This window comes from Pseudochaenichthys georgianus, chromosome 20 (genome assembly GCF_902827115.2).
Source record: "Pseudochaenichthys georgianus chromosome 20, fPseGeo1.2, whole genome shotgun sequence".
Classification (NCBI taxonomy): domain Eukaryota; kingdom Metazoa; phylum Chordata; class Actinopteri; order Perciformes; family Channichthyidae; genus Pseudochaenichthys; species Pseudochaenichthys georgianus.
In genome coordinates this window covers 4,198,731-4,270,819 of record NC_047522.1, presented here as the reverse complement: position 1 = coordinate 4,270,819, position 72,089 = coordinate 4,198,731, and positions in this window count along the sequence as shown.

Genomic DNA, 72,089 nt, shown 5'->3' with positions numbered 1-72,089 from the left:
AAGCTACACTGAACACAAATATAAATGCAACACTTTTGTTTTTTCTCCCATTTTTCATGAGATGAACTCAAAGATCTAAAACATTTTTTATATACACAAAATAACCATTTCTCTCAAATATTGTTCACAAATCTGAAAAAATCTGTGATAGTGAGCACTTCTCCTTTGCCGAGATAATCCATCCCACCTGGCATATCAAGATGCTGATTAGACAGCATGATTATTGCAGAGGTGTGCCTTAGGCTGGCCACAATAAAAGGCCACTCTGAAACGTGCAGTTTTGCTTTATTGGGGGGTCTGGGGGGGTCCGAAAACCAGTCAGTATCTGGTGTGACCACCATTTGCCTCACGCAGTGCAACACATCTCCTTCGCATTGTTGATCAGGTTGTTGATTGTGGCCTGTGGAATGTTGGTCCACTCCTCTTCAATGGCTGCCAAGTTGCTGGATATTGGCAGGAACTGGAACACACTGTCGTATACGCCGATCCAGAGCATCCCAAACATGCTCAATGGGTGACATGTCCGGTGAGTATGCTGGCCATGCAAGAACTGGGATGTTTTCAGCCTCCAGGAATTGTGTACAGATCCTTGCAGCATGGGGCCGTGCATTATCATGCTGCAACATGAGGTGATGGTCGTGGATGAATGGCACAACAATGGGCCTCAGGATCTCGTCACGGTATCTCTGTGCATTCACAATGCCATCAATAAAATGCACCTGTGTTCGTCGTCCATAACATACGCCTGCCCATACCGTAACCCCACCACCACCATGGGCCACTCGATTCACAACATTGACATCAGAAAACCGCTCACCCACACGACGCCACACACGCTGTCTGCCATCTGCCCTGAACAGTGAAAACCGGGATTCATCCGTGAAGAGAACACCTCTCCAACGTGCCAGACACCATCGAATGTGAGCATTTGCCCACTCAAGTCGGTTACGACGACGAACCGGAGTCAGGTCGAGACCCCGATGAGGACGACGAGCATGCAGATGAGCTTCCCTGAGACGATTTCTGACAGTTTGTGCAGAAATTCTTTGGTTATGCAAACCGATTGTTGCAGCAATCCGAGTGGCTGGTCTCAGACGATCTTGGAGGTGAACATGCTGGATGTGGAGGTCCTGGGCTGGTGTGGTTACACGTGGTCTGCGGTTGTGAGGCCGGTTGGATGTACTGCCAAATTCTCTGAAACGCCTTTGGAGACGGCTTATGGTAGAGAAATGAACATTCAATTCACGGGCAACAGCTCTGGTGGACATTCCTGCTGTCAGTATGCCAATTGCACGCTCCCTCAAAATTGCGACATCTGTGGCATTGTGCTGTGTGATAAAACTGAACATTTTAGAGTGGCCTTTTATTGTGGCCAGCCTAAGGCACACCTGTGCAATAATCATGCTGTCTAATCAGCATCTTGATATGCCACACCTGTGAGATGCCACACCTGTGCGGTGGGATGGATTATCTCGGCAAAGGAGAAGTGCTCACGATCACAGATTTTTTCAGATTTGTGAACAATATTTGAGAGAAATGGTTTATTTTGTGTATATAGAAAATGTTTTAGATCTTTGAGTTCATCCCATGAAAAATGGGAGCAAAAACAAAAGTGTTGCATTTATATTTTTGTTCAGTGTATTTATATAAAGCTGACATTATTTTCTATTTTCATCGCAGTTATTATCTTAATTTACCCATCAACATTAGACAAAACAGCCCTATTTCTATTATAACAAGTGGCTGTCACTAACTTTTACACCCTTTCAGTGTCTTACTTAATGAGTTTTCACAGATAATAAATACCTTCTGTGGGTATGGTACTCCCAACAAAGTTTTATAACTTCATCATCAAAAATGCCGCCTTGGTTGCATAAATCATCAAGGATGCTTACACTGAGCGGTGCCTGAGGCTATTTCCCAAAGCGTAGGGATAAAACTTTTTGCTAATAATACAGGCAGCTTCATCACTTAGTCACAGCACAACTGACATCAAATGACAGGATGAAGAAGTTTGAGGGTGATCACCGTAGTCGATACAGGAGTGCACTCCTGACAACATCCCCCTTCAGAAAGGACGCATATCTGCAAACAGGATGGAATTGGAGAGACAGTGCAAAGACAAAAACGTACTGAACTATTGTGTGTTGCCTCAAGCAACAACTTTGCAATAAACTAAGTTTAACTCAGCGGTCAGACAGACAAAATATAGGAAGAGGGAACATGAGGGGTCACCTGCTTTACTGGAAGCAGGGCTCATAAAGAGCTGACCTTACCAAACAACAATAAATGAGCACCCTGTGTCCACTTCCTCCTAAGATAAGCTGTAGAAATACAGACCGGACGACTGGTATTAGCGGGACAATCATCGGGCCCTTGCAATATTAATGACATAATTACTGCATGGAGACAGAATGAGGCAGAGAAAGGGGAAAACAGTGAGTTTAGAAAGCTACAAATGAGGCAGATAGAAGTGTTTTGGAAAGAAAAGATGGATTGACATCCCCTTTAGGGGCTTGTATAGAGAACATTTACCTCTTTTCTTTGGGGTGGCTGGACCCTCCCTCATTCTTAATTGGAGTCCTCGCTTGTATCCCACCGTCCCATACTCTGTCGGCGCCCCCCAAGGTGCAGGGAATTACCGTGTCTGCCTCCCCTCCTCTATATTTAGGCCATTTAAGGTTGCGCGGCTTTAAAAGGGAAAGTCAAAAGATGCCATTCTTCATGAATGTCTGAGGATATGAATAAGGTCGCTGCTCCTCTCCCTCCGTCCCCTCAGGAGTTCACCTTTTCAAATATAACAAATGCCTCAATTAAAATCCCTTTCAAACACCATGCTTATTTTTCGATAACAATCGTCCGCCGCTCCCCTTTAGTTCCTCTGGAAGGGAGGGTGTGGAGGGCAGAGGATGCTCCTGTGTAAAGAAGAAAGGAAATGAGGAAGAGGAGACAAAGATAAACTTGGTAATGCAGAGAAACAGAGAAGAGATGGCAAGGTAGAGGTGTGTGAGAGAGAGAGAGAGGGGTGTTTGACGGAGGGATGGATGCAGGGCCTAGAATGATGTGAGCCAGCAGATGGCAGGGTAAGAACAGTAATATGGCCAGTTCCACTCTGTCTGTCTGTAGCCAAACTGCAGGTCAGTGGGGAGTCCACACACACACACACACACACACACACACACACACACACACACACACACACACACACACACACACACACACACACACACACACACACACCACACACACACACACACACACACACACACACACACACACACACACACACACACACACACACACACACACACACACACACACACACACACACACACACACACACACACACACACACACACACACACACGCTACACACACACACACACACGCAAGGATGCTTAAGATGTAAGCAATAGACAGGTATATGAAAAAAGAACGAACACTACGAATGCATTTAAACACACTGTTACTGTACTTTTCTTTATGCAGTCACTTATATGACACACACGCATGATTATTTATTAGCAAATACACCTTATTTATGCAAGATTACATTTACACAAATGTTCTATTTCATCTCTTTCCTCATGGGACTTACTTTAAACATTTATTTAATGTATTTTTCTTCACACATAACGTTAATTTGTTCCCTTCCTGATAAGTTAGTTGAAGTACTTCCACCCTCGTCGTTGAAAGGGGTTGCGGGTGGCGTGCCTGATGCAAGTTAAAGCTCTAATGGCTACAAGACAGTTTGTCGCCATTTGAGGCTCAAAGGGAAATGAAACTAATGCTGAGTAATGCGTTCTTAGGCCGTCATTAGCATCGGAATAGGGAAACGCATGAGGGCTCCATGGAAGATGGCTGGCTTTAATAAAAGACTACTTAAAGACGGCAAACAACAGCAAACAAGTAAATCTAAAAAACGTGGGGCCCCCGCTCACTCGCTTAAGACCCTTGGACATTATCAGCATGTGTACGGTGGTGGAGATTAACTGCCTGGTGTTGTTTAGCTTAGCTTCATCTTGGCTCAGTTCGATTAAGCTCTGAGGAGGAAACCAAAGACAGACTTTTTCCATTCAGTAATATCGACTAATTAATAATTATGTCAATTCCTGCTTCCAAGCTTTTGGTTACATGCTGGTTTGCGGCCGCGATCGCGACCGTGTTTCTTTGGCGAAAGCATTCAGTTTACTGCGTCTTAAAACATGCCTCTCTGCATGCAAATACACAAGACTAAATTAGAGTGACTGATGGTTTACTGTACATGTTGAGGATATAAAACTGGACCTGTCCCTGTTAGCAGCTCACAAGCAGCCTTGTTGTGGAGAGCAGTGTGGTTTTCATACAGAGCTGCAGCTGTTTCACATAGAAGGACATCAAGAGGCTCAAAGCTATCTGTGCCGTCGCTAAGAGGCAATATATTTGAACATTCTCCCTCTCCGTCTATATGTGTCTGCCTCCCGCCCCCGCTATCTGTTTATACTGGTCTCTCCCTCACTCTTTCTTCGCCAGTCTAAACCAATAATGTATGATATCTTTATCTTGAGAGTCACGGTAATATCATATAGCACAGACATCCCCACTTGCCTTTTGGGCTTTTCTGCCTCCACTCTGAGCGGATACTTGTCGTCAGGAGCGTCTCCTGACAATTTCCAAAATGCGATGTAATGGTTTGTTTATGATTATTTTCTGTAGAATTTGTCCCATTGCTTCTGACTGATGTTTATAGAAGAGCACACTGGCAAATTGGATGGTGAAATCCCCGGTGATTGTGTCCCTTACATATCCACCACAACGCCAGTAAATAAATCTCTCAGACTCCAATAAAATATGTTATTTCTTCACTATGAATCATACAACATGGCCTGGTCTTCATTTCTGACCATCCTGTGAGGCTAGAGGCGCTGGAATTTTTCAGAGAGAATTATAAGATATATAGAGTAGGACACTGATTGTTAAACACTGTCTATGCGTATATGTTAAATGATGCTGCCTATATTGCTACATGTTGTATTTATTACCTTCTAGGTTGCAGCAGTAGCGATCTTTGTTCACTATACACCTTTTCTTTACAATTGCCCCTTTAAACTTAAAATATTATGTATTTGAAGGGTTGATAAAAGGAATAAGCCTCTTAACAAAGAAGCAGATAATTATCCACACCTGTGTTGGCTGCCGGTGTATTGTTAAAATACCGTCTCTTCTTTATACCCACTCCAGCATCACTCTGACTGCCTCCTATTATCCTCCTAAACCCAAACAGCAGTTTACTGCGCTGCTTTTCACCTTGTCAGGTCACAATGCAGCAGGCATGTCGAGGCAGACCTCTATTTAAAGATGGTGTAAATGTTTGGGTGGCTCAACCCTTTCAAATTAAATGGATGGCATCCCAGGGAGGCCTATCAAAAATGATTAAAAAGGGTGGAAGACAGCATGTGTGTGAAGTGTCAAGACGAGTTTGCACAGGCTAACCGACCTGCACCGAGAGCCAGGAAGCTTATTAGCATTTCAGCGCATAGCAACCTGCCTAGCCCCGAGCACTGATCTTAACACGGTCTGTCCAAAACCGCACCGCTCTCTCTCTCTCTCTCTCTCTCTCTCTCTCTCTCTCTCTCTCTCTCTCCCTCTCTCTCTCTCTCTCTCTCTCTCTCTCTCTCTCTCTCTCTCTCATTCCTCTTTCTCCTCCTGCATGTGCAAAAACATTCATGTCAAGTTGGTGGTTCACTCGAGTCAGGAAGGTTTCTGTGCCTGACAGTGAGTGTTTGTTAACTCACAACACTCTGAGAAGTTGAACGCCGTCCAAATACCGTGTGGGAAATAAGTGAAGGTGATGCCAGGTTCTCGGTTATCAGATCGTGGAAATTGAACGTGATGGAAGCTCATTAAAACTGTACAATTCCTGTCATGTTTGGACCCAGCAGAAACGGACGTTTTTTATAGAGGCACTTCTATGCAAATAGGCAAATTCAAAGTGCCAACTTTTCCCTACATTCATTTGGAAGACCTTTTAACTTATGGCCATGTGTCAGACGCATAAAGTATGTTTAAGTTTCAGTTTGATCAAGTGCTGCAAGAGTATTTCAGTTAGAAAAGACCAGTCAGCCGCTGCAGGCTGAAACCACTATCTGGACAAAAAGTGGCACTCTCTTTCATTTTTAATCTCTGTCATTCCCTTTTCTCATCTCACCGTCTTTGTCTGAGTCGGTATTGACTTCACCACTGAAAAAAAAAAAACTGGGCTGTAACCTCTACCGCCAGACATTTATCACACAAAGGAAGTAAAGCGGAAGTAATTGGTATGTTTTAACCATGGCGAGAGGGTATGGAAAATGTATTTCATCTTTTCTACTTGGTGATATAGCATCCATACTTGACTACACAGATTACTGTAATCAAGCTAAAGCAAAAAACTATAATGTTCCTGTTAAATATCAGATGTCATACTGAGCATATATGGCTTAAAGACGTTCTTAACATCTCCACTGAGTCATCTTTTGAGAATAAAGCAATGAAACGTGACACAATAACAACCATTATGTCTCGGAAACACCAGCAAGAGCAAAACCCTGCACAGTATTCTTTTCCCCTCCTCTCTCCCTCCATCCCCCTTTTTTCCTCCTCCGAGATGCTAGATCATCATCACAACTGGACCTGGACCCTTAATCAGTCACCGGGGCGCGGCATGTTTCGATATCAGGCCTTTCATATGACTTTATTGACTCCGAGTTGTTATGCTCTTCTTCATCCTGACAGTATAAAGAATGGGCTGACGGCACTCTTCCGAGATTGGAGGCCATTTTGTGGCTGAGCTCGGTGCTCAACAATGTGACTAATGGGAAGCCCTGGAGGACTTTCGAGGGTATCACTCAAAAACAAAGTTTGGACCAGTGAGAAAGAGTCTCCTGTTTGCAGATGCACTTTGGCATCAAGTAATTGAACATTTAAAATGTCCGATGCAAACAAGACTCAACTTTTTGTTGAAAGGGGTTGCTTCTAAAATTGATAATTAAACTGTCATAATGTGCACTCACACACAGCGGGTATCCTTTGTCCCCAGACTCGTCTCACTAAGGCGACCTTGGGAGGGGGAGCCCGCCTGCCTACCTTATAGCTCCCAGCCCTCCACAATCCCCCACAGAGCATCTCATTGTCTCAAATTAAAGATAAGGTCTGCCTACTCTGTGTACGGTAGATACCCTACCTTTGGCATGTGGTCGTTGCTAATTACTTTGAGCTGTTAAGGGAGACATATCTGGGGAGACAGGCAGGAGGGAGAGACCTACAAACCCAGTTTAAAAGAAGAATCTGATTTTCCCAATGCTCCCAATGGCTTTGTCTGACCTGTTGGATGTGCATTGTTCTCTAACGGTCGATTTCAGTTTGGGTTGTACCTAGGGATGTAACGATATATCGAATATCGCGATATCGCAGTAAATAAATGTCTCAATACCGTCGTGAGACTGACAAAATCGCGATTTTTTAATTTTCTTTTAAATATGTTTTTTTTTAAACCTTTATTTAACCAGATGGTCCCATTGAGATCATCGATCTCTTTTTCAAGGGAGACCTGTCCAACATGGCAGCAAGTAGGTTACAACTTGAACATAAAACAACAGATAACACAAAAGGACATCGTATTTACAGGGCTACATGTACATACCTAGAGACATTGACAAGTACCAACAGTATCTTTATATCTCGCCCTGTCAATAAGCCTCACCTTCTTGGCAACAACTGTATTGTTTTTGAAGTGGTGGAGAGACAATGCACAGTTTTACTCACTGCTGTCACCCATGGCCAAAGCATATCTCTCTGTCCCAGCAACATCAGTACCAAGCAAGAGAGTTTTTTCCACAACAGGGGATATTGTAAACGCCCAAACATCCCAGCTTCCACCTGGAAATGTGGACATGCTCATATTCCTAAAAGATAACCTTGATGACGCTGAGTGAGTGAGTTAGAGTTGAGTTACTTGAAAAACTAAAGTGAAACTTAATTTATTCTATTGCAGGGTCTGATTATTATATTGTTAACACTTTAAAATACTACTATCCTACTAAAATGCTGTAAAATCAGATTTATTATTTAATAAAGAAAAAAAATGAAAGTAAAAAAAAAAAAAATGTACATTTTTTTTCTCCTTTATTTTTCAATATTGCGATAAATATCGTACCGTGGGCTTTTTATCGTGATATTATCGTACCGTGAGTTTTTGGTATCGTTACATCCCTAATTGTACCTGTTGTTTTGCTATGCTGAGAGTGAATGGAGTGATTTTTTCTTTGCAATCATGTCAGAAAATGGCAGACAATTAATTAAAAATGTAAGATGAGGTGATGGTATTCATCATCTGTTGTATTTGTCAATATGTGTGTTTGTATCCGCCCTCAGGAAGCTGCAGTAGTCTCTCCTGTGAGCCTCAGTGTTAGTTAGCGGCTTGGAGCAGGTGTAAAACTGTAAAACAATATCCGTGGCTAAACCTGTGACCTAAGATTTTCATCGTCATAACTACACTGTAGTTATGTTCGTATGACAACATAAAAAAAACCTTGAAACCTTGAAAAACCTGCTCTGGGTTATGATTGATAAAAAAAAGGAAATAAAATAACATGGCAAAGCAATCATTAGTGAAAACAAAACAAAAGTGGCGTTAATCAATTTGAAACAGTAAATTAGCTGGCATAAATCATGGCCGTGGTGGTGTTGCTGGTGTCAGTGATCTGGTTTAGCGTGCTCGCTGCCTGGTAAACTGCTCCATTTAACTCCCCTCCGACTCCCACTGGCTCATTGCTAAATAAGGATATCAATTAGGCTAAAGCACTCAGCAAAGGCTCCCAAGTTAACCATCAGCCGAGGCATGAATGGATCTTTGGGGATATTGACTGCTGCGGCAATAGGTTTGTAAGTGGGCTGACCAAGGGGTAATTAAAGCAGCATTATCATGTTACGCCGTTTATGGTACTTCTGTGGCTCTATGCTGTCCATGCAAGCAGGGATGCAAGCGAGGGACCATTTGCTTTTTTATTCTTGTAACCTATTGATTTAAATGTGTGGAAAGGTTAGTTCTGGGTGTGTTTGACTACGTGTCTTAAGGAATAGTTGGTGTTTTCTATCCTCATCCAAAATTCTGCATCTTACCTGAGCCGTTCTTAAAACTAAAAAGCCAACAATTTAATGGTAATTTATGATTTCCCCATTCAGTTTCTATTACATGATGTGAGGGAATCACACTGATAAGCTCAAGCGTCCCCACTTTAAGAGGTGGCCTTGATGTATGTGCAATTACAGCATAATTGCAGAGATAATTACTGTATGTGCAAGATTAATAACTTTATTAGCTAAAAATGGTTCACTTTTAAAAGGGGGAAATCTATACGTCGGTCTTGCAGATCTAAATTTGCTAAGAGTCAATTAACGGCTTGATTTGTGTCTCATTACTCACGTGCTTCACCTTGGAAAGGCACCTTGAGAAGCTAAATTTAAAATGTAAAAAAGGTCAGGAAGTCCCAAGTACAATTAAGTCAGGAGTTTCTAAAGAATCCCATCATTAATTGAGGAAATGATAAGTGTCTATTTTGGCCAATCTAACGAGAATCCTACTTTAAAATTAAAAATCTTGTTAACTGTCGGGCCAGCCTCTTCAACATCTCAATTACCAGAGGAGCGAGATTTTAAATACAGACTGCAATTTCCTCCCCGACCTCTTTTATATTGGTTTTTACTTTGTTTTAGACAGAGGAGGGCGGGGGGGCACAATCCAAATGCCTGTGTTTTATACTGAGTAAGAATCAGCCCTTAAGCTCCTTTGAAACAATAATAACTTCTCCTCTTTCATTTAGCCAACCTAGCCATGTTGCACCATTTGACAGGGCTAGATTTGTCTTATCAAGACCTATTAACCATTTCCATTTTCTTATTAAATGCATGCTGCATAATTTGTGATTTTTCCAACGTGATGTAATTATGATGTATCATTTCCCTCAAATAAAGGCCCTGTCCTCTCTTGGTGTTAATTTGAGCGTGTGAACTTTATACTTTGAACTAATTGGTTGCTGTCGAAATCCCCTGAATGTGAGTAATTCGATCAGGTATTCCATAACCATTGTACAATTTAATTTGAGTAATTTAATTGGATTTGACTGCTCATTTCTGGGCCACTCTCCACTCAGTATTCAAGAACTGCAAAGCTGCAGAGGTATCCTGAGGCAAACACACACACATGCCGCTACCAGACTCTCACACCAACAGAGCTGAACTTCCCACCATAGCGCTGTTGGATCAGACAGTGGACTTTAAGAGGACACAGTGTGCTCATTTTCAGGTTTATATTTGTATGTAGTGCTTTTGTTTTGTGGGAGAAACTTCCTTTGAAGGGAACTTTGGGATCTAACCCTTTGCAGGCCATTTACACACACATCTATAGATCACACTACAGCAGGGGTGTCAAACTCAATTTCATCGCGGGCCACATTCGCATAAAGGTTGCACTCAAAGGGCCGGTTGTAACTATATAAATATATAATATATATATAAAAGAATTATATTACATTATTGCCTCTGAATTGGATTATTATCGGATAGGATAATAACTTAGTAATTAACTACGTCTGAAAGCAGAAGTCCAGGGCACATAATTGCAAGTCTCTTCAGTGCGCATGTCACAAAACAAGATGCATTGTGGGACATGTAGTTTATGGGCAACCTGCTTCTGTAAAGTGGCATGTAACCGTATAATAAACGTATTATATTCTTTGCAAGCTCTTGCGGGACCACATACCATGAAGTCGCGGGCCGGATTTGGCCCCCGGGCCTTGAGTTTGAGACCCCTGCACTACAGGAAAGGGAAACCCCCAAAAGAAGAATAGGGCCCCTTTAAGATGCTTTCCATGAGGGGTGACATTAAAAGATAAAGTGAAACAACATGAAAGGTTAAGATCTGTATTACTCGGTGGTCAGCCCACACTATTATCCATCATGGATCCGAGGTAATAAAAACATCATATGTTTACACATCTTTCTGTGTCTTACGCTAAATCAGAGGGATTGCTCTTCATTACTTACATTACCGCAGCCAATGCCATCCCCTTTCATTGCCTTTTTTAACCAATTGAGCTCGTACCCTGCGCGTAATGTCATTCACGCTGCACCACAGAGGACTTTATCTGTCCTCAGAGGGTCAGCCATCTTGCCTTAGTGATAGCCGAGGCCCGGAGACTTTGAGGCGGCAGAGAGCAACAGCAGCAGAGACAGGCTCCCCTGACACCCCGATGTGCTGGGAAAACAGAGCACGGGCCACGCTGAGAGACAGAAAGGGAGCGGATGAAGAGGAGAGGAAGAAAGGGAAAGAGAGAATCGCACATTAGAGAGAGAGATAGAGAGGGAGAGGGAGAGAGATGCCCATGGGCGAGACTGTCTTGCCTGGCCCTCCTCCCAGTGCCAGAGACAGGGATGACGCTGCCACTCTGCATTAGTCTTATGTAGTATTCATAGCAGCAGGTCCTCCTAACACAATTTGTGACCTCCACCCCAGCCGAGGAATATTGGAGTTTAACAATGGCCGGCTCTGTAGGGAGCGAGCGCGCCGAGACCCCAGCGAGCAACTTCCCCGACTATTATTTCTCTTTTTATATATTGTGTAGAATGTGTCTTTTCTGGGAATTCTACAATAAAATGACTGTTATTTATCATTACCAAACTCTTTATCATTTAGTCAATAAAAGGCCTCTCACTTTCTCTCTCTCCTTCCCTCCATCGCAGTCTGGGAGTCAGATATCTGTATTAGTCCCCCCCCTGCCTCGGGGCGAGCTGTGTCAAAAGCTAAATCATGATCAGCTATGGCTTTCTGGCTAAATTGTGTATGAAGGCCCCGGGCGGGAAAAGGTGCACATGCTCATTATTGGAGACCAAGAGAGAAAGAGAGTGAAGTTTGCACACACACGCACTCGAGCATGTGCACGCAGACACACAAACACACAAATAGAGGATAAACTGCAACCGCAAACATATACTAAGAGTACGTGGGTCAGGAGGATGTCCGCTAATGGCTCGGGTAATGACGTGAATCGTGTGACTTTAATGCAGATCACTGCAGTACACGGTTACTACTCATTTAAATACTCTCTTAAACACAGCCAAATCTAATGCTAATAGCAACTTTCAGTGAGTGCAAGTTTTTCATTAAGTCTCCTAAATGACAGGTTTGTTTACCATACCATGACATCACACATGCATTTACTGGAAGCAACCCGATTCATTTGAAGCCGTTTTTTCTATTTTTGCTGAAGAAACATTTGAGAAACCAGCAAGAAAAAAAAATAGCTAGCACATTTTTTTCTTTTAGAATTTGAATTAACAATTGTTATCTCGACTTCAAGAGTATTTCAACAATTATGCCCAACATATATACCTTCTAAAAGAAATGGCTCATCATGATGCTTTTTCTCATATCATCAAATGTTTCAGATGCCTAACGCTAACTTTACTTTATTCCAGCTCTGTGTCCTGGAAACTATATTTACACTATAAATCATATATTTAATATATTAATTAACAGCGGCAAATAAAAACGAGCTGACAATTTACATGTTTGCTGTCAAGGCATTTCAATTGTTTTCAGCTCGTATGAAGTAAAGCAGGATTCAGTTCAGCACTTAGCCAAAGCCTAACAATGTGGGACATCAAGCATCTGCCTCAAGCACCTTCCGACTGTATATCTTGTATGCTGTTTGTAGATGCAAACCTTTTCCTTTCTTGGTTAACAGGGACTCTGGTCAGCATTAAGCAATTAGGTTTACTTTCAAAACATAACTTGGAAAAGTTAGTTTCAATTTCTAATAGACATGGCTGCTTCGACACAGCTTATTGCAATAACCCTTGTTTTAATCATCGATACTCAGATTTTGTACCGTTTTTATTGAGCGATTTTCTGAACAATCCAACCCAATATCTGTGAGACACACAAGCGTAATAAAGTGTCTAGGTTGGTTGAGGCCAGATGTGTGCAATGGGAAACATCCACTATGATTCGTACTGTAACTTCAGAGCCATTAAGCATCAGCTAGCTACAGTACAGGACTTAGTCTCCCCTTTAGGACATTATCACCTTGTCCAGTCCTCTGAGGACCCTCCTCTCCCTGTGGGCCAGAGCTTCCTGCTAGCGCTAATTAATTAAGAGGGCAGGTTGGCCACAGTGGAGAGCGGGCCCACAGCCTTTTCATCTACCAGCAGACAGGATGCCTAGAGACTTATCGCCTCCTCTCTCAATAATGCCACTGCACAGCCTAAAGAAGTCAGTAGAGATTTAGGAACCGGTATGAAAACTTTACTGTAATGGGAATAGGCGTTTGTAAGAAGACATCTATTTTTCAACTCCTGCAAGCTTGCTATTACTGCCTGTCTGCATTGTGCGTCTTGTTAATAACATGATAAGGACACTCGCCTCTAGACCTTACTGTATGTAGTGATACTTATAACCTAGACCTTTATATTACAATACACCACTTAACAGCGCTACATCATAGCATTTGCACGTGGTTCTCAAACACAATATATAAAAAGTGTCGGAGGGAAATAGAGCTGGGAAGCAAGTGAGGGAAATAATACGACCACATTTAATGAAAGGTTAAATTTTCATTTACTCACTATTGACTGAGCTGAAAGGGCCATTATTTATTGTATTGGCATGATGTGGCCCATTAGTGCTGTAGTGGAATTGGTTTGGCTTCTTTCTCCCTGACTCTCTTGTTCAGCGTTGTGAGATCGCTCCAAGCTAAAGTGTGAGGAAAGACCTGTTTGTGTGTGTATGTCCTATGTGTGTGTGTATGCGTTTTCACATGTGTGTGTGAGCATTCGTATGCCGAACTCCTCAAACTTTCCCCCAATGAATTCCTTTTGTTCATTAATGCATCTTCACATATCGCGCCGTGATTCTGCCATCGATCTGTTGTTCCCACGATCCCACTGACACATCAATGACAATCTAATTCCGTTCAACGGATTTTATCGGCCGCTGTCTCCGCAAAGTGACAAGACACATTGCGGCCGTGCGTAACCTAATAAAAGGGTGCTCGGCTCAATCCAGATTAAGTCACGAGACACTGTGGCTCCAGCAGCGCACGGCACATTCATTTAGAGAGGCCTTCTAATTGGGGTCGGTGGAAGGGAGGCTAGAGGTGTGAACGTTGCTTTGTTTGAATTCATACAAACCCCAAAGACCATTTATAAGCATCCCGGTGTACACAAGACATTATTGCAATAATGAGGCAGCATCTACATAATTCCACGCTTAAGAAGAGGACCCTGAGGCCAAACTTTGCCAAATATTCAAACTCAAGATCAGGTCAATAGCTCTCAGGGTAATAAGGCTGTTTAGACCTCTTGTCTGTTTTTTTTATATTCTTGCTTAGAAACCGAACATTGAAGCAGAATTGAAACCCCTGATCTGCAAGTCGGGAGGGGTTTGACCTTGCTGTACCAAAGTCTTGCTTTTAACAACATTCGTAAAGTGCTCAATTTATCATATTGAAAAATCCAAATGAATGCACAATGGAAATCAGTAGAAATTGATATCGACAATGACTTATTCAGGTATCACAACTATCTGAAAGAAGCTGGTTTTCCCTAATGTAAGCATATGTGTGCCTTTTTTTTTCTTCCTTGTTTAGGGCCCATGACCTTGGGAATGCTAGCTTGCTGAAAAAAAGTCTGAATTGTTACCGTGTTCAATGGCCCCTGGAAACTTTGGTGAATATAAAGACACCACTTTTTGAGGTTCGGGAATGTATAATACGAATGGAGAGTAGGTCGCTTATTTGAAAAACTCCATGTATACCCAAAATAAAGGGTGCTATCTCAAGGGTGAACATGCTGGAGCCTTTCACTGGTTTCACCAACTGGCAGAACATGGAACCGTAAGCATATTTCCCACTGCCGTTGTTGGGTGCCATTTAACAATTTATTTGAGCTATAAAGCAATATGGAATACCTGTATTGGGCTTACAATCTAAATGCAGTGTACATGCAAATGGCAGCTTCTCAAAATGAACATTTATTTGAGCTAGAATGCTATAACAACATTCACTTCACAATCTGTACTGATGTTACCTGATTTTAAGAGCAAAGTAAGCCAGGCCTTCTGCATGCACTATTTGTGAGATTTGATGTAGGAAAGTCAAATGAAAGCACTCTGACAGAGGGCACCAGATGGCCTGGGCTTTAGACAGACTGGCATGGCTAGAACGACTCCTCAGTGTCACATTCACATGGACATGCGTTCACAGAAGAGCTCATTTAAACAGGTACACAAACACACATTCTCAGCAGTGTCACAGAGGTCAATGTGCTAAGAAGGGCAATGCCACTGTGAGTGCCATCTGGCAAAGTGGGGTCAAGGTTACTCCAACATGAGCCAGCTGAGCTCACCTCCGAGAACATTGGTCTCTGTTAGTGTAGATTTGCTCTAGATCTAGCAGATTGCATTGTAGTGGAATGTTAATTGCTTTGCATCCTGGTCTTAAACGCATTAAAATGCATCCCAGTTCCGCATGTTCACCTCCGCAGAACACACATACCTGCATGCTCTTCAAATCTTACGACACTGTCATTTCCCCTTGACACGCTTTCTTTCCCCCCGTTCCCTAAACTCTGCGTAAACAGCGTGTGGCTTTACAGCCTTGCTTTGTGTCTGTCGGCGCACCGTGCCAGCATCCGACACAAGCTCCCTGCCACTTTCACAGGCTGTAAACATCTGGGCACGGCCTTTCATCTGGTCAATGTGGCAAGGGGACCCAGGGGCTCTGGATTAGCGGCGCGATAAAAACAGGCTCCTGCTCTTGGTTGAGCAAGCTCCGAGCCCGGCGCTGTGACAAGCTTGTGTTTAAAAGAAGCAACAACAAAAAAAAAGAAACCGCTTTACAGGCCAGCGTCACAAATTAATAGTTTCCTCCAGAAGGCAAACTTGTTCCAGAGTAAGCTCATTAATTTAGCATTACAAATGGCCAGAACTAAGAGCTATTGTGCTCCTATTTAAATTCCTTTTTAAGTTGTAGTACATATTTGGTTGTAGTATTGGAAGAAAAAACATGATTTTATTTAGGTTATTGATGATTAAGGAGAAGGCATATTCCTCAAGTAAATATGAACTCAAAAGTGCAGAGTTAATATAATTATACATTCTTTCATAGCGCCTCTGCTTTATTGGATTGTGTCGGAGTGATAAAAGCAAAAGTCATGACTCAAAACACTGCGATCCCATAGCATGCACCCCATCCGACAGACCCCCCCCCCCCCCCCTCTGCCCCGGGTTTTTTATTTCTAAACTTCACAGTAAATCTTCAGAAGCAAGGTGTCAGTCAGCACCAGGCATCACAAGAGATGATGTCATTCATCTATCCATATATAGAGTCATATGGACGCGGATATGTCTACAGTGTGTTTTATCTCACTGAAAGGGCAAGTGATTTTCTTTCACCGCCGTGTCAGGGTTGAGATGGACTGCGGTTCAACAACATTAATATTTAAGGAACCCTGGCAACCAGTCTCACCCTCATTTATTATTTGGGAGCTTCCTGACACTCACGGATTGTTGTCCCCGGCTCACACAGCATTGAAATCTTACCTCCATATTGTGAAATAGCAGAGATGCTCATAGTTGATATAATGCATATATTCCTGATAGCTCTGATTCCCTGCTTGATGAGCCTTTGCCCAGGTGGGGACCTGCAAATATGACCTCATCATTTGCTATGCATTTGTATTTGCAAATATGGACCAAGTGAAATAACATGCAGAGTCTGTTGAGGTAATTGTCCCTCTACATGGCTTGCATGATGATCAGATGATTTCCCACTTGACGATTGCCACAAGGGAACATTTAGATTTTTTTTTCAGTCGTAGTTTAAAATGATGTTCCCATATACAGCGCGTGTGCTGGATCTCCACAGCAGTGCACCTCAATCTCACACAAGCAGACTCGCATACCTGGAAATGATTTTAAGGACTCAGGGGAATGTGGCCCAGCCGACACCCCAGTTCTGATGAAGCAGCCCCCTGCCCCTACCCTTTCCGTCAGCCCCAACCCACCACCTCTGTGTCCTGTTTTCTGGGGCCCCCTAATGCATCCCCAGACCCCTACCCAGAGCAGAGGCTCCACAACATGCTGGAGCAAATCAAGGATTGACCTGAAGCAGTTATGTGCTGTAGAACATTATATTCTCATCCGGGTGGCGTGGCGACTGTAAAGAACACTCGGTTTGCCGTGAAACATGGCTTTGCTTATGCGCTCTGCTGCACGCCCAGGCGCCACCACGCTCGTACATCAAGCGCCGGCCTTGTCGCTCGCTTTATTGAGAGGGAAAACAAAGGGTTGAGCCGGTTGGAATCATTTTTTCTCGGGACGATTTTTCAAAACCGCACCAAAAGCTTTCCTTTTGGGGTTTCGGGGTGGCCATGGAGGAGAGCACAGAGCGATAAAATTGATGAATGGCAGATTGATGGATTTCATTCCCTCACTGAGGAGGAAAACAAAAGCGATGCACATAAGGTTTTTTATGTTTCCAGAGTTGGAGAAAGTTACTTATGACAGATGGAGGCGCTTGCTTGCACATTTCCAGGCACAAGTGATAATAGCTAGTAGTTTTAGGGATATTACCTGCAGAGATCTTTATTTATTGAGCCAGTTGGACAAATGTAAGGGACAGGAGGACAGGGAAATGATGTCTTTGGGAAATCATCTGTATAGCCTAAATGTGGACATCTGTCTTTATGTGCAGAGATCTCACAAATGCAGGATGCAGGATGAAATTTGTATTCTAAACCTTGTACAAATGGTGGATATATATATATATATATATGTTTTTGTTATCATTCACGGTGTTGCTGCCTGGATAAAACTAAAATGTGCCTAATTACCGCACTTAGATTGCACACCTTATTCACCAAACGAGTTGCAGCTGTGTAGTAAGCTATAGCTGATCTGATTCTTACAATTATTGTCAGCCCATTAAATCACTTACAATCAGCAAAGCTAGCTTCACTTCACACACAAATTGTTAAATAAGTTTGGACGATTCCCTATTTGCGACCAATCTTCATGGTCCAACCCAGCAACTCCATGGAATTGAAATGATGGACAATGGCCAAAACTAAAAAATGAAGAGTGGGAATGTTGGAGTGATCAGTCCATGCATGCACCAGCAGATTTAAACATTCACCGTTACCTGCAGCTAGACAAAGGATGTTTAGCTTTTACCAACATCCCAACAACCAGAAATGGAATAAACATAAGCGCCAAACCAAAGTAGCGTCAACAAGATTCCTCCAAAACAAAAAGCTTACAAACTAACCAAGTCATCCCAAGACTCACAGCACAATGAGGCAAGCAAACTGTAGAACCAAGCTCGCCCAGCAGCCACAACTTAAATAGACCATACACAGCCAAGCAACTGCAGCCATGTCCCTCTAATTACCTGAAAACGGACTAAACACCCCCCTAGTCATCCCATTTGTTAAAGCCCGCCTCAATGGCTGAACAAAAGATTTAAGACCAGATGAGTTTAAATGTAACAAGCATATTCAAATATATTTAAAAGTTGTTTGCATTACGTTTCCTTCAAAATGTATACTGTTGAAAATCAGCACATGAACATAATTTCTACGAGACGTCATGACGTTTATTATACAGTATGACTGAGAACATGTATTACGTATGTAACGGCCTGACGAACACCAAACAACAGGTTGGTAATAGATGCAAAAATATTTCATTTTGAATTAATTACCTTTGAATAAAAAATATCATATTTAATCACATCCTCAATTTTTCACCCTTGCGTCCTGTCTCCCAGTCGATACGAGGCCTCAGACTTTAATAATGAGCCATTAAACAATGTGTTTAGTAAATTGATCTGTGGAGAAACACACAATCACCAACAGCCACTAATGAGTTCCCATTCGTCTCAGAGAGCGAGGAAGAGACACGGCCCTTCATCCCTCCCTTCTCATTTATTCCGCTCTCTTTCACTTCCTCTTTCCATCCTTAGAGTCCTTTTCCCCATCTCATCCAATACTAACTGTATCTGTCCATAGCTCACCATCGCCTGCTACATTTCTCCCCCCCCCCCTCCTAAAGGACACAGGTGACTGAACCCATGACTGTCCTGGCGTCGGAGGATGATACATAACAGCTCAGCCTCGAATGACAAATCCAGCCGACACTGGGCCGAGAAGAGACATATTGATTTTTCAATGATTAATAAGTGGAAAATAATTGTGTTTCATTAAGATGGATGGAGTTTCATTTAGTCCTGTCGACTCTTCTTCACTTCAGCGCCAGGGAGGCAATCAAATCTACCGCAACCTGTTAGCCTGCTATGGCAACAAGGCCGGCCACATGTGTTTCTCCGTGTGTGTGTTTGTGTGTGTGTGTGTGCGGTGGGAGAAGGAGAGCAATGTGACGGGGAGATGAGAGTCTATCTCTCAAAGGCGGCACATTTGCTGGCAGCCGCAGCAGACCTCATAGAGAGATCACATGTCGACCACAAGAACTCGACGTGAATATTTCGACAACACTGATTGTGTTTATATGCATTCAGATTTCCCCCTTTGAACAACAATTTTCATCCTGGTTTTAGGTCAGCATTTTGGAAATATCAACACTCAGAGTAACCCTGCTTAGCTCATGCACGTATTATGGGAAACTAGAAACCATCGGTGGGGAATCTGGGGATGATCTTTGGGAATCAAAGAGCTTCTTTCTGGACTCACTCACCATTTTGCGGTTACGCAGATCACAGCAGAGGAAGTGAATCCAATTTCCTCACTGATAGGAGTTTTAACGTACACTTAGCTGTACTGCAGCTACGGAAAGTGGAACAACTTCTCCACTCTGTCATCCTTACTCTAACCTTCACATAGTGATTGTTGCAAGACCAGGCATGTTGCTTAATTATGGGAAATGTGGGACTTCTCTAACTAAAGGAGATAGCAAAGATTGATTGAAAGCAGGTAACCTTTAAAAGTACTCAGATAAACAAATGTGTAGGCTGTACGTGCAGTGCATTGTGGGTACATTTTGATACGCTGTTGTGCAGTACTTAGCAGGCGGTAAATGAACACTGGCCACCGGCCAAGCGCTCGCAAATTTTGTTAGTGGCCAGTGAATCTGTCTAACCTTGTTATGAGCTGTGTTGTTGGAAAATCATATGCAGACACTGGGCGCAGTGAAAGGGATAGTGTTTCACAGTTTTGCAGCTTTGTATATTTCCAATTAAAGATGATTACACATGAAACGTAATCTGACATATTTAAAAAAAAAAAATTATTTACCCCTAAAGACATCTAGATTTTTCCACCCTCGTACTAAGATAAATATGTTTTACAGGGCATACACAAAATAGTCATTTACATTTTAAGACAGTGTTGTTAACTGGTTATATAGCATTAAGATATTTAATTGATCAAATTATTTTTCATGCAAACTCAACAAAGACCTTTACGGGAATATAACTAATATCTAGGAAACCCATGTTATGGAATGTAACAAGTGATATAAAATAAATGTAGTATTTAAACAAATTGACTGGGAGATTATACTGAAGAGATTATTTTAACAATTTCATGAACCAAAAACAGGCCTCACCTTTTGTTTTAATGGAGGAATCACTGCGCATGTAGACATTTATTATCAGACAGATCAATGCAAATGTCCAAAATACTCTACATCAACCACTACCTGATCAAGTGCTACATGTTGTCCATTGAATAAGACGTAATAACATTATCCTGAGGGATAAAGCCATACAAGATAGGGCCTTGTTTGAAATGAAGGCACCGGAGGAGCGGGGGGAGGGTTGGGGCACCCGGGCCCTGCATCCCTGTGTATCACTTTAATGTTCATATAATGACATCCCCTCCAAGTTTGTGTCATGGGCCATCAACAATCATAATTGTAAAGTGATTCATTGACTGATGTTGTCAACAGTGCTACTGTCAAGAGAAACTGATACCAGAGAAAGAGAATAGGGCCCTCTAATGAATATATCAATAACCAGTGACAGGTGAAGGAGTACTCCTGACGAAATTTCAAATAAGCGCTAACACCTCTCGTTGATGCCTTCATTTGTTTTGCCTCTGCACGTTCTGTCGAGACGAGAGAGGAGAAAAACTCAATTTACTGCAAAATGTCTTGTTACAGTATAAATACATTTTCAATTATTTGTATTGTAACTGAAAAAAGAAGTTTGATTTTAAATTCTAAATGGCAATTTTTTAAAATTGGATTCTCTACTTTGTTCTTGGTGACTGTTTATTTAATGTGTGTCGGACCTCTCCATATGAATATTCATATACTCAATTTGCATGCCATGTGGCAGAACAATATGTGATACCACCAGACTCTCAGAAACGGTAGCTCACTTCAACATTCGTCCATATCAAGGACACCATAAGTGCGAACCTCAGATTGCTAGGGGACCGATTTGTCGTCTTTCGCCCCGTGTGAGTGTTTGTGTTTGTCTTTGTGTCTGTGTATAATCACCTGCACACTTCACGGGGGAACGCTAGTGATACATCACCCAAATGAGGTCCAGTCGGGGCCATGATCCATCAGCTAGTGTCTAGTCTAACAGCCAAGGTAATGAGAAAGGAACCTATGCAACATTGATGGGGCGGGGGCGCAGACAACTCATGGACAATGCTATTGATGGCTGACCATCACTATTAATGGCTGTTTTAGGGTTATGACACAGAGAAAAGAATGGACTTGGATGCCCATTTTAATTTAATTTTTTTTAAATGTAAGTGTCCAATGTCCACACTCATCTCCTGCGTACACCCGGCACCCTCACCCAGACTGAGGAATAAAAACCTGGCCGAAATGCAATTAAAGGGGCACTGTGGAGCACCATTGTGGCATCACGCCGGGGCTACCTCTCTCCGCCTGCTGCATTAATAGGGTTTCAATTGCCAGCGCCCGCTTCTTAATGGCTGATTTATTTCATTTTAATACCCTTGTCATGAGGTAAGGCCTCGACTGCGGGTCGCATAATAGGGGGCCATTTTCTTCTCTTTCTCTTTCTCCAGCGGGAATGCTTGGCTCTAAAGATCTCCATTTGATATGTGGGCCACAACCCTTTTGACTAAGGCAGTGGGGGTTGATGAGGTTGGGGGGATGGGATATTTTTGAATATAAGCAGTATTAAACATACATATTCACAATTACTTACTTCTTAAAGATAACTTGCATGAAATCCAACTGTTTTTATTTTTAGTATGTTGCTCAAAATTGTTTTTTGACGTAAAGGGGACATTATGATTAACCATATTACTATATAATCAGTTAAAGAGGCCATATTATGCTATTTCAATTCAATTCAATTCAAAACCTTTATTTATCCAGGTAAAATCCCATTGAGATTGTCACGGCTGCTGCTGCTGTCTGCTCGTTAACCTGTCTGGGATTGTTTTCAGCGGTGTATGTTATATGTATATGAGATGTGCCGTTGCCCGGACGCCATTGTATGCCAGTTTCCTGTCCCTCCTCCGGTAGGCGTGACCGAAGATCTGGATTGGAGCAGGTCGGGCCCCACTCACCAATCCCTGCCCACACCTTCCGGGGGCTCTTACAAGAGTGTGTGCATCTCAGTTAGACAGGAGAGGTCTGAATCTGTGTCAGACGTCTCTCGGTGCTCTCCTTACGTTCTGTGTCAGCTCTGTGTAGCTCTGTGCTAGTTCTGCTACAGTGGTTAGTTAGGGTGTGTGCTTAAGTGTTTTGTGTGTATTCTGTGATTTGTGACGGTGTCGAACTTGTGCGAGACGCTTCACTATTTTAGCCTTAAGTGCCCATAGTGTGCTATGACTGTGATAATCTGTGGCCTTTGTTTTGTGTAGCGTTATTTGTGAACAGATAGCTGGTTTTAAGAGCCTGCATCTTTGGTTATATCTTCTTTATTTTGAGTTTATTATTAAAATCAACCTCTTACCAAGAACACCTGGTTTCGTAGGCTAAAATCCCAAAGTTACTCTCCCACCCCCCCCCCCCCCTGCCTGAAATGCCTCAATTGGACTTCTTTGTTTACTTCTGTAACATAATGACATCACTATGTAATACTCCTTACTGGGCTCTGGTTTCAGACAGAGGGTGAAAAGAGGTGCTGCAGCACAGGCAGTATGAGAAAAATAAAGAGCTTTAGCATGTACACATGTCACAGTAGAGGCACAACATACAATGATGAACCTGGATATGAGCATACTATGTCCTCTTTAAAATAAGGAAACTAACTATCTGGAACATTACTGCCTTCACATGTTTGCAGTTAAATGTAGCAAAGGGTTTCCCAGAATAACTGCCTTTGTCCTTTCTCTGTTTTTGAATTGTAGAACAATGGCAGGCTTTTTCCCAAGAGAAACTCAATTGACTGGAACCTCTGTCATTTAACACACTATTAATTGACTAATGTGCGTCACATTGCTATGCAGCATAGGTAGATGAGGACCATGGGGCCCTATCAGAGTGGATTATGGGAAATTAGCTGAAGCGGCGACAAAACAGGCGCGTCCCTGTCTTTTCTCAGCATCACAGAGCGCACAATCAGCTGTGGCAGAGCGGATGTTGCTGTTCGAGATTATTTTCACAAAGGCGATTATTCTAATCACTTAATTCCGGTATTATGAGGCATCTGCTCTGTTAAGCTTTATATTTCCATTTCCCCAGACAACTGCGTGCAGACGAGACTTCATCAATATCATTACTCACTACATTGTTTTACTCAAACAACGCATGTATGATTAATGAATAGGCAAAGACAGTATACAGCCATAATTCTCACAAATCAATTACTCATGCTAAGGAGGCCCGTGTTGCAGATCAGCAGTAATATAGTTAATCATACACTTTCAATGGGACGCATTGGAGTCAGTCATTCAGTGTGTGGGTGTGATAATCAACACTAATGTATTAAGTGTTTACTGTATGCATGCGAGAGGAATGGTACAGTCCATACGTACGAGCATGCTCTGCAGAACATGCAGCTTTTTGGTTTTTGAATACGTCCATGTAATTGCATTATGTACATTACACGTCGCTTTCCTTGGATATATAACGCAATAAATGAAGAAGACAAATGCCTGTTCACTCACATCATCCTCCCCAGCACATGCTGTTTACAGCACCCGGCTGTGTGCTCCAATCATGAATGTTTCTATTAGCATAAGAAGCTTTGAATTTGAATGTCTTTGTTGGCATCAAAGGACAATTGTGGCGATAAAGAAATCCCAACAAAGTTCTGTTAATTACAAACCAGTTGTGAATACATGATGCACAGATATATCACACACACACTGTCATTGACACACATCTTCTTACAAATAAACGGCCGCCCCAAAACATCAATAAAAATCATTATTTCAATTATGCTCCTCGAGGTGTCAAATGAAGTATATCCTGATTACGGAGCTGGGATCCATCCATCTGGACTCACTCTTTATTCTGGCCTAACGGCTCTAATTAGCTTTCTGTCCATAGACCAATCTTTCATTCATCAATCGATTGATTTTCCTGTCTTCATTACTAGCGCGCTGACATCGTGGCGCTGAGTTGAAGCAAAGATGGCCAATCCTGTGCGAAAGGTTAAACATGTTAAGCTTGGCAACTAGCGGCAGACAAGCCATTGTTTGCGACAGGTTTATAAATTAATATGTCATGGCCAGCTGTTTATTTTTTCTATCAGGGGATTGCCATTCATAATAACTGATAGTGGCAATAAAGAGTCAATATGACTGTCACAAATATAACAAAAATCCATTGATTAGATAAAAACATGGCAATTATTTCCATGTTTAGGTAAGGTTTCCATTTACTAGACTATATAATATCACTCACTTATGATGTAAGTCAACCAATGGCCTCGTACAAACCCTTAAAGCCCCGGGAGGCATCTGCACCTCTGAGGATTAAAGCCAGTGTTTTCTGGGCGGTGGAGTGTTTATCCATGTTTCCGCAATTTCTCCGCTATATCCGACAATCGTACTTTTTTTTTTAGCCGTTTTGTCCTTATGCAATCCCTTCTTTGTCTCCTCGCCATGCTCCACCCTCTAATGCGGTATTGTGCGATGCCAGTCACGGTTCAAAGCGGAGATTACCTTGGTTTTATTTAGAAGAAGCGGTAAACTTTAGTACAGTATCGACTTTTACACAGAGCCTGCCTCGCCTGTCAACGGGAAAATAAACAGATGTACATTTTTTGTTTTTAACTGCTCCGAATGATGGATTACAGCGCACAGATAGTGGTAATTATCGGGAAACCATTAACATTCTGACACTATTTAAACCCTTAACACACAGTCTGCATCGTACTTTGGACATGGGATTTAGGATCTACAGTATGCGGGGAACATGTGCTGAGCGGAATAAACGCTCGCTTAAATCCACTCGCCTTGCCCTTAGGTTATCTTTATCCTATATTTATTTTGATCCTCTCTTTGCCTGATTCCCTATGTCTCTCTCTTTTCTCCAAACCAAGGTGTATGGGTTTACAGTAATGCAGAGTGTATGGGAACGGCAGTGGCATGCATTGTCCCGGTTTGACAGCGCCTCAATAGATAATCTCCGAGTGTCTTGGATTTCGTTCAATCTATTAACCATAATGGCATATATTTAGTGCTTTCTAACTTCGCCTTGGGCTTCTGTCACCCAAACACAGCATTGAAAGTGGCAGCATGTTAAAAGCAAAGGAACCTATCCTATCTGGTTGCTTATGAGACCTGAAAAGCATTTTGTTTACATTGGAGGAGAGACAATTTATTTGTAATTCGCAGCAATGGAAGCACTAAAGCTTCCAGTCTTTTGAATGTAGGCGTTTTTCCGAGACACACTGATACACCCTAATAAACCTAGTTGACAGGAGCAGTTTGAATGCATGGTGCTATTGTATACCTGCAATGAACGATAGCAAAAACAGCTAGCATCAAATGGTAGGATGAAAAGCTGCAGTCTGCTTGCACACTTGAGGATTTCCAGGAATACAGAATCACAAAATGCAACTAAGCTTCGCTCCTTTCCTTATCCCACTCCATCTGCAGAAATGAAAACACACAGTAGGCGCTCAAGATCTCAATACAGTTTACATGGTAGTATCAAACTGTAAAAGTAGATGATTCCTAATATTTATCCTACATTTTTCAAATCTTGTGAATCATTGAAAGGCTATCTGATAAACTATTACACTGTTATACATTATTGGCCAGTCATACTTGCACTGCCAGGTCCACAACTACATGTGCAAGCCTATTCAACTTAAAAGAAAATATTTATGTTGCGTCATTGTTGTGCTTTTTAGTAATTCACATTTAACATATATCCTTCGTACTGGCTATTACATTTAAGAGAGACCTGCAGAGAGTGGGTTTATATGCTTTTTTAAAGCTGGCAAAAATCAAACCCAGATGAAAACTGAATCTTGAAATGGCGGTCACAGATAATGGCATCACATATTAAACATCTGGCAGCTTCAGGTCATACATTCAATTAGTGTTAATCCAACACCTACACTATTTGTATCACCTACACACGTTGTTATTTGAGTTTGATAAAAGAAACAGAATGGTCCCAAGGTCGGAATAAATGGACAATGAAATATAAAATACTGTCTTAAAAAAAAGGCATTTTACAAAAAATTATGTTTTAAGTGAAATATATTTGATCTTTGATTAAAGTCACAGTTTAATCATGTAGTTAATGTTGAAGATGTTACTGTATGGGAACTTAATTTTTAGGATACGTTGTCAATACTAAGGGACTTTAAATGTGGAAGTCAGTTAAACACGTCAATAAGAGATGACTCTGTCCCTTTAATGCTTCAGTGGTCTTTGTTTAAATTAACAAAAAGGAAATGATCCATTTAGTCTCAACTGTCCTTTCCAAACTACATGTTTGACTGTATGAAACCATCTTGCACCCACTGTCACTGTATATACTGTAGCATGAACAAAATAAACAGAACAAACAGGACCATTTCGTGGTGTTGCATGATTAGTGGCAACTATTTACAGTAGAGACGTTCGCTAATCAACCCAAAGAGTTATGCTGCAGATCTGGGAGCAATTATGTCCACACACCATGCCCATATTTACAACACACACACACACACACACACACACACACACACACACACACACACACACACACACACACACACACACACACACACACACACACACACACACACACACACACACACACACACACACACACACACACACACACACACACACACACACACACACACACACACACACACACACACACACACACACACACACACACACACACACACACACACACACACACTCACATACAGACCCTAGCATACTTCCACACACACATACACACCGTTTGGAACACATCAATTACCAGGGCCAGCGTTTTACATTTAATCTTCTTATTGGATCCTTGTTAATGTTAACCACTTCCTTCCCCTGCAATTTATTTTGCTTTTGTGCATGTGGCCTCTGCACCCAGCAGAGTGTTCATGGACCAGACCATCCATAACCTGCAGAGACAGACAGACAGACAGAGGGGCAGACAGAGAGATTCGTTTTTTAAAGCATTGTTTATAGTAATTTAAAGATATTTTTAGCAGTTAATTTTCATTATTTAACCATAACCCTAACCACAACATGTTTGTTTCTGTTACTACACCGGAACATAATCACAATTACCTAAATGTGTTCACTGCTTGAGTTATCTTTATTACTCTAAAGGTGATGAAGTTATTTCCGAGAAGTACCTTGCCAAGATCGTCTCTTTACTTGTGAATAAGGAAAGGAAACCGTATCTTTAAGACAAACATTTGTGTGAAAGGTTGCCCTGAATTTCAGTATATTGTTGGTTGACCTCAGAATACTGATGGGCTCTCAACGATACACCAACAACGAAGTGTTGGGTTCCAAAGAAACTACCCTACCTAGTTAAAAAGAAGTCCCTCAGACTCACTTCCTGAACTGCCCTCCCTGTCGTGCTTCCATTCATTGCACAAAAGTTCCCCCCCAAAAACCCGAGCGCTTAACCTCTCCTCATGGTGCAATATTTTTCCTTTCTAATTACGTAATCAATGGCCTTTTAAAGGTACAACCAAATCACCGTGATGGCGAGCCGCTGACCCTCTCTGCGAACCTTTGAGGCTTAGAAAAACGAGATTTGTACCAATCAGGCAGAGCTGACGCTTGACTTGGAGCCGCGGACAGAGAGTCAGGACCCCTAATTAGGAGTTCTAACCCCTTACTGACAGACAGATTTGTTTTTGCCTCTCCTTGTGTTTGGCCAAGATCTGCTGGGACCCCCAGATCGGCAGATATGCGTCGGGAACTACCAGCATCCCGTGAATGGCGTTCATTAACTGACTTGTTCAAACAAAACATAATCAAACCCTCGGTGTGCTATCCAAATAATGGAAATAATGGGTCTTTTCCTCCCCTCTTTACCCCACGGAAACCAAGGAATATGGCTCATATTGCAGGGATTCTAGCTAAAGTCAAAAATAAAGAGGACGTCGAGAAAAGGGAGGAATAATCAATTTCACTTTAAAGTCAACTAGATTTAAAGGCTTTTTTGTTAACATAATGCCAATTGTACGAGGACAATACGAGTCTACATAATTGATTCTGTGCATTTGGTTTCAGACATGGGAGGCTTGTTGGGTAAAGAGTGAATCCAGGCCGTCAGTACTTCTTATTAGGCATCTCTGGTATTTTCCAAACAGCTGCCTTTGATTATTCGCAGCAGGGGCTGCCACAATACTGCCATGAGATAGCATCAGCTGCCTCCAATGATGCAGCCAGGGACAGGCAACAAGGACAGGATGCACACACACACACACACACACACACACACACACACACACACACACACACACACACACACACACACACACACACACACACACACACACACACACACACACACACACACACACACACACACACACACACACACACACACACACACACACACACACACACACACACACACACACACACACACACACACACACACACACACACACACACACACACACACACACACACACACACACACACACACACACACACACACACACACACACACACACACATCACGCAAAGACAAAGGCCAAGTGGCGTGGAGGAGGAGGGGGAGCGGGGGGATGGCCTGCAGTGACTCTTCAGGGCTTCCTGTCTTTTTTTCCCTGTCCCTTGGGGCCAAAGATACTTCCCATGGCTGGTCACGCTCTTCCAGACCATTTCACATAGACTCCAAACCTTATTTGATGTTGCACATAACCCCAAAAACCAGACTCACTTCCCCTCCCTGGCAACTGTTTTTATTGAGCATCTGAGTGAGGTTTTTTACGGAAAGTGCTGCTTTGATTTGCACGATCAACCCCCCATTTCGACATGAAAACCCAATCATTTCATATTTCAGCATCAATTACTGCATCTTTAATACATTAAGCCATGATAGTGTTTTAAGAAGGCGCAGATGTCTCCATGGGTTGCCTTTCATAGCATCTGATTAGACATACATTAAGGTGAGTTAGAAAATAACAATAATTGTGACTCATTGCTTTTGCTTCAACGTTAATGTCGAGATAAACAACAATATTTAGTACCCGATAATCAATCGCAGCTTTAGATTATGGCATACAATCTCCATTAGAAGTCATTTGTGGTTTCAGTCTGATTAAAATGCCAAGGTGAGGTATTCTACCACCATCTGTTGAATGGGGCTAAATTGAAAATAGACTTGAGTGAGTGGGGGTGGGGGGGCTGCTGTTGATGTCTGCGTGGCGCTCGTAGCCTTTTCCATTTGGGATCAAACTGCGATGGAAGTTCCCCCCGCTGCTCGCCTCTACAGCAGGTGCTTCATGGTGTGTGCCGCTCTCAACTCAACCCCTTTTACCCGCTGACATTTAGCAGACACACACATTCTGATCCCCCGCTGCCACGCTGCCAAATATTGAAAGGCAACGAGGAACATAAAGAGCACGTATTTACTTAGCGCTCGGCAATGACACCGCACGGGGGGTAAAGAGGGAGGAGAGAGGTTAGGGGAGAGAAAAGTCAGCGGGGATGTATCTGTATCCATAGCAACCTCAATCAGAGCTGATTTGTGACCTCACCATGTAGAAGAGTTCAGGGGGAAAAGCACTCAACTTCAGCCTCTCCATTCGCACGAGCCATTTGGCGAATAATCAGTTTGTTATTGGTCTTAAATAGTGCCTAATTAAAACCGTGACCTCGACCAGGCACCCTCTTCCTACACCTAAACTAAACAGGAACAATCTGTTTAATTGCAGCTGAAAAAAGAGCAGGTCTTTCTATGAAGGGGGGGGGGGGTAAGGTGGTGAGAGGTAAGTGACCCTGTGTGAAACAAATGAATCCTCAGGGGGAATCTGGCTCAGATGGATATTTAAACGCAAACAGTAGTCAGTCCTCTCGCAGCGGAGGGCCAGAACCACGCGGCCCCCTTCGGTCCCTGCTGAAATCCTATAAAATCAAATCAAAGAATCTGACATTTTCACTAACCAGAGGCCCTGGCGCCGGTTCCGCTACAATAACATATGGACTAACGGGACAAATTGAAATGAAAGTTGTAAATGAAGCTCACATTTTAAAATGCCTGGGATCAGAGAGGGAGGCGGGGAGCTGAGGCGAGGACAAAAAGAGAGGGAGAGAAGATTAGTGGTTAGGTGAAAATGTTTATTTTCACACTTCAGAGTTCCCAGCTCAGTGTGTGTGTGTGTTTAAGATCAACAGACCTTGTGATGAACAACCTGTTCCATGCTGGAAATACATTCTATGAAACACAACAGTCCTCTGTAGAAACCCTGCAAAGCACTGACTGGGGAGTATTGAATTACAAGTCGACTGCACTGTGAAGCAGCCAGAGAAACACACTCTCACTCTCCTTTCAGAAGATGTGACTTTTATCTGCATGTCCCAGCCTCAGACACAAATCCAGCCTTTTTATCTCGGCTGGGAAACCTGCTGATTCAGTTCTGCAACAGCTGAACCGCATCGTGACGGTTACCACAGTTTGCTGTGTGTGCAACAACTGTACGGCAACCACTTAAGAAATGATGTGTGTCACTTTTTTAGAGAGATGCACGTGTTTACTTTTACCTGAGTTTTGACTGTCAGGTAGTTTTAAAATCAAACGGCAACTATTTAGTGTTATATTTTCAGGCTGCTTTAACTGGAACCATCATTTTTTACAGTCATGTATTTCATAGATTTTTAGCATCACTTTTTTGAGTAGTTTGAGATTTATAGATCAACCATAATGTAGTAATTATCTTAGCCAGCTCAAGGCTTTATAGTCCATTGAATAAAAAATGAACTTTTCTCAAAAATGAAGTTGAAAAATGTTCAGTAAAAATGTGTATTAAACACTTAGAATTATGAAATGCCATTCAACATTTTCTCATATTTATTATTTAAAAACATGTATTGTACATTGCACATAAAAACAATCAAAAGGTATAAAGATAGGTTGTATTTTTAGCTTTAAATTAAGTCATATTGGGGAATACATTTTGCGACATAATTCTGGTTTGCTTGCCTTTTTAATTTCCACTTAAATTCTGAACTAAACCATACTCTTTTAATATTTAAATAGCACGGCTTCTCAGTTAATGGTGCACACATATTGTGAGTTGAGGAAATAATTAGCAAAGATGACAAGGGTTAGGCATTACAAAAGATCATGATAAATGTGTATTGTCACACTCTGCTCTTCCTCCATGACTCTTATAATCAGAATCAAATTTTCCAAATCTACTGATCTCTTCTGAGACTTGGCCTCGAGTGGCCTTTGACATGTGATTGAAGTCTCAGCCGTCTGAGGCCCCACAGTCTCTCTGTAAAACCCTCGTCTGAACAACCAAGAGATGGCAGTATTTCACAGAATATGTGCAGCGAGCAGAGAGGGAGGGGGGGTTGGTTATCAGCAGCCCTGCTTTACAGCGTCTTCTGTTTGAATTGGAAAAAAGAAGGTCTTATGAGAACTTGTAAAGGAATATCTAAGGAGCATATTGTCATTCCATACTTGTTACATCTCTATATGTCGCTCTTTAATATTTACATCTCCCTGCTGGATTGAACAGCGCTACTGGCCCTCGGTTCCAGTGTGTGTTTTAAAAGATAAAAAGAGTGAGACGTAATGTTGACGAAGTAATATGATTTATATCTGAGTGGATTTATTTGTAACAACAGACGAGAGTCATTTCCTGTGTGCTTGTCAAGGATTGAAGCAAATAAAGACAAGTAATCAGCTATTAGGATGAATCAGAATCAGATTTATTTCTTAAAATAAAAAATGAAATCACTAATAATATTAACATTATTACACTTTGAAAAATAAAGATAAATATTTACACAAAATATAATTAAATACAAAAAAGTACATTAAAAATGACAAAATCTAATATAAAAATTATAATATTATTTAATATAAATATAATTGTTTTTAATAACACAGAAAAACGTACTTCATTTTGAAATGTAATATTAATAAAAGAGAGCTTTCCTGTCGCACTGCCCCCGTCACATTAACAGCGATATTAGATTTACGCTCTCTGCTTACAAGTCAATATCACAGGCTGGCGACACACTTATTTGTGCCCTTGAATGAGATGCTTGTGAAGCGTGTATGGAGAGGCAGCTGCTCAAACGTTAGGGAAGAAATGGAATCTAAATAAACAAGTTGCACCAAATGTTTCGTCAGCTGTCGGGACGCGAGAGGAGGGTCACACAATGAGACGAGAGACTTCCTCCTCTGCGTCTCCCCGCGCCTCCCCAGAGCCTGCCAAAGTTTGCGCGAGTGTAACATATTCACTGAGTCAATACATGACGTAAACAGGAGAATCTGATAGCAGCTCCTGGCGAGTAATGCTAGTATCGCCTGCTCCTGCTATTCATTCTTTGCATATTCAACATACAACTTGATATTTTATAGAACTCTATTATTGTTGATGGCATGAATGTACAGTAGGACATCAATTGTACTGTATTTGTATCTGCCCACATCAAAGCGTCCGCCAAATGCATACGTTGTGATGTGCGTGAGGTCCTCTTTTTGTTTCCTGAGCCCCTTCCCGTGTGTGTGAGTGTGTGAGAGTGTGTGTTACAGTGTGCAGGGTAGAAGTCAGGCTCGGGCCTTTGTAATGAGCAGCCTGGGCTCTTTCTGGTTCAGCTGCTCCTCTCCCTTATTTCACGCTGCGCTGCTCTCCAACTCCAGTGGCCCAGTCACTAGAGTCCCGCGTCTCCCTTCTCTCTTTTTCCTTCACTCTTTCCTTCCCCTTCTTTTATCCATCTCTTAATTTTCTCTTTTCCCTTCTTTCTGGTTTCCCTTCCCCTGTGTTGTTGCACGGATCTCAAATCTGACCAGCATTTGAGGGGGGGGGGGAGAGGTGAAGGAGCATGCATGAATGGTCACTACTGCTCCACACCATTCATTCTAGTCAGCGAAGGACTCCAAACGCTCCCCTCCACCTCCTCCACCACCTCTGCAGGCCTCTGTGGGGCAGAGGGGCCTGAGCAGCTTTAGTGTAGAGTGGTTTTAACAAGCACACACACAGAAACGGTCCCCCCTCCCCTTTCTCCCCTTTCTCCCCTTTCTCCCCTGCATCTCCTTTTAAAATCCCTTATTTCCGGTAATCTCAGACAGATATCTTTCTCTTTTACATGCTGTTTCGCCTCGCTCTTTTCCTTGATATGACCCGTACAAATAAAGTCACTCAGACGAAGGTATATGGGATGGGGGGGGGGGGGGGATTCCTCTCTTCATCCGGTGCATTTGCCCACTGAGGCTTGGAGTACAGTCAGTAAAGTGGCGCTGCCTCACTATAGTCACACATTGAATGAGCGCATTGAAAAGATGAAGGCACGAACAAATATGGAGTATTATTAGAATAGTAATAAAAGAGGAGGGAAATGCAACTACACCTTGACTTATTTTCCTTCTTTTGATGAGGGGGAAGAAAGGATGTTCCACAAAGGGTCCAATAAAAGCAGGCTTCCCCGAGTGGAGGCAGAGCGACGTGTTTTTGAACTCGCGGGAAGAAGCTTCCAGGCCACTCTTTGCAATGGGTGGGAATGTGTCAGTCACGGAAGTAAAGGTGTGCTGTGGAATTTAAAAGCTTTGTGAGTTACATTTCAAGGCCCACTTCTAACAACCGTAAAGGTTTCCCTCTTTTTCAAGTTTTGATTAGCCTGAAGCTGACGAATGTGTTCAGGTTTGTATTCGTTTTGCTGTTGACAGATATCTCGTAAAATGTGTTCACTTGACCGTCGTTGGCGGTTAGTTCAAGAGAGAAAATGTGTGAAAGGAATTTCTTTCTTTCAATTTTACTTTCATAGATTTTTATACTATTTTATACTATAAAAAAATGGTGGGTAATCTTGATTATAGAAAGAGAAAGCACAATGACACGAGTTTTATCTTTAAAGACACATTTAAAGAGATACACTTTTGGGATTTACCACAAATAGTGTTTAGAATATATTTGCAGATGAATAGCACATCGTTCTTTATTACTAAAATGTGCTGTATTTGACCTGCAGGCAGTGAAGTTAAAATGTAATCTGCGGCATTAACATATTGAATTACTGCATATGTCCTAAAACAAGTATGAAAGTGTGTTAGTGCAAATGTATCAAACTTTAATGAATAAAGAGACTAAAAGACAGTTTTGGCTGAGTTGCTAAATCAACATTTTGACAGTATTAGTGTAATATTACATTCCTACAAGTTTAGTCAGCGCTCATTTTGCCGTGTTGTGCATCAGAAGTGTTATTTGGGTGCAGAGCTCTTCACACCTTGCTCCCTGTGACAGCGCTCCTTGGAGAATGAATCAATTTACACCACACTATGGATATTAAAGCAGGTGATAAATATAATCGTCTCTGGCGATCACCTTCCAAAGTAGCCGTGTAACTGTTTTCAGCGGCGTGAAATCCTTTATCAAGCCGTCGCTGGTTGACAGAAACAATTATCCAGAGAGGGAGGTAAATGAATAAAATTAGCACTCGGAGCCCCCTTGCACATTTGTGCCCGTGGCAATCACCATGCGTTGACTTCCCAAACTCTTATCATGAGCTTCGGCACCAGAACGGCTTTGTATCGCACGGTAACCCCCTCCCATTTCACAATAGCACTCCAAACACACACACATTTCGCCTCACACTCCATGCTTGCTTTAATCATGTGGCAGTGGCAGTTCATAAAGGACTATTTTTTTCTGTGGAGGACCAACGTTGCAGAATACATGTGTGAGTGTGTGTGTGTGCTGAACAGGCTCACAGAGGAACTTCGGTTCACATACTTGACATACATTTTTATTGCAACAGGAAACACTTAGGCCAAATGCTCCCATGTTCAGAGGTGACTTGCGGTTTCCAAACTGGGCATTCCTTTCCGAGAGAGACTATTAAATGAGGTCATAATTGTTTCCCCCCACCCTCCTTACCCCCTCCATCCTCACCCCCACCTCGTTCACCGGTCCCCTGCACAGCATTTCCTGTTAGGACGGCAACCAGACAGCCTTTATTTACCCCTGCGCTCATTTCCCTAAATGAATACCCATCGCCCACATCTATGGCATGGGCTCTTGTTTTGTGTACCTAATAAATGTTTGGTAAATGCGCCCCAGTTGGTTCCAGCTGAGCGAGTAAAACACTTCCTCCAAGGACCATGACACCCCTTTCAGATTGGTCAAGTCCCACCCAACTTATCATCAGCGCACAGTGTCTCAGAGAACATTTTGGTAGATTTAAAACCGTTATACATTAAGGAAACAGAAACATCAGACGGAAAACTCGTGACGAGATTTAGGTATTTAAGGATTTCTGTCGAAATTGCGGCTAAATCCAATATGTTTTCCATGCAATAAAGATGATTTAATAATACACCCATAACTGTACTGTACATGTATGCATACTGATACTCTAAAATGGATAACCCTAGAGTATCAGGTTCTGGTGATCTTAGGTCTCCACCAAGACTTTTGGGGGTCCCTGGACTGCAATCTGAAACCCACTGAAATTCTCGTTATAAAAATACAAAAGCACAATTCATGTCTATTGGCAACGACTGAAAAATGATTGACATTTGTTACATTTAATAATATGAATTTACATGAAACTGCATAGTGCGAAGGACAATCACATGAGACTTTTGTCAGTATTTTCCTTCATGGAAGTGCATTTGATCGTAACAAAATAGTTCAAATAAATAAATGACGTAGAAGATTTGTTCAGGATCTTAAACTGCGTCAAAATCTAACTTGGTTTTTGGACCATGGCTTCACCAAATTTCAAATGAAACGAATGAGACATAAATCTTTCATAATCATTGTAATATCTGTGTCCTTGGTTAGATGTAGTGTCCTCTAAATCTTTGTCTGCAGTTGCTAATAATAGGCTGTATTTAGGGACACCTCATCATCATCTCATTTGAAATCGTTTAAAAACACCCTAACCCTACGCTTCCCAATATTACCAGCTACCATTCACAGCCACTCAGTGAGTGTGTTGTCTCAGACTCACTCGGATGTGTTGAAAGTGCTTCATCCTCTTTAAGAGTGTGCCACTGGTTATCTTCTTAACTCCTCAGAAAATCTAATTCCTCTCTGGGCAAGCATTTAAATGCCTAATGACTGATAAGTGCAGCTTGGACTGTGTGTGTGTGGTTCCTCCTTCAGCTGGATTGAGATAAGAAACTTGTTTTACCCTCTCTCTCTTGCGTTGGGGGGCAGTGATAACTCCCCAGCTCTTTATTCGCTGCTTATTCGGCATCATTATGTGTAATCGGCCTAATAGAATATGTCAGGTTTAGTGCGCCGATGTTTTGGCATGATGAAACCGCTTTCTGCCTTTTGTAGAGGTAGCTGACGCAGAATCACATCCATCAGAGATGAATCTTTTGAGTAAATAGAGGGTTTCATGTTGCAAAAATGAGAGTATTGATGCCACCCTACATGCCCTGTAGCCAGAGCTGAGAGAAGAGGGAATGGTGAGAGAAAGCGCGACAGAGAGAAAGGAATCAGGATAAGCGGTGTAGGATATCCAGGAAAAATACTATTGCTTTGGCTAAGCCAGGAATAATGACTTTATTGAATTTGACTGTGGTGCATTACGGTCTTGCATTCTTGAATGATTGACTTCTCTCTTTTATTGTTTTCTTTCCCCCTTCTTATTTTCCCTTCCCCTCCAAGACATTCATCTTTGGACACAGAGACATGAGAATAATGTTTCTCAGAGGCGATCAGCAATTGACCTTGGGCTCTCTCCGCCATGCTTCAGTTCCAACAGAAATTGTACTCCACTAATTGTGTATAGAAATGTACTTTGAACTCGGTGGGGAACTTTAACTTGATTTTTGCCCACAACCGATACCCCGGCACTAATGATTTATGTGTCAGTGTTTTGAATATATACACTTTGTATTCAAGCCCTGACACAAGTACAGTAGCTCCTCAGAAATCCGGCTCTGCTGCCATCTCCAAAGGCGACGCCTCTGTTGGAGTAGTTTAAAGAGAAAGTGCACTATAGTCAATTGACTTCTTGTTGGTGATTGAAAGGGTATATGCACACATGAACACAACTGTCCACGCTCAATCGCTAACACACTTACCACACAGTGCACACATCTCACACACTGTCCCCTTGACACATTCGCTCGAGTCCCTAAACCGTGACATCCAGGACCGTGCTATAATTACAAGGCAGATGAACACATGGCGACAAAGCGCTCTCAGGAGGGGGAGCGAGCGACGGAGGTAATGATCTTGAGAACAAAGAGGCAGACCTGGGAGAACAGGTTCCAGAGCGAGCCACAGGGCCGCCGACACCACAGGCATGACCTTGGAGAACTTTCTGGAACACTCGAGACTCTCTCCGCGAGCTCGCCTTTACAACGTGTTTATGTGCAAGGCGGTTCCACTGGTGTGTGTGTGAGCGTGTGTGTGTGTGTGAGCGTTCAAAGGCAGACGTGTCCTCGGGGGAGGAAAACCCTAGAAATTGGTTATTGTATCACTGAGGCTATTTACCTATTTTGGGGATTAACATATTTAATTCCCCTTCTTAATCCCGTTGGAGTTAATGCCCTCGCATTTCCAATTATCTGACTAAGTGTAACGCAGAGGGAGTCAGGGCTTCCTCTCTTGCCTGTAACTGGGTTTAGCATGCAGGTCGCAGAGCTGGAGCTACAGTGTGTGGTGTCTTCAAAGACAACTTGTTTACGTGATGGTTTAATTGACTTACCAAACTGAGTAACTTTTTTAAAATTAAAACTTCATTTAATCTAGCAAGAATGAGGTGAAGTCAAAGAGTACATTCTTATTTTTGAATTTCTTTATGGCTGCTGCAATTCATGATAACTCCAGTGTGTGTGGAAAAGCCCAGCATAGTGACCGTCTTCAACACTCTATTGTGGATGTATAATAAAAGAAACAGCAGTTTTAATTCTCTTATTTGACCATTCATAACTTTGTTGAAAGAGGTCAGTATCAATGTGTGATTTAAGAGAGATCAATTACTTCAAGTTGCCCGATTCCGCTCATTTTCAGGTTCATCTTTGCATCTCGTGCCTCTCCCGTGACATGTCTCCATGCTTCAATGTTCTAAAGGCTCTTTATCTTTCTCCTACGCCTGTGCTGCAGGACTTGTTTTCACCCTCTGTCTGAAACCAGAGTCCAGTCTGCTCTGATTGGTTAGCTGGCTGGCTCTGTAGTGATTGGTCAACAGTTTAGACCTGTCCTACCCCATAACCATCACGTACAATGTGTTGGAGCGCGAGCAAATAGAGGCAAGAGTGTTACATAGTGATTCAGAAGCAAACAAAGGAGACCAATGGAGGCGTTTCCATGCACAACAATCAAAGAGAAGCTATGGAACATTTTTAAAGTTCTTCCTTGAGAATATAATCTTTAACTTTGAGTAATGAATATGACTTTTTTCCTCTTAACAATATGCCAAATCTTTAAATACTATCCTACAAGTGTCAACAAAGTTCTTCATCATCGTCATCATCATCTTCATCATCACTGCATCCTGGTCACCCAGCAGTGTTTTCAATCAGCTCCACCTGGTTCCCAGTCTGGTTCTGAGTCACACAAAAACAAAGTCTTTCCACTACACACGTGAAACACATTGTGAGTGTACAGCACACATGCAGACAGTACATCTGCACACACACACACACACACACACACACACACACACACACACACACACACACACACACACACACACCACACACACACACACACACACACACACACACACACACACACACACACACACACACACACACACACACACACACACACACACACACACACACACACACACACACACACACACACACACACACACACACACACACACACACACACACACACACACACACACACACACACACACACACACACACACACACACACACACACACACACACACACACACACACACACACACACGCACACACACACACACCCCCTCTGTCTCTCTGCGGCTGTACTCACTTGGGTCGGTCTGTTCAGTGTCAGTTCCCAGACTGGTGAGGAAGCGTGGCTTTTAGTGTCTGTCTGTATTTCTGTCTCACTTAGTTGACCTTACTTTGCAAAAAATGCTCACAAATCACAGCTTGAGGAAACATATGCTTAGGATAAAAACAACCCAAACACATAGTACATGTTCTATGCATGTCCTAATTCACGGGATGTGCATAAAGCTTCCTAAATGTTCAGTGTGTGCCCCTTTTTATGCGTCATAGCCTCGGATGATGACTGCATTCTTCATTAATCCGATAATGACTCAAAGGCTGCACAGATCAGTGTTGTGAACCTTAATAAGATGTTTTTGTATGTTCTCTCACCTTCAGCATAATTACGGCGTACCAGTTCCTGCATGCCGAGCGAACACCGACAGCATGTGCATGTGTCATGTCCCATTAAAGTCCCGAAGTGTTGCATCATTTAGGATCCTCTCTGTTTAAAATATCCCAAGCGAAAAAATGAAATGTCAAGCTTGAGCTGAAACATGCTCATGCTCTCATCAAGGGGATTTTTTTTTACATCTCCAAATCTTGAAAGCAAGGGAAATTAAGAGATGATTTGTCTCAGCCAATATCAAAAGGCCATTCAGTGTCGTAGCCATTACCCATAAGCCCTCTATTGTGGACGAAGACGCTCCCTGTCACAAGACTCCAGTCCACTGGCACCATCCTCAGAACCACCATCCTGCTACCAAGCCATTAATGAATGCATCAGATTCATAGATGTAACATAAAACGCCATGACATACCAACTCGTGGCATGTTGGAGAGATTCTCTGAATGTGAATGTGTGTGTGTGTGTGTGTGTGTGTGTGTGTGTGTGTGTGCTCTGATAAAAAGTGAGTTGCAGTGTACTTTCACAAAACTACAGGAAGTCTTGTTGACAAAACAACTCAACATTTCTCTGCCTTTGGCATAAAACTGTATATATCAGACCACAACTAACACTACAGCATCCAACAAGTGCAACATATATTCTGTTGTGGCCACTGCTATTGTTTAATTCATTTAAAACTACACAGGGTCATGTAAGGTGTAAAAACAGGAATGCAGATCCGCCGTCAATCGATCATCGGGGATCTGCCTTTCCAGATCTTTGGAGAGGTCAGGACCATGATGCATTGCAAATTGTGAATTTATGTAAGAGAACAGTTGGAGGCAAATGGTTCAGCGACTAGTAAGCTATCGCATGCAAATAATCGAACTTTTGGAAACCTGTTAAGTTGAAAGAATAATGATTTTTTTAACTTTTGCTCGTCCTCGTACTCCTAAGTTTACGTGTTTTTTTTGTTACAATACATTTAATTTTTTGTATTTACTTGTTGAATAATATACAAAAAAATTCCTACAGATCTCCAATTTTGTGATATCTCTTAATTAGATTTTTCTTTTTTGAAAGGAGAGAACAAACAACATTTTGGACAATGAGACACGCAGCCCAATCACCCTGGACAAATTCTCCTGCCTCCCCCCCTCATAAAGGTCCCTTTCTCTGCCCTCTGGAGTGACAAGGCCACTCCAGCATCTCTCTCCTCCATCAGCACTTGTTGGACTCCTTCAACCCATTCCTGAAAAAGAAAAGCCCCAGTCTTTCATTCGAACAAGTTTAGTTCTTCCTCCTCCCCCTCCTCCTCTGCTCCCCCCTTCCCATACTTCATTTGGCGGTGACAATCCGGTCATTATACAATCTTCACCCCGTCTGCAACCCCCCCCCCCACCTCACCCCACACTTCTGCGCTGCCCTCTCCTCTCACCCCTCCCCTTTCGCCCAGCCACTATGAGCTATATTACTTTGACCCCGGCCCATCAATCTGCTTCAATTGGATAATGATCTGTAATCACGTTCTTTCAGGGGAGTCTATAAAACGAGCCGGGGCCTCAGCACCCCCCCTGAGAGGGCTCCTTCTGTTCCCCAGCCCCCCCACACATTTGATCCAAGCGCTTCTCCTTTCAGCTTTCAGGCCCCCACTAAATACCCTCGCACATGGGCAGCCGCTGCAGCCTTGTAAAGGGAGCGGAGGAGGGTGGGGGCTCCGCTGTTGATTTTTCATGGCCCCCCGCTCCAATGGAAAGGGGGCTAAGAGGGACAAGGTGGAGCCCAGCAGGAGGGAGCAGGGGGACACAGGAGGAGGAGAAGGAAGGAGAAGGGGTGTGCTAAGACCCCCCGCCCCTCACATTAAAGCTGACCCTCCATTAGGTCGTTTTGTACGACAGGCTTGTAATCGATAGAGCCTTATAACTGAACAGGAGGAGCGGCAAGGGGTGGGGTAGGACGGCGTCGGGGTGAGTGTGGGGGCAGCGGGGGCGCGTCAAGGGTGTCAAGGAAAGAGTAAGAGGAGAGGGATAAAGAGAGAGATTAGGATAAGGTTGATGGACAGGGAGAAAGAGGCAATGAATGAATAAGTAAATGAATGGAAGGAGAATTAAGCCGTGAGCTTCACCTCTTCCCACCCTGTCTTAGGCTCGGCTAAATTAGGTCTCAAGACAAATATAATCCGAACATGGGAACAAAAATCTAAAATCATAATCCTGCTTGCAGATAAAAATCAAGAGTAAAAACGAATAACAATCCAGTACCGTGTTTCACTCTCAATTTTTCCGCCGTCTTTCCTGCTCGGTTTGTTTGGAGAGGGAAATGACTTAATGTGTGTAACTGTATGAGATCTTAAGTGGTGTTATCACATGTGGAGATAAGATCTGAGAGGGGGGAGAGGCAGCACAAGGGGCCTGTTTTCACAGCATATTGCACATTTCCAAGTTAAAACTGACCCGGCGCGCCACCTCGGCTAACAGTTATCAATTGTTCATTGGGGCTTCCATTGTGACAGTCGGCGGGGCAAGCTGCGTCTCCCTTCGTGTAAAACACACGTGCATCACAGTTCAGGAGGCGAGTGGAGCAGCTTGACCGCAATTTAAAACACCATCACTTCAGCGGGGGCTTTTGTGTAATCTCTTCTGCGCTCTTGAATATACATAAAAAGGCTGTAGAGTTTTTAAGGGCCATACAATAAATTGATGAATGGTTTATTTTCTCTCTCAATCTCTCTCTGGCTCTATGAAGTGAGGGGCCCGTCTTGTATATCATTATTCCCCCCTCCACCCTTTCTCTAGCAAGTTTAGGGCTCTTACATGTGGAGCATATGCCTTTTGAAAGGGTGGCACCACGCAAGGCAGGCACAGATGGAGTCACCCTCCCTGTCAATGGGCGGACAATGGGAAATGGAAATGAAAGTTAAAGGGGTGCATCCATCCCCATTTAGCCCACACAAAAGGTGCTTGTAGGAGGCAGGGCATGAGAGACCGAGGGAGGGGAGGGGTGGAGGAACATGTCCCGGGCCAGTAGAGTCCATCCTCAGCTGGCCTCTCCATCACCGAGGTGATAGAGACGTGCTGCCACGGCGCTAGACACCCCAGCATCGTTACTTTTAAAGTCCCTGTCGCAGCGCCTGATGAACGGGGCCCGGTGATAATTGAATTCTTGTATTTGTTTTTAACGCCTGGCCACAAAGCGCAGTTTGTCACCTAAAATTGCGTCTAACACTTTACAGCGTTAAATAAAAATGTAGCAATGTGTGCCTCAGCTGGTCTTTCTCCATTTCCTGAAGGAGAGGGGAAATGCTGACACGGCGACTTGAGACTGAACACAAGTTGAATGCATATAAACCTTAACATTTACAGAAAATGGTTACTTTGGTGGATTTATATAAGATACCTCAGGAGAAGGTGGAGCTGATTCATTGGCCATTTTTATTCTGGGATTGTCATTGTCGCACTTATCAAATGACCCGTTTTGATAGTAATAAATAATGATTTTCCTGCCTAACATAATGACTTTGTCATTGTTGTTGATGCTGTACTAAACTACTACAGTGTTGACACAGACGCACCCGTTTGTTTATCATACATGATATCCATGACGACCAATTAGTAAATAAGGCACGGTTAATAGAGGAAGTAAAATAAAGCAGAGGAGGAAGTGGTGAGCCGTCCATCCTGTTGTTGTGGTGGATGCTTGCTTTGAACGCAGCTCTGATGGGACCTATAAAACAGTGTGTGTTGTTTTAAGAGACAGTGATTTCACTCTCATTAAAGATAACTACACTCTACTGTACGCAAGTGCACCACACCTCCGCTGTTAATGGTAAAGTTCTCCACATGGAGGCTCATTTTTCCATATAAGGAGTAAATAAACCTCACTAAAGTTATTAAATGTTTTAATTAAAAATAAGTCAATATTCGTTATTTGTTGTTGATCAGAATTACACTATATGTAGACCATCATTCATAATGAGAATATTTCATTTATCCCTGGGGAAATTGGGTTTTCTGAAGGTTGCTCTATTTAATATAAAATACCTAAATAAATAAAAATATATAGAATAGAATGTATCCAAAAATATGTCGTTAAAGTAAGTGCAATAAAGAGATTAGATACAATAAATAAATATATTTTTACAAGTAATTTATCCAATAAAGAAATACAATAAAAACCAATATTTATATAAACATTAGAAGTCAATTGTGCATTTGTACTACAATATGAAACTATTATATAACAAAACATACAGTGGAGTATTATTATTAATAAGATATGAATGCTAGATGCACAGTTTAAAACATATTGGCTACTGATGTCTATGTATAAATTACTCAGTACAATGTTAATAGAAAATGGTTTACTGAATACTGCATGAAAAAAAAAAAAAAAAAATGACCTCATAGTCAATAATCAAGTTTTTCCACTGCATAATGAAATGTATCCGTATTTGAAGTGCTACAGTAAAACCCTTTGTTACCATCCTGTCAGCAATGTTTTGGTTTAATGTTCCCCTCTTCCCATTGTGTGAAGGCAACTCTCGATGTGATGTGTCTAAATGACAATAATCCTTCTTTTGATCTGTGTGTGTCTTGCAGGGCTGCTGACAGTGGGGTGTTGGCGTCTGGGAATCCTGAAAGATGGCAGGCCATAATGAAGCTTGGCCCGACCTTTGACCTCCCACCCCCGACACCATCACCAGCTGAGGGCTTCCACAGAGGGCCTGCTTGTGTGGTAGGGCACATACACGCACGCACACGCACGCACGCACGCACACACACACACACACACACACACACACACACGAACACATTCACACTTCCCTCCCACGATCACTAACAGAGGCATTATAGATTTAATTATTTATAATTACAAACACAATACTGTTGCAAGGGATGCCACTTTTCACTTTTATCACACATTAACATCTCCTGTCTTTGAGTGTCTCCAAACACTGAAACATTTGACTGCGGGTTTTATCTGTGTGCTGGTTTTAGAATGCAGAGTTCTTCCAGAGATGGTTCACCTCAGACAGCCTTCTGTACTGTGGCGTAGGTAGGGGCTGCTGAAGCGTAATACCCTCTGACATATCTGTGCCGTCAGTCTACCATATCTCCAATGCATGAATAACTCACGATTGCAAGTGTGCTATGCCTCAAGTACGATATTTGTTTCCACGTTATGTCTCTCTTTTTTAAATCTCATTTGCAACTGGATATATTCATAATATCAACACAACTCTGGTCAAGTAATATTTCATTCTGCTATGAATACAACTCCACAAATGTACATGCCGAACGAGGAAGTATTGGAATCATTTCCTGGTAAATACTATTCATTTATTTAAATTAAGCAAATATTTGTACATTGAAATTAAATGATAGCAAAAGCAAAGGGCTTTTGTGTATATAAGTCAACATTTCCATGCCGTTGGTAATTATTTATTTAGCAGTATTTTAGATGATTATGGCAATGTTGTGTAAATATTCCCAGTAATGTCACATATCTATCTACGAAATACATAGAATACATGCATACGATATTTCAGTTTTGATCTATATGAGCCTGCTACTGTAGCTGTGTCTTGCATCACCACAAGCCTGCACAACAAAAGGATGCAGTATTCGTCTCTCATTATTCTTCAACTGACCACATTCTCTCTGTTGGAAACATCTGCAGCTACACAGGGCTTATTTACAATGCACAATGTACAAATGAGGCCCCGTGTTCACCGTACAGCCAGCGTCCCAAACAAGTGCCCCCCCTTAACCTCACTCCAGCTGCCCTTGACTCTCCTACAGAATATGCACCCGATTATAATAAGGCAGTTCTGTGAAGCACACTGACCACGGCGCATCCAGAAAGACCTTATCATTGTATGTTGTGTTTACACGTGCATCTGTGTGAGTGCACTTGTGTCTTCCACCTCATTGATCCCCGTAGACATTTCCGGAGCACGAGTAAACATCCAGCGTAAGCCGCTAGACTTCACCCCGTATGGACAGCGTGAAGGATCAGCCTTGGCTGTTAAACGGTCAGCATGTGATTAGTTTAATAGCCTGACAATGATTGCTCCGGTGCCTGGATATAAATTACAAAACATAACGAGACTTTGGTGCGTATTGTAATGGGCCTCCTTAGTAAGAGCAACAGATGTAGCCACCAATACTGGACGCCAACGTTTTCACTTGCTTTTTGCATTCGTTATTGTCCAAAAATGTGATATTGCTCCTCAAATATTCAAATATATTATTTTAGGGACACCATTTACACATCCAAAAAGGACTATATCTTCTTTTTTGTGTGTGTATCTTCCTTAGAATCTATATTTTCTGCACAATCTGGCATTTCTCTGAATATGACCGCCTTTTGTCCCAATCTGGCGTGTTTTGTTTGTATCAAGGGAATAACACTGAAACACTGAGAACACAAAGACAATAATTGACTAATTGATCCAACTTGTCAAGGATCCAGCCCGCCTCTTCTCCATGACTATCCAATCAATCCAGGCTCTCGTCCGAAATGGCATGTCCCATAACAAATTACAGCTAATGAAATAACCATCAGAATGTCATTACATTGGCAGGCCCTCAGCATTATTACCCAGCATGGCGTGTGTGTGTGAGTGAGAGGTTATGAGAGTGTTCATACACAGGCCTGGTCATGCTGGTATTATCCCGCATGCTATTTAACACCTGAGTCGCTCTGTGTAATCGACAGGCCTGATGAAGGCTCTCTCTGGTCGATCGGGATATGAAAATGGTGATTGTGATTGTGACGTATTATTGGTTTAAAATGCTGTACAGATTTCACATTTTATTTTCAAGGCAGAATTTGTTGTTAAAACTTGGATCCTTGTCTCCTGGAACTCACACTCACTTAGCTCGTTCCCATTTGTTTGCACCGAAAATCTCATTTAGCTCCGTCGTGTTTCATGTACTGCCGATGTCCCTCCGACAAGAAACCGCCGTGGCAGCCCGCGCTCTCCACGTGAGTCCAGTCATTCTTCTTCCGTTCCGCAGCCAAATCCATTGCCTTTTCCATCTCCTCCTCCACCACCTCTCCTACCATTCCAGAGCTGACGGCAGATGGTGTTTTAATAAAGTCCAGTAGGAATAGGACTGTGAGTAAACAATGCAGCACATGCCAACTCAGTAATTGCTGGGCACTATTACAACCCCTGTGTCTGGCAAGGGAGGGAAGGATGAGAGGATGCAAAAAGAGGATGAGGACAAATCAGGAATGAGAAAATAAGAGGACGAGGGAAAACCAGAAAAGGAAAAAAGCAAGAGATGGAGGGGAAAGAAGGGGCTATGGAAGGGGCGGGCAGCATATACACCTAGCAGCTGGAGCCAGAAAAGCGCAGCTGGTGAAGGTGCAGGGAGGCCACAGGGAGGGGGGGCTGGTGGAGGCTGTGCTGGGCTGGTGGAGGCCAGCGGCTGCAGTCCTGGGCCTTCAGCCTCCAGGCTGTGGGCTCCCAGCCCAGTCTCTGAATCCCAGGCCCTGCTCTGCGGTCTCCACTGCTGACACAGGGCCAATGCAGTCCCCTGTCCAACCCCCAGTCAATGGTCAGACACATTCTGGAGGAGTGAACTCAAGCGAGACCAAAGTTAAAGCTCCCGTTCCATGCAGCTCTAATGTCTGTCCTTGCTGTAGACCAGAATTTAATATGAAAATGATGACTGCAATAATACCTTAAATGGTACGCTCAGACTTCATCAGCTAGATGGCTTTACACTGATATATTATAGTCTTTTTATTCATTTAATTTACCCTTCAAAAGCAACCTACTAACAGCTGTAGATCCAATGCACTCCTATATCCTCAACCTAAATAAAAGGTAGTATGTTGCATAAACACAAAATCCTTTCACATGCCCGACTTGCTATTTGATCCCTCTTCATCGAGCCTTCATCACATACGAGAAAAAAGGTCCTTACAAGTCTGCAGAGAGTTTTCCCATGATGCTCCATTATGCTTATCGCCTCCAGCGGTGTCAATCAGAAATCATCTCTCCACAAGTCTGACAACTCGGCTAGCTTACGTCACACACCTGTTTGGCTCAGGTATTCCAAAAGAAAAGTATATGAAGCCATAGATTACCAAGAAGCAAACGCATGGCACCTCAAACAAAAGCCTTAAATTAATCTTAAAGTTGGCATGTTTCACTTATACCCAAGGGACTTTAACAAGAGTCAGCCTCCCCCGAACAGAAAAGGTAGAACAAGGTAATAAAACAATAATATTTCACTTTTGCATGCGTAAAACTTGATGAAACACCTCCCACAGCTATATAGTTAGTGGTCTCATCAAAGACAATTAAGGGAAATTACTTTTTTTTTTAAAGCTGAGGTTAAATGACCAGTCTCCTTAACCTTGAAGTTCACCGGCCGCATGAATATTGAATGATTCTTAACCTTCTGTTCTAATGCTAATTGAAGCGGAGGGGGGATATTACATATTTGTAATTAGGGGCTGTTGGATAGGGCTTAAGCTCTGAGCCTCATTAGCTTAATCATTAGGACTCTATCAATTATGCAGGTGGAGGTATGGTGGTGATTTCAGAAACATTCTGCTCTGTTAGAAAACTTTTGCCCCCCTGGAATCATTACATTGACGAATACCTCTTGGACCTTGTCATTCATTCGAATCCCATTGAGGGCACATTTGATCCTGCGCATACGAATATATATATAATAAGAGATTGTGTTTGCAGCGTCGTCCAAGAAATCGTCCGCGTTATATGAAGCTAATCCATATGGAAGCTAACACAAACACAATGCCCGAGGACATCACCCAAATACAACTTCAAAGGCTTCTTGACAGGTAACTGATGAGCACAAACAAGACTTCGTGTCGAAACACAACTTCTCCCTTACGACATCTTGAACTTATGTCCAACCAAGTCTTCTCACATACTTTCAGGCCTTGAAACATTTGCCTTTTACCCCCGAAGGCAGAGACACAGAAAGAGTGAAAGACAGAGAACTCGGCAGCTCAGAGAGAGTGAAATATGAGCTAACGCTCGCTAGCTCCTGCAACAAGATGTCTTCAACGTAAGGACTCTCCCAACGGACCTGCCATATTTGTTTGAGTGATACAGCACTCCTATCCTGCACTCCAAACTTCTGTCAAGCTTTACCTCAGACATCTTCCTGACCTCCAGTTTGCCAGCAGGTTTGGGTTCAGACCATTAATCTTGAGCAAGAAAGCGGGAGAGGAGATGGAGGAAGGGAATTCGCGGGAGGTTGGAGAGGTTGGAAATTGGGTCAGAGGACTCGGACCGAAGCGAAGGCAGCTGCCCCTTCAGCACCTCGTGTTTCTCCAGAACCCTCCACATCGCCCTCGCCTCCTCTATGAGGGGTGGAGGTGACAGTTGGTGAGGGACCTTGGAGAGATCTGCAGTTTGGCTCTGGCTTTACTGTACCAGCCAGGGCCTGCATGAAAACATGTTTCCAAGAATAGGAACGCTGCTTCGGAGAGATTTCTTTCGGCAAGAGACGTGAACTCGAGAGGTTGAAATTGTCTCAGTTGTACACTGCTATTCTAAGATACTGTATGTCATGCTTACTTACTGACATTCTTGGGCCTTCTTATTCCCAAATGACACAGGGGAAAAAATGCTGTATTTCCACTTGCTTGGACCTGCTTACATTTAAATGGCATACTGTATAGTCTTCATTTGAACATTAGTATTCAGATAGTCCGGATACCTTTTAATATAATGTACCCAACTTGTGGAAAGAGTGGAAAATCTATCATTTAAGTTTATAGCTTTGTAGTAATTTTTAGAACCAACATAACACGATACATTTGAACTCTTTATTGCCATTCAAATTGCTTACATTAGTGAAGAGTGACTTTACCCTGATAATACACTTCCTCTTATTCTCTAAATGAACTCATATAACACTGTATCTTTCACCACAGAGAAGCGGTGTTTCCACGTCAAAGGGTATGGAAAATATATAGCCATAAATGTGTTTTAAAATATTGCTTTTACAGCCCATCTATCACAGCGCAATTTCATGGGTCGCCTTTTTAAAAATTAATTTCCTTCTTTGACCTGTTACGAGTGGAAGCGCCAACATGGGTAGGCTTTGAGTTAAATAGCAATTGTGACTTCATGGATCACATTTTCAATTACCTCCGAAACACTGCGTGGTGCGTGAGAAAGAGGGAGAGAATAAATCATGAAGGCAGCAACAACAACTTTATTTACTGGGACAAGTGGTATGGAAAAGTGAGATTTAATGAGCTATGTTCAACGGCAAGAAGGTAATGGAGTACAAGCAGGAGTCTCCAACAGACAATGACTGGCTGTCGATTGACTGCACACTGTCATGTTGTGGCTTCAGTTCAATAATGCCATGGCAGAAAAACACTTTCACCCATTTAATGCTGGGTTTTGGATGAAGCTGCGTCTGTTGTAGAAACAAAAGAAAATAGCTATACAGTGTCTGGATAAAAAAATATAGCATATCATCTTTAATTTTGCCGTAAAAGTGAGCTGTAGGAATATCCCACGTCCCTTCATCTTCATCAAAACATTTATTTTTTTTATGGACAGACTTGTTTATCTCTTCCTACGATATGTCTAAGCAAGACAATTGTATTTTTATTAAATCCAGATGGACACAGACCTTTTTATTTCCTTACTTGGTCAACAGAACATCCCTTGATTTATTGTGGATTAGAGTCAGTGGGGGGCATCATGTCCCGGTTCTAAGATTAATAGTAAATATTAGCAATAGTAGAGACAAAGATTGTTTTCTCAAGGATTAGGAGGATGTACTGTTACCCTGCATTGTCATGAGGTAAAGCCACTTACATTTCAATTATAGAGACTTTAGTTTGGAAAATGGCCCCATTAAGGCTATGAGTTTTATGCTTTTCCTCTACAGATATCATATTTGAGATTACCCTCAAGGCATTTCTGTGTAATTAAATGCGAAACAGTGAGAATTATTTGGTATATATAAGCTGAAGTAACAAAAACATAACGTTGAAAGCAGACGGAGACAGTAGTACTGTGTTTTATTACCTATCTGACCCAATACCAAATCAGCAGTTACTTCAGATGTTTATTTTGTCGAAGTTAAAGGATAAAGAAAGACAAGGATTCCACCAATACGAGATCAGAGTTGCGTCGTATAATTACAGGGCTCAATCACTGAGGTAAGCCGTAAAGCTGATGTTGACTTACTGCATAACCTTTCAACTGGTTAATTCCCGCTTTGCTTTCGGAAGAGGTGAAAACGTAGCCGCCTTTCTCCTCGGGGTGAACTGTCTTCACAGGAATTAGAGAAGCAAAAGGACGAAAAGTCGCTCAGTGATAGATATGAGAGCGCATCTAGATCCCTTCATGGCATGTCAACTACATCCTGGGGTGAAGAGAACACAATGAATAATAAAGTGGGAGGGAGAGCAACTTTGCAATGACCAAAATAAATATAGATATTCAAAAACATCTTTATTCATATATGTTTTTCATCAATTAAAATAAAACTATTTTGTATTTGACATGCAAGGCCTTGAGGGGTTATTTGATTGCATCACCCAAGTGCCATTTAAAATGTCCACACTTTCTAATTTTGCTTTTAACTGCCTCCCTTAACACCTGTGACAAACCATTTGAACTATTAGCGCATTAGTAAATCAAACATTGCTCTTCCAAAATGTCTCTATATTTGAAGCATAATGAGTAATGGCATTCATTTAAATAATTAATAGCTAAAATAGAAGCTCAGTGTTTTGGAAACAACTCCTCAGTTGTCCCTCACCATGTTTTGTCATTGGCTGTTGTCAATGCCAACCAAGCTACATACGAGCTCAGAGCCTCTGCCATATGGATGTAATTTCACCAGGATGATTTTTTCTTTCTACCGCAAATCAAATAAAAGATTCAGCTTTGAGGGTAGAAAATAAACCCAGAACTGATCTGCATTACACCGAAACAAACAAGAGTGAAGTAAGAAAACGAGGGAGACAAAATCTGAATGTAATGGTTGTGGAGCTATACACATTTCCTTTGATTACAAGGTATTAGTGTCATCCATGGGCCCATTGGCGGGAAATGCTGGGCTGTTCACCACATTGGAACAAACACAAACGCCAATGTCTATTAATTCAGTTATAATCATATTTGAATGGATCTTCACTGCTCTGCCATATCTGTCTTTCTACCTGCAGTTGTGACTGAGAGCTCTCAGGGAATCATCGGGGAACCACACAACTGGATTGTGTTTGTTGAACACATGTGAGGAAGTTGTTTACATTAACAGAATCCGGAATCGATAGGGCTGATAATGACGAGGGATCGTAAAATAGAAGATAGCATTTTAAAACACTGGGAGCAATTTGACGTTAAAGGGTGTGTAATCGTCTCAGCCAAAACCAAGTAGCATTTGACTAAATCTCTTTAATGATTATATATGGAGGTGTTGCTTGGGGTCTACATATCATCTTCTTGGCTGTATATGTTTGTGTCTTTTTCATCAATCATGGTATGTCTTTGAAGCTATTCAATACAGAGCATGCTGGAAAGCATAAAGAGACATAATGTAAAGATCTGTTCGGAATTTTTAACAGTTGGTATGTCACTTTTTTTTAAAATGTAATACACAAACATTCACAGGGAAAATAATGATAATAATAATAATAGATTTAGAACATTTATTTAAGAAGAAAAGCAAGTTAAACATTAGTCTTGAATGAACTTGACCAATGGCAATGTTGGCCCCCCAAGCCATCCACACTCAAAATTACAATATTGCTCAATTAAACTTCAGAAATCAATTTTTTCCATTTGGTTTGGAAAAAAAAGAAGTTTATCTCAGTTCTACATTTAGCCTGACATGCTATTTTTGTGAAATGATCTTGCTAACCCTATGCTTTCTGTGAAAATGTTACAATTAATACAGCGCATCAACTTTACCAACGTAAATGTTTTCTGTTCCAACATGTTTTGAACTTGTGGCTCAGTGTAACCCCTTACATAACTCTAGCCTTCTGTAACTGGTCTGATTGAGACTCACCAGGTTGTCTGAGGTCTCTCTGGATTTTGGCATTAATGTCCACTTCTATCCCAGGATCCTGTGGAGACAGACGAATAGTAGGGCAGAGGACTCATTTGAGACATTGTTTCCATGTATTATGAGGAAAAGGCACATGTGTCTTTCGTTATAAAGACAGTCTATGGCATTGACTTTGTGCAGCCTGATGCTCTGAACCATCATGCTCTTCTCTTACATTACACCAGGGACAGCAGAAGGAAAAGAAAAAAACGCTTCAGAGCTGAGTGTCAGAGTTGATTCAGGAGGGCCATTTTTCAGTTATGACAAAATACCGCTTTGCAAAATGGAGACCATGGGTGCAGTCAATACATGTCCTTCAGCAGTGTTGACAAATCATTTGAGTGGTGGCACGCGATGCCACAGAGGCATTTCTGAAGCACTGCAGCGTAGCCTCTGTGTAGCCTCCCACTGCCATCTATCCTCCCAATTAATCAGACTTATCTTCACCTCCATCACTGCTGTCAGTCACACTGCTTTCACTGGGGTGAGTGTGTGTGTGTGTGTGTGTGTGTGTGTGTGTGGAATGTGAGTTATAGAACATGCTTCTATGAGCTCATGCACATCTGTGTGCAGGGCCAATGTGGTGTGTGTGTGTGTGTGTGTGTGTGTGTGTGTGTGTGTGTGTGTGTGTGTGTGTGTGTGTGTGTGTGTGTGTGTGTGTGTGTGTGTGTGTGTGTGTGTGTGTGTGTGTGTGTGTGTGTGTGCAGGGCCAGTTTTGTGTGTGTGTGTGTGTGTGTGTGTGTGTGTGTGTGTGTGTGTGTGTGTGTGTGCAGGGCCAGTTTTGTGTGTGTGTGTGTGCAGGCAAGCGAAGCGTTAAACATCTGTCTCAGCTCCATCCACACAGACAGACTGAGAAGTGAAGTTTTTTCTGCTCTTACTAAGACAAAATGTTTATAACTGTGTCACTCAGTGTCCTTACAGTCATGCAAAAGGCCCAACATTTGTGTTATTTTGTGACATGCAAACAAACACCAACAACTAAAGTTATGTAACATTTAGAATTCAATTCTGTGTCAGTAAATGTAAGAATCGTACAACATTGGTATGATTTAAAAGTAGAAGCCGGGTTAAACACAGTGTGTATTGAGTTAGGAAAACATCTCTCAGTTAATTGAGGAAATTGAGAATTGTAAAACAGAAAAACAAATTAATTTGAGGTTATCTTAAATTCTAATAGGCTTAATTGTTTGGTTGCATTTTGTTCCTATGATGAACATAACTAACGGATAATTAAAAAAACCAAAAAGCAATACAAATAGGAAATTCTTTTAAATTAAAATGAAACATAAGTTTTCTTTGGTAGTCAACCTACTTTTATAAAGATTAAAATAAAACTGTGGATTCAAACTTTTTCACATGCACACCAAAACAAACCCAGTCCATGATGCATATCTGGATGTGAAGTCATTTTGACATTAAACCCGAGTAAAATAAAGCACAAAGCAACTGTCTGATCAGTATATTTGACATTTATTCTGCAGAAACCGCCATGGGACACTTCGCTCATTCTGACAGTGTTATGGAATCTTTTATTTTGATAATCCTTGTATTGGTGATACCTGTCAGAGCGCACTGTATAGGAACCACGGAGCCCCCTCAATCGCTCAGCTAAATCTCCCTGTCTACACAACACTGGCCCTGTGATAAGAAGGTGCCACTGTCACTCCAGCCCACACACACACACACACACACACACACACACACACACACACACACACACACACACACACACACACACACACACACACACACACACACACACACACACACACACACACACACACACACACACACACACACACACACACACACACACACACACACACACACACACACACACGCACACACACACACAGCCTGATCACATAAATACACACGCAAACAGCCTTGGAGGCGTGCAGTGTGCATAGGCGTTCAGCATCATGCTAATTTTCATTGTTGTGATAAAAATAAGCAGGTCTGGGGAGCCGAATCTGAAGGCCCGAGGGTCACGGCATGCTCGACTGACAACGGGGGGGGGGGGGGGGGTGGAGGTTGGGGGGGCGGGGGGAGCGGGGTGCGGCGGGGGCTCAGACTGAATTACCTTGATCCAGCACGACAGCCTCACATCACTGTCACCAGCCTGTTTGGCTTGATGGGGCTGCGGTGCTAAGTTAGAGTAAGCCGACTGCGATGGATGTGTGTTGACAGTGTACTGTATTCAAGGGCACATTGAAATGAGCGGGGAAATAGGGGGGAAAGTTTGCTAAGCCATGTGTGCCATAATTATCCCGGGCTGTCCTCCTGCCTCTTATCTGCTGGCTGGTGGTGATTGTCAGATGAGTGAGGAATCGACTGTGACATTATCTCCGTCTCACGAAAGCCTCTAAATCTCACAGAAGGTGCTATGTCGGAGCAATTTCTGTAAACCTCCTCTGCATGGGCCTTAATACACTTTCTATAGCATTATAATGACATTATATCATTGTTTTCTAACATTGTAAAAACTAATTAAATATTGGTACTTACTTGTGTTATCTGTTCAGTTGCATCATTATGCTGACAGGTGTACTTTACATTTGGAGATATTATTCATATAACTATTATAATATTCCTTTATTTCAATGTAATAATCAAAGTATACATTTTTGTGCACATTTCTTATTAAATAGGACCAACATATTAAACATATTCATGCTTATACATAAAACAAATATCACGTTTGAAGCTCTTACTCCTGACTCGAGGTGTTTTACTTCACAGGTGAGGTGCCACGCTCGAGCACTAGGTGGTGCTTGAACACAGCACTCACACACACAACTACACACACACACACACACCTTTTTTCCTTCCCTTATACACTATCATCAACTCCCATTCTATTCACTCCAAGAGAACAACAAAACACCCCCTGCCCTTACACACAAGCGCACGCACACACAGGCGAAAACATGCACGGCTCCACTTACAGACCTCTTCTCTGTTCATTTGATATTCATCAGCTTCCCTTTCACCCCTCCTCTCCTTCACACACACACAATCACACACACACATATCCGTCTCTGTACCTTACTCATCAAGTCTCAGCTACACGTGTCTAAAGCTATGATATCCCTCTAATCATCTGCCCCTTTCTCCGCGTTCTCCTTTCACAGCCACTAGCCAGGGGTTGGTAGCATGCTTAGTGTTTCAGGGGCAGGCGACCAGTTGCAACACAATACCTGTGAAAGCAGACACACACAAATACGGACACACACAGGGTTTATTCCCAAAAATGCCTAAATTGTATTTGGGTCAAATGCTTGGACCACCTATTAGATATGTGTATTTTGCCGTTGTGTGTTTTTGTGTTGTTTTTGCTGATTTCTTAGCATTAAAGTAGAATCCTCATCTTGTACTGTTTTAGTGAAGTGGGACATTTTCAGTAAAAAAATCTTATAATACTAATAAAGATTAAAGTGCAAGGGATATCTTGATTAACCATCGTTATTATGTATTATAATATAATAACTTAATTTGTACAGAACCTTTCCTGCATGGATAAAGTCAATAAATTAAATAAATATGTATGTAATTGTATTTAAAAAAAGGTAGGAAGGTCTAAATTCCATACAATGTGTGCATGTATGTTTGTAGCAGCTGATTGTACCAGGAGGACTGCAGTCCCTGTGTGGCCTCTTTCTCATGCTAACCAGCCAGTGTTTAGTGCCGTGTGTTGTCTGAACCAGGGGCTACATGGGGTCTGTGCATGTGTGCATGTAGTATGTTTTCAGCGCACACATCTGCACGTGTGTGTTTGCTCCACATGGCCATGTCCTGTGTGTGCATGTCGGTGGGGCAGCTGCGTGAGCATTCCTGTTGACGTTAAGCAGCTAAACAGTACCAGCTTGCTGGGCTCTTAACCTCCCCTCTCAGAGAGAAGACCTAATGAAGTCCTGAAAGGCTTCCTGACTCCCTCATCTGGCTTTGTTTAGGCCCTGCTCTCCCTCCCTCTGCTTGAGGAAAGCCATTAGCCCATTGAGAAGACAGTCACACAGGCCCTGGAAGAGAGACCTGCACTGTTGGAAACTGATAGGTTGCTTCAAGGACCTTCTAGGGACTAGAAGAGTGCTTATAAGGTGCCTGTGAGGACCTTAGGGCCATTTAAATATATTCTTAAAGGTTTTAAACTGTACATTTATTTATATTATAGTCACATTTCTATTTAGTCATTATGCATGTGTTCCTCATCTTTTAATCATGTTGGAAATATACAAATGCCTACATGATAGTTTATACATATATTTATTGATACAATGAATCATAGAGTTTATTCTAATCACATTTGGGCAAACAAGACCACAAAGCAAATTGTCTTTTGAGACACAAGGATTTATGCCAACTATGAAAAGCCAGTTAAAAATGTGAAGATGTCAACTTTATTGATCATAGTTATTAATAAGAATTATTATAAGGTTCCATTTGAGTCGAATAACTTGCTCTGTGTTTTGCAATATAATAAAATGCAAGACTTTCAGTATCATCATGAAGTGAATCTTGAGAACTGTATTTGTTACACTGTGTTAAAGGTGAGTATGTATTACAAATGGCCGCTCCACCAGAAACAGGGATTACCATCATTTACCACCACGGTTGGCAGGAATAGGGGGGGGGGGGAGAGAGCTATGGGCAGATAGATGGAGAGAATAAAACAAACTAGAGGGATCATTCTATCTTGCTGAGGAGACTTCCAGTCCCCCCTCTCCTCTTTGCACACATGTAATAGCACTTCATTTTAATTTTATAGCTTGTGTATACTCAATAGAGGAAAATTGTTTCGACATGGTTATTCCAGTCTATTGAAAGCAAGGCAAGTGAAAAAAGGAAAAGGGTGGGGGCACGGATGGCAAATAAAAAACTGCGGCAGTTAAAATTGAATTTGTATTCACCAGGAAGTGGGTTAACCCAGTTAAAAGTCAGGGAATCCAATAGCACAAGCTGATATGTGGTGTCGAGACAATCTCCTTTGGGGAGCTAAGGCGCTTGGCTCATATGCTGCCTACCCGGGCTCAGAGCATGTTTTCAGGTAATAATAATACATCAGATTGCTTAACGGCATATTTATGTAAGAACTCAGCGCGAGGAGGCATCTGGAGTGCCTTGGTGTTGTTCTTTGAAACCACCTCCTTCAGATATGTGCCACTCGCTGTTGTTATGTTTTCTCTTCCTTATCAGTTTTGCAGAGACGGAAAATTCTATTACAGAGCGTATTTGGTTTGTCACAGTCAGATGCCTTCTCTTCAGGTTGCGGGAGTTTTTTTCCCTAGATTTCGCTTTTTTTTAAGAGACTATATTCCCATCACCCCCCATCCTTCTCCTGCTAAAGACATGTTTTCATCAGAGAAAGGCAGAGAGTGGGACAATGACAAATCTTTGTTATTGGAATATATTGACTGCCCTTGGTTCATTGACTTTTTATTACAGGAGGTAGCACAACCGTCAGCAAATAGGGAGACATTTGTTTCAGCCATTTGCTTTGGAACATTTGAAGCTGATAATTTTTTGTACTTCATGAACGCAAGGTTTTTTATGTGTGTCAGCAGCAGGCGTATTTTTGCTGTGTGTGTGTGTGTGGATTTGTGTGTAGGAGGTGCAGCTGTAAGCAGTGATGGTGGCTGCTACAATGAAAAGGAGGAAGAAGTGGAGACAGAGAAAATATAGACAGAGGGAGGAGGAGGAGGAGGAGGAGGGGGACTCAGAGACTAAGGCAGGGAGAGACAGCCAGACAGAGAGAGAGGTGGTTTCGGTCTACCAGGAACACACAGCTCTACCCGCCAGCAGTCTGTCAGTGGTGGTCCCCTCATCGAGTCTGCTGCAGCATCTGCCAGGGAGGCACCAGGCTGAGCGAGACCCAGATCCTTCCACGGCCCCATTGCAAGTCCAGAGCCCCATCAACTGACTCTTCCTCCAGGCCTCGCTGTCTTCTTCTGCGCTTCCCGCCCCATACCTCGCTGTCTTCACACCAAGCCGTGTTAGCAACCCTGACCCAGGGCCCTGAGGCCTGTATCTATTCCCTGCACACAGCCTCAGCCTCCGCTCCCTCCAGCCCCATCTTCTCCTATTCCTCTGTGTCAGGCCCAGTGTTAGCCTCTTCAGACCCCCCAAACACAAATCTGTCCTCCGGCCTTTTCCCGTTCCATCATAAAGGACTGTATAGAAGTAATGAAGTCTATAAAGTCTATGGACCTAACCATAGAAGGTTTTTTTTGGCCTCGTCTAAATTTGACATTCTCATATAACAACACAGTTTCACATTTTAAGACGTTCTTTTGAGATATTGTCCAAATTCAATGCATTTTAGTTTGGTTTATGGTTGGAGTTAGGGTTAGGGTAAAAAACCAAAACATCTATTTTCAGTTTGAACTTCTTGGTGTCCCATCAGATACAAGCTTTAGTTATTCAGAGCTACTTTATCTGTTATTGATAGACCATAAAATAGTGAGAATGGTTCATTTGGAAGTTAAAAAGTGACATCACCTTGCAGGCACTCTGATGTGTGTTTTTGACATATAAACCCAGCTTCATTTCAATTTCGCAACAACAAATAATTTCCTTACAGTAACAAAACGACAATAAACTGTAACTGTAGATGCCTAAAAACAGCAACAAAACATCTCCTAGTATTTTCTTCCTCTTTCTCTACTTTGCATACTTTTCCATGCCCACCTCAAGAACTAATACCCTTTAACCTCTGACTAGACCTGTTCCTTTACCCCCTGCACGGCTCTCCGCCATTCCTGCCTGCTACCCCATCTCCATCCGCTCCCCACTACCCAGCCGTAGCCATTCTCCTCCAGCCCTATCCCCATTTAAAGCCCTTTCTCTTTCCCTGCTGGGGCTGGAGAGGGGCCGAAGCCACAGCATCTCCCCATCCGTTAGCCAGGAGCCAGAGATCCCAGCCAGAGATGCCATCTGATACAAGTCTATCATAATGAAGGTCCAGCATGGGGCTAAATGAGTTTCCACCTCAGCCGCGCGAGGGGCTAATGACAAAACAGCCTCCCTGTGCTCCTTGGCCTGCCGCTAGCTTTAATCAGGGCATATGGCACTTGCCTAAAATGCTTGGCTATGAGGAACAGAGGAGAGGATTTGGGAGGAAGTGTAGAGGAGACACAGAAAGGTCTCGGAAGAACATAAAGACAAAATGAGGGGAAATGGAGACAAAGGGAAATTGGGAGTTTTAAAAGTTACAGTATGTCAGAAGCTGTAAAACAGGCAGCATAGTGCGTTTACATTTAAGAGTCAATGAGAGGGATTTACGTATGCGTGGTTATTATTTAGGAACTACTCAAAGCTTCATAGGCAGGTATGTGTGGGCGCCGGAAACCACTAATAGCTTTTATAGATTCATATTAATTTGCGGGATTGAATGTGCCTTAAATGGCAGATGATCAACAAGGGAAAACAAAAGTGCATTAGTGCCCCAGTGGCATAAAAAAGAGTGTGGAAGGGGGTGGGAGCTTAACAAATAGGCTACTCCATTTTCATAGCCCACTTTATGGCTTCCCCAACTTATCCAAATTAGCTTAAAGGATTGATAATTCTTCACTAATATAAAACTGTCACTGAGCCCCTAAACTGTGACTTGCCCCTTTTTTTAAGGTTTTGTCAAACACTAAATAGAGGGCTTGGAAATTAAATTGAAATCGCATAACAAGGCTTTCTTTTAATTTGATTAATTCTTTGTTGTTGTTTTAGATCCCCAGCGAAGACACCCATGACGTTTCGAGGTTATTTGTTCCACTGTCTAATGACAATTTTCTTGCACAATAACACCAGTTAAAGAGACGCCTCAGAGCAAATTTATTTTTCCTGCCTTGAAATCACAGACAAGGCTAAGCCAAAGGGGGACTAATAAACCTCACCCTTAATTCCACAGTGAGGCTACTGCTGCGACTGCTCACACTAAAACTTCCTTACAGTCCTAATTGTATAGAGAGGGATGATCAAAACTTCATTTAGCCTCTTTGGCTCGGAGGTTGCAGGCGTTTGAGGCAGCAGTCATTTCTTAAAACTAAAGAGGTATAAGGGACTTTATTGAACCGAGTGACTGATGACCTCTCACTTTCCAATCTCAAGGCCATTAAAGCTGCCCAACATTTATTAGACGTAGCCGGAGATGTTTTCACACCTCAATGAGAAATCCTTCATCATTTCAAATAATCGTTCTCTGTGTACACAAAGCAAATCATTCCACCCCAGTACCGAGAAAACTAGTTTGCTCGGAAAATGCATCAGGACACTTTGGTTTCACTGTAAGCTTGTGTACTGTCGGATGCTTTTGGCAGCGAAAAAACAGTCAGGCTGCACCAGGCTGTACTCAGCATGGAGAAAATGAACCTCTGAAACCCATGCTGACAGTTTTGGTCCCTACTGTTCCTGATTTCCACAACACCATAACCAGTCTTGGCAACCAACAAGCCCCCAGTACAAATTAGCCAGCCGTCAGCAGGGTGCAAGGATTGCTTTTCCGTGACAGGAAAAAGATAGAGCGAGGCGCAGTTTATCCAGGTGGAGGCCTTCACAGACAGTTTCTTGGACTTCACATCCAAGCTCCCAGTTGTTTCTTCCGCTTTCCTGTTCCTGCTCATATCTCTTCCTCAATCTGGTGCAATCCTTCCTTACTCCAAACATCGTCGCCCAGGTTTCCCCTCAGAGCGGGGTGATTGCTTGCAGCTGGGGTGCATTGAGAACATTTTAATATTATGCAGAAGATTAGAGCAAACTAACTACATTATTCTCCAATTACACTCATTTCATCCAACTGATGTCTTTATATCCTTCCCCTCGCCTCGATTAGCCTAATGTGAAAATGGAAGGGGGGAATGCGCTTAGGACTGTACCGATTGTTCCTTGGCTGCCTATTATTTCACTGCGCCATTAAAAGGGAGGCGTCTTTTATAGTGACTGTAAATAAAACGATTAGGGGCACATCCAGCCGGGTGCTGGGGAAGATTTCATTTCAGGGATCTGCTTATCAACGTTCTTGGAAGGTTTGGAAGGATTGCGAGGGCCCTCCACATACGAGAAGCTACCTTCCCCCTCCTCCGTCGCACAATAGCTCCCTGACTCTCTCTCCAGAGCCGCATTACAGTAGCAAATCTCACACTTGCTTTGCATCCTTGTCATAAAATAAATAAATCAATAACATGCACGCCTTCTATCACAACACGAGTTAAAATCGTTTCGTCTCATACAGTATGCCCGTAAGCCTGCTTATTATCCCGCAGAGCCCGCCCAAATTATTAGAAAGTACACGAGTGACAATTGTTAGCCAATGTTGCAGATCCACACAGGTATGTTAATGCTACGTGGCTAAATGAGGAATAGAAAGACCTCCATCACCTCATAAACCCCTTGCTGAGAAGGAAGCTTTTTTGAATTGTGGGTGTTCTACACAAAGCAAACATCATGGAAGAAGATCTCAAACCAGAGAGATCCAACAGTTTTATTATCGTAGGTCTTTGTTTTCTTTATATGCAACAAGTCCAGAAGCCATATTTAGAAGAATGGGGCAACTCCCGCCACAATTATTGTATTGCTTTAGCCTATAAGACTAGAAACGTGATATATACTAACCATCCGTCAGGAATGATTTTGCCTTCAGCACGATTTGAAATATGCCTGCAAATATTGCATGTTATAATAGAACTTAAGGAATACATAGAGTATATATAAGATGTTTATGATAGGTCGTTGGAAATGGGCCAACCTTGTGAAACTCAAACTGCTGTTCTTGAAATCGGCTTTTCCAAGGATAACATAATAACCCATTTACTGGATTCATTTTTTGATTAGCAGATAGTTTTATCCAAACCACTTGTAAAACTTGTAAATGCCGTATATTTACAAAAACATGTAATTTAAATTAGCTTAGGTGTCAGAGACGGGTAAGCAAATGTCAATGTCCCTTAACATTTTGCATCTTTACCACCATGTGGAAAAAATATTCCTGAAGTTCCTATAGTAGTGATATGGTCTTGACTACACATGTGTCTTGTCAGTGTAGATCTTGTTAAACAAAATCAAAAATCAAACAGAAATGCATGTGTTTTTATTATTATATCAACTCATTACATGCTGCGCTCCATATTAAGCATTGCTGTGACATTACATTGAAACTCCTTTGGGCTATACAGAGGCACCCTTGTAATGTTTGTTTTTCTTTTCTTTCCCTCTCTTTCCCCCTCCTTTAGTTTCTTGGATTGACTTTCCTTTTGTGTTGGATAGCAGGGACGCACAGTGTTGATTTCAGTTGTACGGCGGTTGTTTCATAGCTCCCAGCGTGTTTGTCTATGGTGGCATTCCTCAATTCCATTCAGCACACAAGAGGATGCCCTCGGGCCGGGCATATCCCAGCGTCCTCTGCTTCTCCGCCGTCCCAGAGATGGACCAGGCAAACATCTGATCTCTTACACACTTGTGTGTCTGCAGATGCACACATACACTCATGCAAACGTATGGGCCTGTATACATGAAGACACACACATAGCACAAGCCACCATCTCCACACTGCTCCTGTATCACATTGCAGTAAATCCAGTTAAGGAGCTCTGTGGGGAGAGAAAATAAGAGATAGAGTTACCAGGTCTGGAATGGTTTGACCTAAGCTGTGTCATCATGTACCGATGCCATTGTCTGATGAAATGTTTGAATATGACGGATCTACAGAGGCTTTTAGCGTGTCAGCATTGGTTATTTATTACGGTGCAATGTTCCACTTGCGAGATCTGATAATGGCTTCAGGTTAGTGTCTTTCTCTTGAACATTTCAAGCATGACAGACACATTTATGGAACAACATGAAAAAACATCAAGTCATCTTCACAAATCAAAATAAGAAGACACATTCTTAAAAAGCTTGAAAGATTACGTTGTTTACTCAAAGTAAAACTACCCTGATCACAATTCCCTTTGGAGCTGGAGAACACTGATGCTTTGACCTTTAGCGAACAAATCTGATCGAACTCGAGCACTTCAGGTAATTACGCCGCAAACCTGCTTTGACAGGAGCTATCTGGACTGAATTACTAACCGTGTGTCAGAGCAAAACAATGCGTTGCAGACTCTGTCGCAGCGCTTGGATGCTGTGGCCCTCTGCAAGGGGAGAATGCAGTACGATTTAGAAATTCCTATGTCACACTGCCATAAAAGTCGTCTGTAAACTGGGATGGATGAGGCCTGTAGGGGTGAGGAGTTGTCCGTTCCTCTCTTCCAACGAGGTTAAAAAAGGTTATGAAAAAGAAGAAAACGGACAAAGCTAGTAGGTAGACCACAAGAAAGTAAAACAAAAACAAATGATAGCAATGTTAAAATGGACATTAGTCCTTCCTCCATTGGAGCTGTGAGTGTTAGGGGCCCTCACAGCCGGACCCCTGATTCAGATCTTTACATCCATGTAGTTTCCGACAGAGCCCATGCAGTGGAACCAGGATCACTGTATGGAGCTAGAAGCGCTTCAGTGGATAAACCTTAAAAAAGGAGCCATGGGGACATTAGGACTGACCAGAGACAACATTTATCCTCACACTATCATGAGCTTTATAGAAAAGTAAATGTATTTCAGGCGGTATAGAGGTAAACCCCCCCCCCCCCCCCTTGAAGTCTGGCTGCCATTGTATAGTCTTGGTTATTTTGACACCAGTATTGTACAGAACTTAACCCATAAAGAGTTATGCAGTATCACTATGTACCATCTATCAAGATGAATTCATACAGTAAATGATGACAAAGTTGCTTATACTCAGCCCGTCAAGCTGTTAAATTGTGTGGATGTGAAATGTACTTGAGATAACGTGGTATAACAATTAAGAGTCCAGATAATACCCAATACCCAAGTTTTACGTGACCAATCATATTTTGGTCGTTCTTTTGTAAGTAGTAAGTACCCTGGCTTTACAGCAGTATAATATTACATTGTGTAATATTAACAGCCAACTAACTTTAACAGTATTGGGGAAATCATTGCATTTCTCCATGTAAAATATGAGCCCAAGATCCAAAATGCTGCTTTACCATGGCATTTCCACGTAGATACCATGGTTTCAGGACACTAGAGATTGGTGTAAATAACCTGAATATTAGTGTCAAGAAACACTTGAGCTCTGTTTACTGTCAGCATTTCAAAATTGTGTCAATATTTGAAGATTTCCAACAGTTTCCGGAACGTTACAAACCAGAGCACTTAGGTCATGCTTGACATATTCAGGTTTTGAGATACGCATCAAACCTAACCCAAACAGAAGGCACGGTTACTACCTATCAATCAAACTGTAATAGTATGTTGTTTGGGGAATGCATGCTGGTTGGCATACCGTAAAGTGGCTCTGTAATGCTATTTCCTGAAGGATAAGTGTGCGGTTGGATGTATTTATGGTGGAAACTTAAGTGAAATTGACTACTGCAGCTCACCCCTCTCTCTCAGATGAGTTAAAAACAGATCATATTTCCACAGGTGGCTGTTAGACGAACTCACGCTGGAATGTTGGGCGACATAAATCTCTGTAATTGCATGGTATCGATCAGATAGCTAAAGCTACAAATGGCGAGGGAGACGCCCTTTTTTCTTCACTCCATACCATTTGTCATGCCTTTATCTGACACCAAGAAAGGAGAGTTAATCACTATGCACACACACACACACACACACACACACACACACACACACACACACACACACACACACACACACACACACACACACACACACACACACACACACACACACACACACACACACACACACACACACACACACACACACACACACACACACACACACACACACACACACACACACACACACACACACACACACACACACACACACACACACACACACACACACACACACACACACACACACACACACACACACACACACACACACACACGAATGCTGATGCACCCATGTCTAGCAGAACTCCTGACAGTTCTCTGGAAAAAGTGAGGGCGTCAAAGATGTGCGTGGAATATCTTTTGACTGCTCTGACTTTGACTGCATATATTGAAAGTATTCGACGAGACTCAGATAGGCCGATAACATCAGTGCCCTGTAATTGATGGGACAATGTCAAGACTTTCAAAATACGTAAACTTCTCCACAGCACAGTGTGACGACTTGACTGAGGAAAGAGAGACAAGTCCTTTCATCCAGACTGACTTCCATGGCATGTGCTCTGCTGTTTGCTCTTGCGTGTCTTCCCTCGACTCTACAGAACACAAGGATTAAATCCTTCAAAACGAATCCAGCCACATGAAGCACTGTCATGTCTGTGTTTACATTTAGGGAGGATATACATGTAAACTACATAAGTTGTGTCTTCAGGACTCCTATCGGGGAGGGTGTACACTTTGAGATATCTTGAACCGATTAACTACAGTATCAGCATTGCTTGCTTTCCAAGTTCTGCCAGAATATGTATAAAGATTTATTGATTTTCTGCCTTGTTCTTATCGTCAAATAACCCCTGATTTTGTATTCTTAGTCCCTACTTCATTCCTATTATGGCTCTCATTGAGAAAAAGAGATTTTCATTTAAAGGGGCCCTATAATGCTATGCTTTATTGTGTTTTCCCTTTCCTGTAATGTGTTATGTGTGCATGTAAATGGTCTGCAAAGACTAACATCCCTGTGTTCCCTACAGAGGCAGTTTCTCTCTCCCCCCTTCCTAAAATGCCTCCATTGGTTTCAGACAGAGGGTGAAAAGAGATGTTGCAGCACATGCAGTATAAGAAAAATAAACATTTTTTTGAACATTAAAGCATGTAGACATGTCACAGCAGAGGCACTAAATACAACTATGAACCTGAAAATAGGGCCCCTTGAATCCCCTCATGTCCTTCCTGTTTTGAATTACGTTTTGTTTGTGTGTATTTTTTACTCTATTATCCTACCAACATCCCGACTGTTTAGGTAAGGCGTGACATGCAAGCTTTTTCTGCAAGAGGTAGACAAATATCTTGAAATGACATACATTTGAAGACAAAGCAAATTATAAAATCACTTTACCACAATCTGTATACAATACCTGACATGTATACAAAAGCTGTTTCGTCTTCCAGCGGCGTACACCAGGGTCTGCGTGCTCTGTAAACAAAGTGAGATAGTCTCTCCAGTTCACTCCTCTGAACTCTCAAACTCCAGGTTGCCAAAAGTGACATCAGCAGCCGCAGACACTGATCCATCTCTCCCCTCGGGGGCTCGGGAGGGGAAAAAGGTGGGATGGAGGGCGGGGAAAGAGGAGGTGGGGAAGAGAGACAGAGGGGGGGTTGAGGTCGGTTTGTGGAGGGGTGAGGGTTATAGGTCTCCTTCTCTGCCAGGTGTGCTTTTCACACAGACACACACATCCTCTCCTCTTGCATGGCGGTGTCGGCGGTGGGGTGAAAAATGACAAGATCGGACACTGGAGCCGGCATGACAGAGAGCTGCTGCACGGTTCCCACACATCACAGAGTGGGGGTGAACGTACACTCACACAGATCACACGCTGAACTATCTCATTACTAGAGTTGTTACCTTTGTATTGCTATAAATCAACTAATCCACTACCAAATCCAAGTCACTCATATTTTCAAAACTCTACTTCAATGCTATATGCATATGTTGACTTGTGCCTGTACACCTACTACATTGGTACACAGATATAGGCATATAACTGTATTTAAGACTCATAAAAAGTAAAGTCAGATTAAGTGAAACATTTCTAGATTTTAAAAGTGAAAGGCAATGCTCCAAGTGAGTATTGTCTTCTAATATATGTCTTGCAACATTTTATCAACCTATAATCAGAAGCAGAAACTGTGACCGTCTCCATCTTGTGCTAATGGACAGCCTTTACAGTGATAGGACAAATATCCCTGGGTCACCATGGAATAACTTCCCTGCCATTAATTACAGCTCAGCCGGGGCATATAAACTACTAAAGATTATCTAAGGATACAGCAGATTATCTCCGGATGTAAGCTCTATGGGAAACATAAATATGCTACTTCTTCTTCTTCTTTTCCTTTTTTTCATTCAGCCCGAGCTTTGTCGGTGGGATCAGGGGTTTCTCACATGGTGTCCATTATCGTTAACTAAGTAAATGATGACCAGTTGAGACCACCAGGGCAGCTTTTATACCGCCAGCGGAATTCTTTTTTTTTTTTAAATAATTTTTTGCAGACAGTACATTTACATTTCCGTGCTTGTAAACAATCGGATGCTTCTTTGTTTGGAGAAAATTGAACAAAAATGTCTTCATGACAGTAGGTGGAATGCCAATACGGTTTATGTTCTTGGTTCACAGACATTCCCTTATTGTGGAAACTTTCTGTACTTATATCATTGTTAAATTGGAACACTGATGTTTTATTTATTTATTTTGGCAAGATAATATTTTCTCTCCTCAGCAATTATCATATTGGTGGAATATTTGATGTACTTTAAGGTACTTTATTTTGGGTTTTTATATATTTCTCTTTATATTACCATGGACTAAACTGCAGGTTACAGAAAGGACTACTTGGCACTGACTGAAAAGGCACATTTGTCTTTGTTATATCGTGAATGATGTGGTTAGAAAATCTGTTTTTTTCCACAATAAATACGAAACAATCTATGATTAATACATCTTTAAATGTTTTTAAATGTCATTACAAGGGTTGATTTCTAAACAATGCGACGTTTTTTGATTTAGTTCTCTAAATATCTTCGAAGTAAACACAAATGCTAATGACAAAACAACAAAGCAACCAAAAAAAGACCTCTGGAAGCAGAAAGTACACAATTCCTGGCCGTCCATGTGCTTTAGATTGTATAATTATTAAGACTGGACACATGTCCCTTGAAGCTGAATGCCTCTGTTTTCAAAAGGATTACAAAAGACTTGTTTTTCAAACATCACAGTTTATACGCAGAAACTTTCTAATGAATGAATTGATTTCCAAATACCACCAGTTAGTTGATTGTGGATTTTAATGCTTAATAAGTGAGACTTAAGGGGAAGCGAAAATGCAGTGCTTACAATAAAAAATGTCGGCAAATGAGAATAAATTAGCCGTTATCAATGCTAATAATTCCCCTTTGTACCCACATTGCTTGCTGTGCATACATATTTTATTTAGTACCCACGTATTTTCACTTATTGCTGAGTTAGAATTACCACACCGCCATTTACATAGAAAAATGTATCTCGGCATGAGCTCATCAGCTAAACACCCCCTCTAAACAAATGGTGAGACAACCGGCTTTATCCTGAACAAAAGGCGTCTATGGTTACATCTTCTTGGTTACAGAAACATGACACAGTGTTTTTCCTGCAACACTTTCTACTGATTCCTGCCGTTCCCCAGGGGCTGCGGTGTAATTTGGTAATTTGTCCACGGCTACCTTTTAGCATTTTTACAACTTTCTGAAGGAATGCTGTCGTACAAAAGGCCGGAGTAGCACTATACAGTACAACACTTCTCTAGAGGGTTATTCATACCCACGCTGCATCAGTGTGGAGTTACAGTAATACTGAGGAGGTCGTGTTACAGGGATAATGACAGCCAACGCTCTTTTTACTTGCCCTCATGTTCAAGGAATTCCCCCATTCTGGGGCTTATTGTTGAAGTGTACCGGTGTCACCTTTTAGATATTGAAACCATGTACTGTATTATAATGCCTAAAAACAACCTAGAAAAGAATAGATTATGTAATTTAGAACCCAGCGGTGTAATGTAATGAAGTACATTTACTCAAGTACTTTACTTAAATACAATTTAGGGGTTCTTCTACTTACCGTTTTATTCTACTTCACTCCAATACATTTATCTGGAAAAATTATTGACTAGGTACTACAGTATACAGATTCAGATTATTAGCTAATACAAAATATATATCAACTAATACATACACTATGATATATAATTATAGGTTAATATATCCAGTATAAGTTAATAAAGTAATACATTTAGCTCCACCTTTTACCAGCTGTGATGAATACATTAATGCATGAATGATAACTCTCCAGTAAATTAGTATATATGATTCTGAAATGGGACATTCAGTACTTTTAACTAAAGATTAAGTATATGTTAATGCCAAACTTTTGTGCTCCTCAAGTAAGATTTTGTATGAGTACTTCTTCCACCTCTGTTAGAACCTCATTTAAGAATCCCGTAAATCTATTTTTCGGATAATTTGTTTACCCTTTATGTAACTTCTCGTACTTAAACCCTGGAGGAGGAATCAAATCAGAACAATGCAACACATCTGGTCTCATCTCAGTCAGTCTGGGCTGAAGGGTCCTGGGTGGAGGGGAGGACCACGGGACAAAGAGACAAGCTACTGCTGTGGCCATTACCCATGATACCCCACTCGGCTGATCCGTCCTGTCACCCTTCTATACAAATCCCTCTGATATCTGCTACGCGCACGCTCACACTCGGAGGCAGGCGGCGCTCTGAACTTGCTCTGTCACTCCGCTGTACCCGGATTCCTACAGAGGAGACCCCCACGGGAACCCTAATCGCCAAAGCAAAGGGTCATCCATCAAGTCAGGCTCTGTGGGGACATTAGGGGAGAAGGCAGGGGAGGGATGAACAACATAGGGGAGGGAGAAGTAACAGGGAGAGACAGTGGGAGGGCGGGGGACTGAGAAGGAAACAGATTGGAATATAATGAAGAGAGAGAAGGAGGCAGAGCCTGTTTGTTTAGGGTCTGTCATTGTGTCGCCGCGGTAAAGGGGTTTACGGGGGTGTCTCTCGGACACTGGGGGTCGCCCTGCTCGCTGATGGCCCTGCGACTGAGCATATGTCACCAGTCTAGCGCGAACGAGGGAGCTGCCTCCGCCGGGGCACACGTCATTAGCACCATCTGTGACAGTACCCATGAGGCCCTGGTGCGCTCAAATACACTGGTTTTGTATTTCGTGAAGGGGGTGGACAATGAGGCAGGACGGGGCACAACTTCTGTGTACTATGCCAGGGTCACTGCTGCTCAACTAGACCTAGAACTGCTCACCTCCACAGCTGCAGTAAACCACCAGTACAGTGTGTGTGTGAGGGTGTGAAAATGTGTGTGATGTGTATTTCCGTGTGTTTGTGAATCAACACAGTGTCATGCATATGTACCAGTGAGTCCAGGACACCAGTATGGGAATGATTACAGCCCTTTGGGCGGGGGGGGGGCATGACGGGCCCCGGGTCCGCTTGCTGCAGTCGTGTTGAGTCCAGATAGAGGAAATGCTGGAATAATAAGAACAGGAAGGGTAAATGGCCTATCAAACACACCCCTCTCTGACCTCCCCTGAGCCCGGCCGACCAGGATGAAAGATCCAGCCACTTTCTTCTCCTTAATGGTTTCCTCGGTAATCAGCGCAGCGGAAGTGCTCCAGTCCGGGGTGATTAGCCAGGGCTAGGATTCCTTAATCGCCCCGGCCCCGTTCTCAGGCTTTGAAAAATAAAGGAGGGAGAGGGAAAGAGGGAAGAGGAAGCGAGGGTGATAACAGGGCCCGTGTTTAAAGAGAAAGCGAAGGGGGGAGAGATGTTTGGATACAGGAAGATCTGGGAGGGCCACGAGCTAAGAAGTCGGCGTTGATGCTACTTGGGATGCTCCTATAGATTTGGCCGTGTAGTTGCTCAAAAGAGATACACAAATAGCTGTAATGGTGTCAGTTTATCCAGAGAGATCATGTAGGTCTCATACAGTCAAATACTTAATTACTGGGAAAACAGACAATCATGAGGTGACTGCTAATCTGTCGGAAACATGACCTCCCAGACAGCGATGACTCATGGCAGGGGTTAGCATTAGCATGTTGGAAATTGGCATGTATTTACCATTTTATTCCAGGATGTGTTTTTTCGTCACTTCTTTTCTCCATCTGTTACCTGAGACTTCGTAAAACAACACCATTTAAAATGTTTGGCTGTGGAGGACTTTGTTTTCATCACCCCTAATTTAGCTGTGGCTTCCAGTTTAAACAATAATGAAATACTCCACTAACACTGTATCTTGTGCTTAGAACAACATGCATATATGCCTTCAATGATACCAGATGAATGTTTTTCATCAACAGCTCACGTAACTTTTAACGTAGATGACTCGGGATTAGTGTTGAATTGTA